This window comes from Centroberyx affinis, unplaced genomic scaffold (genome assembly GCF_046629955.1).
Source record: "Centroberyx affinis isolate AG114_WGS23_722 - 3 ecotype Tasmania unplaced genomic scaffold, CSIRO-AGI_Caff_v1 ptg003429l_1, whole genome shotgun sequence".
NCBI lineage: Eukaryota > Metazoa > Chordata > Actinopteri > Beryciformes > Berycidae > Centroberyx > Centroberyx affinis.
The window spans coordinates 72,702-144,719 of NW_027281402.1; the positions used below are offsets into that span (position 1 = coordinate 72,702).

The 72,018-nt window shown below is 39.0% G+C and overlaps 3 protein-coding genes across 5 annotated transcripts; 1 reads left to right on the forward strand and 2 right to left on the reverse strand.

The window, feature by feature from the left end:
• The first annotated feature begins 12,945 nt into the window (after positions 1-12,945).
• Positions 12,946-21,009, forward strand: f3a (coagulation factor IIIa). Its single transcript, XM_071539306.1, has 6 exons — positions 12,946-13,162; positions 13,902-14,013; positions 14,811-15,004; positions 15,701-15,882; positions 17,611-17,779; positions 20,018-21,009. Exons 1-6 carry the CDS (start codon positions 13,087-13,089, stop codon positions 20,161-20,163), a joined length of 879 nt encoding a protein of 292 aa, XP_071395407.1. The 5' UTR covers positions 12,946-13,086; the 3' UTR covers positions 20,164-21,009.
• acp5b (acid phosphatase 5b, tartrate resistant) lies at positions 20,503-32,066 on the reverse strand. Its single transcript, XM_071539305.1, has 6 exons — positions 31,649-32,066; positions 30,826-31,016; positions 28,908-29,035; positions 27,730-27,921; positions 24,726-24,873; positions 20,503-22,742 (listed from the first exon to the last, which is right to left on the reverse strand). The coding sequence occupies exons 1-6, from the start codon at positions 31,722-31,724 to the stop codon at positions 22,503-22,505; spliced, it is 975 nt and encodes a 324-aa protein (XP_071395406.1). The 5' UTR covers positions 31,725-32,066; the 3' UTR covers positions 20,503-22,502.
• A 2,194-nt stretch (positions 32,067-34,260) lies between these two features.
• On the reverse strand, positions 34,261-57,994 carry abcd3a (ATP-binding cassette, sub-family D (ALD), member 3a). Of its 3 annotated transcripts, none has more exons than XM_071539308.1 (23): positions 57,867-57,994; positions 56,869-56,905; positions 56,616-56,711; positions 54,439-54,527; positions 50,197-50,266; positions 49,507-49,604; positions 48,805-48,928; positions 46,561-46,617; positions 46,239-46,381; positions 46,062-46,131; positions 45,904-45,973; positions 45,666-45,763; positions 44,798-44,889; positions 43,685-43,776; positions 43,500-43,572; positions 43,341-43,404; positions 42,557-42,634; positions 42,368-42,433; positions 41,312-41,401; positions 41,058-41,177; positions 39,874-39,978; positions 37,794-37,850; positions 34,261-36,371 (listed from the first exon to the last, which is right to left on the reverse strand). In XM_071539308.1, the coding sequence occupies exons 1-23, from the start codon at positions 57,974-57,976 to the stop codon at positions 36,294-36,296; spliced, it is 1,977 nt and encodes a 658-aa protein (XP_071395409.1). In that variant the 5' UTR covers positions 57,977-57,994; the 3' UTR covers positions 34,261-36,293. The 3 variants fall into 3 exon arrangements, with proteins under 3 accessions (XP_071395409.1, XP_071395411.1, XP_071395408.1); XM_071539310.1 differs by having other exon boundaries at positions 43,500-43,566; positions 56,616-56,714; XM_071539307.1 differs by having other exon boundaries at positions 56,616-56,714.
• Positions 57,995-72,018: the final 14,024 nt, after the last annotated feature.

Here is a 72,018-nt window from a genome sequence, read left to right on the forward strand (position 1 = left end):
TGCCTTTAATCCACCGCTGACTGAGAGAGAGGGGCTGAACTGGCCAGTGAGGGGAATTCCTGCTTCAAAATTGGGCAAATTCATCTCATCGTGGGAAAATGTCTGACTGTACATGTGGCCTCCCGCACAATTCACCTCTCTGGTGAACTCTTCGCTGCTTAACTACTGCCAGTGGCTGCTCTTCATTCAGCTATTATCTCTCCATAGGGCTGGTACAGAGAATCGAATACCTCAGCAATTCTGGCTTCACTGGAACAAGGCTGGACTTTGTTTGCCGTGGCTGTTGGTGGCCAATCCCTGTGGGTTTTAAGCTCTAGTGTCCCGCTCACCACCGCACCATAAGGCCTCCCCTTCCTCTGTGGAAATGGACTAAGCATGCAATCACACCTACAGTTGGTTTTCTTTGGTCCAAAGCATAGTTGAAAGGTTGGCTTTGTTGCATTTTTTGTATTTGGTTTGTTAAGGTTCATTGCCCAATCACAAGCCAACCAGGGCTTGTAAGCAAAAGTCACATGGACTCACAGGTAGCTTGTTTATTGGAGTTTTTCTAACCTGTCAAAACAATTGAATTCCAGTCCCTGTAACTTCAGCTACGCATGATGCACTTGTCTGTGCTCTTTGCTGTAATTTGCCTTCTCTGGTGTTCATACCAGTTAAGAACACATGAAGAAGCAGCTGAATATAAGCATCAGTCCAGACTACGCTTTGCCCTCGCTTCATTTTGTGATGCTTTCCAAGAATGAGGAACTGCTCATTATCAGATGCCAACATCAGTCTCTTTATACGCATGAACCCTTGTTTTTCATTTCCTGTTGGTTTTGCTTACATTCTCACTCCTAACAAGCCGCACTGCAGTTTGCTTGGCAGACTGAGACTTGCATGTTCAGGCGTCATGGAAGGTGCAGGTATTGGGTGCCACCAAGTCCAATGGCATTGTCCTCACCTGGACAAATGGACCAAACTAAAGGAATAAACTACTCAGAACTGATGGTAAAGTGCCCTATGACTATGACTTGTGATCACATGGAAACTTAATTTAACCACTCACTGACTTGGAAGTCACATGCATAGAATTACAGTGAGCATCCAACCAAACCTGAAACCAACTATGCACCCTCTTCCCCATGTATGAACTTAGTGTCCATATGTGAAATCAGCTATTGAGGTGCTCTCTCCTCTACAATTCAATAAAAAAAATCCAAGCACATATTAAACATATAGTGGATTTCTTTCCATCCAAATGAATCAAGGTGACAGAATGTGTTCAAACTTGATACTGTTGCTTTAACTCAAGAACACAATGTTAACTCTGCAACATTCATGATTATGGGACCTCTACAACAATGAAAAGTGGTGTTTCTCAAAGGAATTATGAATAATTTAACAATACTCCACATTGACACTAGTTCATTTTAATGACACACATCTAAACCTTCAAGGCTTGTTTAGGGTATCGGTGAAATGGGCATAAAATTCAATAAAAAAAATGGCAGAAGATAGACAGCTAAAGTTTTTGCTCTGTTGATTCGTAATGGACACTAATGCTGAAGACTGATATTTTGTTTTCATAAGTTTTGAATCTACACACCATAGAATAAAAACCAATACCAATTTTGGATTACTAAAAGTTATCTTCATGCTTTGGATAATCTCCAATGCTAAGCTTCCAGGGAGTTGTGGTCAGGGTGCTGAGTGCTTCATATCAGCAAAACATGAAATCAGGACACATAGCCCATATACCAGAAAAACCCCAAAAACCCCACATTTCCCAAGTGCACTCTTAAACCCAAAGATATGTTAGCTATGACTACTAGAGGTGACAGGTGGCAGGTTTGCCTGTGCTGTACGTGTGACTGCTCTATCATGTACTCGACATCTCCCTTCATAGGAATGTAAACCCAGTGTTCGGCCCTTATCAGTCATCTGAGTTTTGTGATAAGCTGGCTTGCTGTAGAAATCCTTTGTGGCCACTGGTTAACTCCCTGCAGGGCCTCAGCCTTAGACCGACTGGTTGTAGCTCTGCCAAACTCTGTCTGCCTTCATTTCAGAGTAAAAAAAAACTGATCACAGCGCCAATTCTGATAATGAGGAACTAGAATGTATGCGTGCGCGTGTGTATGCTGTAATCATGAAAGTTCTCAATGCGACTTCCACGTTTTTAATAAGATATTTGCCAAGAGAAAAGAGATTTACGTTGTAGTCCGACAAAAGCTATGAATAAAATTCTAAAAGATCCACCATATTAAAGTTGCAGGTTGGAGAAGGGTTGAGCACACTAGAAATTCCCCAGAAAGTGCCACTCAGCATCACACTTCCCCTTTTTTTAGGTTTCCTGTTCTACATTGTATAACTAGTGAGGTTGATGTGTCTACCTTTTTTTTTTTTTACCTTTTTTTCCATGCAATTTCCCACTTCCTATATGTGATATTCATAGTATATGGATCAGGCACTTCCGGGTTTTGACCGCTAACTTGAAACTGACATAAGTTTTCTCTGGAACCTCGTAAGATTGCTTTAGGGGCTGATTCACGTTGGAATTGTGAAAGACTGGCCATCATCATTGTGTCTGTAAAAGTCACAAGAGTAGATACCATATGTTTCTAACAGGTTGTAGTTACACTGCGCTATGTCCACTTTAAAGTGGACATAGATAACTTTTCAACTTTCCCCCCGTTGTCCCCCCCTAGCGCACATAGTTAGATGTTTGTTTCTTTTGTTCCAGAAACAAACACAGATGTTTGTTTCTGACTGGTCCTGCCTTCCTTGTAGCTCCTGGTTCGTTTTCTGGCTGTTAGCGGTAGCGTTAGCAACATGGCTACCGATAGCTACTGGGAAAACCTATCCTATTCCTCTTTTGGTTGCGCAATGGATGATGCACTTCCTTTGTGCCATAAATCGAGCCTTCATTCTCCCGGGAGATCGTACCCGGTGGCAGACAGAATTGCATAGTGAAAGCGAGGCTTATAGGGAACCAATCTAAATGCAGATGGTGTCATTATTCTATAGACATTACACTGTGCAATCAACATTTACTTCATAATGATAAGGTAAAGCAAAAAAGTTGTCAATAGGTTCTTTAACCTAAACTCGCGTTGCAGAACAGTTCAGAAAAAGGTGAAGACGTTGTGGGCTGTCGTCATGCTTCAAAGTTGCAATAGGGCGGAGCATGGCGCTGGTGCTCACCTGGGTATTGCTAGAGTAATGGTATCCGATGAGCAACGACAACAGAACATTCCGCACTGTTATTTTTGCATTTTCCTCTCAACTTCAACTAGCATGTGCAGTGTCAATTCCTTTGGCCTTTAGAATGGCTACCTGTTCCACTATTATTGACCTGAGAGGACAGACTACTAAAACTATAGATTTCTCTCTCCCATGTAATGCATTCTGTCTACCAGGTTTGATAAATCCAACTTTACCGGATCCTGTTGGTAAACACACCATTACGTCTTGGAGCAGAGTCTTCAAGCTAATAAGCCGTAAAGGCTGCATCAACACAAGTCTTAAGTATTACGCAATTTCAATCAGGACTACCTAAATCATTCATTCATTCATGCTTTCTCTTTACCCAATCAGAGTTGGCAAACACTCTCCCCCTTTTTTCCAGAGAACCAATCAGAGTTAGCCATCACTTTTCCTCTCTTTTTCAGAGTCGATCGTCTAAGTGACGGGAGTGTAAACATGTCCCCTTCAATGCTATTGTGCTACTCACAGATCTATGCTGTATGCTGCTGTCATTCCAGTTGCTGTGCTTACCTTCGTCCCTCCACCACCCCATCACCACCAATGTCCAGGCTCCAGAGGAACTCCCCAGGGGGACGTCCTAATTCCTTCGTCCATCCTGGATGTACTCCTAACTTCACGAATGGAGCCTACGCCAAAGTTTCCATCATGTTTCATGTCATAAATAAAGTTATTCATTCAAGTTATTCAACACATTTTTACTGTCTTGTGTCCCTTTCAAGAGTCAAACTGCTGCAGCAAAAGCCGTACTCCAATACGGTGTCAGAGGCTCTGACCGAACTGTCGGAGCAACAATGTCAGAGGAAGCACGGATTGGTGGATTGCTATCATTATTACAATCATTATTTCACAGCAGCAATTTATTGTTTATTCTTTTTTGTTTTCACCCAGTCCTCAGTCCCCAATTTTTGTTTTTTTTGGCCTGCTCCAACTTTCCTGATGGAAACCAAAAGAATCCCAATCCATTTCCCCTCAAAAACCTCTGTTTGCGTCCCCAAACACAGCATTTTAGTCGTCTTGCTCCCGAATAGACTTATGTGTGTTTCAAGTTAGTGGTCAAAAAGAACCTGGAAGTGCCTAACGAAGAGAATCACTTTACAAAGTAGCCTTGAAGTCGCATTGATAACGCTGGATCTCTGATTTTACTCTTACAGGTCTTACAGACTCTTACAGGTCTTACAGGAGGCCAGGCAGCTGTGTATCCAACTCAATCAACTTGTTGCATAACTCCGAAACGGGATATCATTGACCTGACAAAAAGATTCAGCTGCAAAATCATCACAGTGCTCTCGGTAAACATGCCATGACCAGCATGCTTGCAAAACAGGATGTGTGTCTGTTCACACCCAAGCGAGTCCTTTGTCTTAAAAACATTCTCCTCCAAGAAAAAAGGAGGATATTTATAGGATTTCCCTGGACCTCTAAAGAAACATGAAAAGTGAGGGTGAGGATTCATCACCAAACAAAGCCAAAAAGGTTATTTCTGGAGTGTTACTTTGCCAATGAAATGGACAGAGAAATTAGTGACTCCACCTTGCAGCGTTTCCTGCTGGGGCATGAAATTCTGTCTTGATCTCATTTATGGTGCACAGATGGTGAACAGTAACAAGGTAGCAGACAACACAACCTAGCTTGTCAAATCATATCAGGTTTATTTATAAATCCTTTTATCACAAGCATGTGAGATAGTCTGCTACGGACTTTCCCAGATAGACAATGAGCCAGAATGTTGCTTAACAATTAGCAAATGAGAATGGGGAATCTCCCCTCTTTAGTACAAGAACCTGGTAATCCTCACGTTCATCGTTTCTTTGATTTAGTGTCCATCTTTGGTGCTAAGCGTTCATTGCTGTGGTGTTTTGACCTCCACCAACAGAGTTGGACAAGAGTTATGTTTTTGCCCCTTTCTGTCTGTTTGTCTTGTTTGATTGATTGTTAGCAGGATATCACAAAAAGTTATCAAAGGATTTGCACAAAACGTACAAACGGATTCACATAACACCATCAAACTTTGTGGTCTATCAGCAGACATAAGAAGCAGCAAACCCTCCATTACTGACCCAGTCAAACACCATGGGGGCACTGGAGAGCTCATTTACGGTTTAGACATAATCAACCTGCCAATCTTTCCAAATCTTAGTCCAGTGGTAGAAGGGCAGCACTAATGGCCTATATGGCATATATTGACATAGTGTTCTACTGAGTGCCATCTAGTTGACCTATGTGACATTAAAGAATGCGAAACAAGCGGAGCATCCTTGTGACTCAGTGGTTCAAGGCGTGTACCATGTAAACATGACATCCTGGGTTTGAGTCCTGCCCCTCTCTTTCTACTTCAAACTGTAGAATAAACGCAAAAAAGCCCCACAAAAATAGACAAAATAAGTTTGCTTGCTTTTACATCCTTTTCCAATTATGTCATATGTCAAAGCCAGAAGAGTACATTGCATATTTTGCTTATATCTTGAAATACTGTACTTGATAGGCTTATATACAACATGATTTTGATTTCCTTCATGGTATGCTGGCGACTAGAAATGTCTGATCGAAGGTGACTCCAGGTTCCATTATTCTACCTTAGTTCTCCACTATAAAAGCAGAAGATCCATAAACGGTAGCTGATGGAGAACACACACAAAGACCCCACAAATAAACGATTCCATATCCCATCTACAGACATAGCCCTACTCCCACGAGATCCAATAAACTCTCACTGGAATGATTGGCATTTGTTAAATGTTGCCAGAAACCTAACTTTTATATCCCTTGGCGATTATCAGTGTGTACTAAATATTGTTTTTGACAATATAATTCAGGGAAATTCACTGGAAGTACTAACCTTGACTAAGAGTTAGCATGGGTCAAAGTACTGTAGGAAGAATGAACATTTCCGGAAAAGTCTGGGACCTCTGCTTTCCTTTCACTGAAAAATACAACATGCCTTTTGATATTTTTTTAATTTATCACCACCTCTTATCACTTGCTATTCTTGCAGCAAGATTGCTGCTGAATGGAACCCCTGCCACCATGTCTTCCTTTCAAGTGGTTTGTCAAATGTCAAATTGCCATGTTCCACTACTCTTAATGATGAAAAAAAAACCTCCCATGGGCGGCTTTCATAACCCCTAAAGAGTGATGTAGTGATAAATCAAAAGGAGGGTAAACTATGACGTCCAGTTGGTGATCATCATAAAGCAAACAACCACCAATATAAGCAGAAATCAATTATATAATCAGAAAGGCTTTTTTTATTTATGCCTTTCCCCTCTTAAAAGACCCTATCCTCGTGTAACTTGAATCAGTTTGATACTACATACAATAGATTTCACTTCATAAATATTTATACAAAAAAGTGTGAAATGTGAAATTTCCTGTTTCACATGTGAAAACCAGCATGTGTCCAAAAAGCATGTGCCTTAAATTCACGTGTATTTCACATGTGGGTTTTTTGCATCTGATGTCACATCTGATGTCATATCCCAAAGCTTCCACATAACCACCACATAACCACCGTGACGACATAATGTGGGGAATTATGTCATCATGGTGGTGTCTATCTGCCTACGGAAGATGATTAAGGCCACATGTGAAAAATGTATTTGAATTCTGAAGAATAAAGTCAGAATTTTGAGAATATCTCAAACTCAAAATAAATTGAATACATTTTTCACGTGGCGCTAATCCTCTTCCGTAGTCAGTGTGTAGACACATTCTTGTGAATACAGTAACTCAAGAACACTCAAGATGACACATGATAGAAACTACATACTTACGCCACAGGCTCTCCCTTTAGAGTTGATGATCTTATTACATTTTGAAGCACCGTGTTGCAGAAATTAGTATATTGAGGAAAAACATATTTTTTTAAAATTACAATAAGTGTATGTTGACATAGAAATGTTTGCTAATTAATGCATTCATTATCTTAATTAATGACATCATTAGCATAACAATTATGTTTAAAATACCTTAGGAAAAATCCCATGTGAAAATATGCATGTGAATTCAAGGCATGTGCTAGGGAAATGGGAATTTCACTAGTGGGGTCAGACTAATAATCTATTCAGCAAATCACTACGAAACCAAACCCCTTAATTTTATCCCTGAAATGTCCTTAATATCTCATTACATAAACATGAATTATCCGTTAAAAATAACATAGCTTTAAAAAAGTATTTTTTATGCCTTTTGTACATGGTTTACAGATTATTAATGAGTTATTAATGGAAATTTCCTGTCTCCCTGAATTTTACATTAAAGTAGAACGTAAGCAGTCAAACATTAAGGGGATGTTTAAGGTGGTTTTGATTGGGTCTCCTCTATTAATAACTCCCTTCACTGATTTTAAAGGGATTTTGCATGAATTAAGGGGTGAATTAATGTGAATGTAAGAGTATTTTAAGGGACTACCGGAGTTTACTACATCCCTGCCCATGTGGTCGACCACAGTTTGTGACTCGTTTCCATTCTGTCATAGGGTTTCCAAGAAATAAGGAGGAGAAATAAAGTAAAGTTCAATGAATTTGGGATCTAAGCATGCCTAATGTCATTGTCCAGTGGTGCCTTGAGTAATACAGTGTACGCTACAGTGTTTAGACCCCAGCTCTCAGACTTTCAGTTGTGTTTCTCCTCTCCTTCCTGTTGGGAATGGGCCTGGGAAAGTGATCAAGGCTGAAATCCAGCAGGCAGAGTCTAATCAGCATGACTGTATTCTGTTGTTAGACAATAGAGAGAGAGACCCCAGTGATCTCATGCTATTCCGTATTCCTACAAAAGGCCATGGACCACTAAGCCTGGAGAATGCTGCATATGTTGGCTATAGCGCCTGAAGTATGTGAGGAGTTGTGCAGTACTAAGTCATAAAGCTCTACAAACCAGTAATCCCTTAAAATAACCTTACATTTACATTAATTCACCCATTAATTCATGTAAAATCCCCTTAAAATTAATTAAGGGAGTTATTCATGGAGGAGGCCCAATCAAAACCTCTTTAAAACACCCCTTAATGTTTGTCTCCTTACTTTCTAATTTAATGTAAAATTCAGGGAGACAGGAACTTTCCATTAATAACTCATTATGTAATAACCTGTAAACCTGCAGACCTGCACAAAAGGCATGAAAAATCCCTTATAAACCCATCATACTTTTAATGGATAATTAATGTTTATGTAATGGAGAAATTAAGGACATTTCGGGGATAAAATGAGGGGGTTTGGTTTGGTAGTGCAGTGAACGTTAGTAGTGGTAGTCAGTTGGAACATTTGGAATTATTAGTGCCTGTCATTCCCAGGAATCTGCAGGGCTTGCTCCAGATATAAAGTGTTTAGGAATGTTTTTTCAAAATGTAAATAAAACCTCCGCCGAGTCACCAGAGCCCTGAGAACATGGGGCTTGTTTTTTCCAGCAGTGTGGTTTAATGCCATCATCCGTCAGCAGATATCATAAAGAGACCACTGCGCTCAGACTGGTGGCTGTGTTATCCTGTCAATAGAATTTAGTAGGGGGGAAAATGGGGTTTGCGCTCACTAAAAATAGCCTACAATAAAGGATCGCTTTATTCCCATTGCTTTCATCCATCAAGAGATTTCTGCATATAAAAATTCATACCTTCCCCAAGATTTTTGTTAGTCAGTATTTACAAGTATTTCCTATCTAAATTCTGGACTGTCCTCTATTGAGCTGTGTATGTCTGGCTGTAGTGGGGCTCTTGCTGTGGCTTTACTTCAGTGGAAAGTATTGCTGCATTCAAGTCCTTCCCGTCAGTGGGTTCCTTGTTATTCAAAGCCACAGTGGAGTAGCGCTACTGTCTGGCCCCCTCATTACCATATGTTTTAGGGGAGGATAAGGGAGGAGAGGGGATGGGGGGGGTGGGGGGGGGCTCTTTGGAACAAGGTCTGGGTGGCTTCCCAGCCGGCCCGAGACGCATTCATAACCCCTGACAGCTCAATACTAGGAAAAACAGAGCAAAATAAAAGTCTGGAGTACAGGTGTCGACATCCATACAAACATGTTGGCGCTTCATATAAACTCATAATGCATGTCATATGCTTGGGGTTAATACACTTATAAAAACACTTAATTTCTGTGGGTGTTGGTATTCAGCATGCCTCGAAAGAGCTGAACCTATAAATAGAGCACTATAGTTAACCGATTCAAGATGCACGGTGAGTCTGAGCGTCCTGACTCATGCCCAGAGCTTCAGTGTCTCTCCGTTTCCTAATGAAGTTAGCAGAGTATTAGTCAGGCCCCACCAGGCTTCGGAGGCAGAAATTATTTCGATCCAGTATTACATCATGCAGTTGTAAATGCGGTTCTCTGGTCAGCATGCCACTCGAAACCAGTCATCCATTCTTTCTGCTATGACTGTAGTGTGACTGAAATAATTCTGTGGAGAATGAGAAAATGTATCAAAAGACTGGCAGCACTTTACATTACGGTACACAAATTACAGGGTAACAACTGTGTAATTACATAGAAATGATCAGAAAATAATAACAATACTATATTAATGTAGTAATTTGTGGAATCATACTGAACAAATGGAACTTCCATATTCTAGTTCAGAGGACGGATGATATTGCTAAAGTCTTGTTACCCAATACCTATTATGAAAGTAACACCATGGGAAATGTACTGCCAAGTAAAGTCAGGCTTGATACCTCAATATTACACTTATTTTACTAATATTGTAGGGCAATATTGCTAATCATACAGAGCCGGTGTACTTATTGGCATTTAACTGTGAAATTACACATTATAATTACAAATAATTACTTGTTATTACCAGAAATTACTAATTACTTTCTGATAATTTCTATGTAATTACATAGTTATTACTGTGTAATTTGTGTACTGTAATGCAGTGGTTCTTAACGTGGGGTCCGGGGACCACAAGAGGTCCTTGAGGGGGTTCCAGGGGGTCCCCAGAAAAATTATGAATTTTTAAACTTCAGCACTATTTAATTTACATGAAGTTAACACAGTTAGAGAATGTAGAAGAATGACTATTTTGGTCATAGTTTCTCTGTTATCTCTCTACCTACAATACAGATAGTCATGGAATTCTCATATCTAACAAGAAAAATATTCTCAGATTTGGGTCCGAAAGACAAAATCTCATCAAATGGGGGTCCGTGGCCCTAATGTGGACTAAATTAGCGGTCCTTGATATGAAAAAGGTTGAGAATCACTGCTGTAATGTAAAGTGTTACCAAAAGAATTATGTGCAGTGTTATTTTTCCTTGAATGTGTTACACTTGGTGCTGTCAGAAGTTTTCTTTATCTGTAATTTTTCTTTTGTAGGGTTCATGAAGTCGAAAATTCATCATTTCTATGCTTTCAAACGTTATTTATCTTTATCTTTATCTTAGGCTTCCTAATGAACCTCAAGAACTCCTTAAATCTTTAGTGTAACATCGTGTAATTCATTTACTGGATAAACACAATTGCCCACACTCTGTGCATGGGAGTCAATTAATTTCTCAGTAAGTGGGGCAGGTCTTGCATGTAGAGCCATGTGTTCATATAAACTTAAGAAGGCCTACAGGGAGAAAACAAACGGGCCAAGGATTTGAAGTGAGGCAATACTGGGTGAAGCACTCAAGCTGAACTGAGCTGTTGTTACACTGGCTCACTTTCCACCTGTTTCACCTTGACAGCATTCTCACATGCCTATTGTGTGGGAAAAAATACTTTTCTTTGTAGTGTGCATTATAATATGAGTAATGAACTCAGTGTTGCAAAAAAAACTCTTCAGATAGGGCGTCAGCTGGGTAGGGCAAGGTGTGTCCTACAAACTCAAGTCAAGTCAAGTCCATCTTTATTATCCCCAGGAGTGAAAGCAGTTATAAAAAAACAAAAAGGTTTTTCTATCTACAAAGATAGAAAAACAAAATAAAACACCAAAAATCCTAAAGATAATGAACTAAAGAGAACGCCCCTCATACTCAATTTACAGTTAAAGTCCTATAGGGGGCTCTAAGGTGATGTAACACCCCCTCTGGCAGCCATATTGGAGGTCCACAGCTCTTGGCAACAGTGTCTGAGAACAGATGACTGTGCTTCTAAACGTATGACAGAATTGACCAGACGGTTTATTTCTGTTCTGTTTTTGAGTGGGAAATGATGATTTCATCACTGAAACACGCAATTTGCACATTAGCTAACATATCTAGAAGCTAATATTAATCAGGAAAGTTTGCTTGCTTTGCTAAATGTCCCTGCTGGCTAGTTAGCTAGCTAACAGTTTGTTCAGGTTAACTGAGCTGACTCTTCTCAAGCTACAACTCAGAGTGTTTTGGAGTACAGACTAGGGCTAAAGACAAGACAGTTTACTGTGTCACAGTACATGTTGGAATGAACATGACTCATTGGAAACAAGTCTACCTTATCAGACTATTCACTTTTACATAGCCTAGAACATTAGTGAATAGCCTCACCACAACAAGCTTTTCAGCTAGCTCTCTGTTTCTAGCCTGGTTAGACTTCGACAGTATTTGCACAAAATCACTTGTCCAGTGGACCTGGAGCCACACCTGGTTGATAGCAGATTTGTATTGTATACAGGCTTGCAAATGATTTTCGATTAACACCAAGTATCTTGCTAGCATATATAACTTGCCCTTTTTCATTTGTGTTGTCTGACTAGGCTATGAACAGATCTAAAAATATAAAATAGACCTAGATAGACCTACAAGGCAGAAGGTGAGAACACTTTGTCAACAGTCTGGTAGGACAATGACAGTATAAAGTGTGAAACATAAAGACATTATCAAATCAAATCAAATGATGGTTGATTGATGACCAAAAATTGCCAGAAATGTATTTGGAAGCAATAAAATAAAACAAAATCACGTCACATCACATGGGACCAGTGTTCCCTCTACCTGTGTCTAATAATTTATTACATTACTCTAATAATAATATCAATCATTCATACGTCTAATAATTTATTACATTGACCAATAGGCTATCTTGTATGCCTAATAATTCATCACACTGACCAAACAATAATATCTTGTCAGTCATCTCTACGAACCAGTAATCCCTTAAAATAACCTCACATTTACATTAATTCACCCCTTAATTCATGCAAAATCCCCTTAAAATGAGTTAAGGGAGTTATTAATGGAGGAGACCCCATCAAAACCACCTTAAACATCCCTTAATGTTTGACTCCTTACTTTCTAATTTAATGTAAAATTCAGGGAGACAGGAGCTTTCCATTAATACCTCATTAATAACCTGTAAACCATGCACAAAAGGCATGAAAAATCCCTTAATTACTGGTGTCTCCATGAATAAATCCCTTAAAAACTCCATGATACTAACCTTACCTTACTTTAAACCTATGTTATTTTTAATGGATAATTAATGTTAATCTAATGAGAAATTAAGGACATTTCAGGGATAAAATTAAGGGATTTGGTTTATAGACTTAGTGGATATCAGCAGGTTTGGTAATTTTGGTGGTACATCATACTTTTTTCTTTTTTTTTTTAACTGTCTATGAGGTGCAAAATTGAATAAGAATGGAAAATTGAAAAAAGCCCACTGTTGTCTACTGCATGACCTCAGCAGGACGAACACGTACTATAGAGTTGCATGTATGCTGGCCCCGCCCACTCCGATGACGCACGAGCCGGACGCTCCTTACTTGGTCAACCTTCGCGCCGTTAAATCGCTGTCCGACCGTATGAAGCGCAGACATATCAGGCTGAACCCAGACCGGGAAAGGTTCAGTCAGACGAACTGCTAGCATTACTTCTAGCTAGGACTCAGTGGAGAATACACACTCAACAGCGCTATTTGGACTTTATTATTTGACAGGAATTGGAATACAGCATGCCGACAAGTGGAGTACCAGCAGCCATTCTGGCTCTTAGTATCAATATCTGTTTCTTTACAGTCTCAGCCTCAGGTGAGTTCCATCAGCTCGGTTTAACGGCCCAATGAATACAAGTTAATTATTATTTTTTCGGAATGTCATGTGCAATGCATACAGTTGTATTGGTCTACACGAGGCTACCTGGGAGTGTAAAATCATTTTGAAGATATTTTTATATTGATTTTTATGGCGTATAGACCAAGTTATATCAGCATTTGACCTCCAACGGCTGATATTCGAGTTTAAATAGAGTAAAATAAGATGAAAGTTTATCGAATTGTGGCCGCGGCAAATTAAATAGACACAGCAAAGAAAAATAAAATGGAATATCAAGAAGAATATAAGAAATGGGGATTATATAAACATATGCAGCAGACAATTTCAACAGTTGAACTTGTCAAGTAGCTAGAATGTATTAATAAAAGGTATGGGGGTGGGGTTACAGCGTTATGGTATGGTAGATAACTGTAACAATATAGGACAACGAAAGAATTAATGCATGTAAAGTATCAAAATAAACCAAAAACATGAAATACATGTAGTATGAATTAAGTGGGAACATTATAAAAAACAGTAATATATGCAGTAGGCTATATAACAATGAGAATATTAAGAAAATAAAGGTGAATTTACAGCACGTGTGTAAAATGTGCCTCATATTCACATTCACTTCATAGCCATAGGCACTACTTTGTTCTGCCGCTCTTACTGCCACATTTCCATGAGCTGACGTCAGAGTTTGCAGGCATTTTTACATCGTTTCATTTTGCAGGTTCGTTTCCCAGAGCGCGAAACGTCACTTGGAAATCCACCAATTTTAAAACGCTGCTGACCTGGGAACCCAAACCGTCCGCTGACTACTCCTACACGGTCGAGTTCTCTGTGTAAGTACCTGGACCCTAGATTGAATCACGTTCCCTCATAGGCTTAGGCGGCCAGTGATCTTGGGAGAAAGGTTACTGGCAGCGGCGGTGTGATAAGACTCCATTATTGATCCACTAACAGCTTTTTACTGGAATGTTTAATGTAGGCCATAGATCTTCAAACACTAAGAGCTGTCACTGTCCTTTGCATTGACCTGCCCGACTAAATAAAATAAAATGTCAATAGATAAGTGCATTGTGAAGCATTGCCCGCAGTTTGTAACCCCATTAGAAGCATACATAAACGTTTCTTACAATTTCTGAGCAAATGTATTATGTCATTAGCTATACAGTTGATTCATAAAGTAGTCAACCCCCTAAACGTTTTCCACATTGTGTTCATGCTTTGATTATAATAATTCTCATGCACTCGCAATGTGCTTATAATGTCTTATAATGGCTTATCATGCTCTTATGATGCCTTATTATGCCTTTTGATTCCTTATAATGCCTTATGATGCACTGATAATGCTCTTCTAATTCCTTATGATTCACTTGTAATGCTTTTATGATGCCTTAATGCACTTCTAATTCTTATAATGTACTTATAATGCTCTTATGATGCCTTAAAACGCACTTCTAATTCCTTATGTTGCTCTTGTAATGCCATATGTTGCTCTTATAATGCTTTTATGATGACTTATAATGCCTTATTTATGGTTTTTTTTTTCATTTTCATAAACCGATCGGGATTCTATGTAAATATGTGTAAGGAGTAAGTGTTTGTAATGAACCTCTTGACTTGCCTGTTGTTGCAGAGTTGGTCAGGACAGAGAGAAGAACCCGCACTGCATCCGGACCGCGGAGACGCTGTGTGATCTGTCCAGCTCTCTGACCGACCTGAAGGCCACCTACTCGGCGGACGTCCTGTCCGAACCCCCCCGCGGGGCGCCCTCCGACCTCACCGAGTTCCCCCACACCAGCGCGCCGCGATTCTGCCCTTACAAAGACAGTAGGTCCCCCCCCCCCCCCCCCCTCCCTCTACTACACACATGCAGGGACACAAAATGCGAACACACAACAGCTATCAAACCTTTGCTGCGTGTCATCCCCCTTTTTATCAGTCTCTCTAAAGCAAAAACACCATAAAATACCCTTAAAAATATGCCACACATGCATATTCACTGATAACAAGAGCGCAAAAAAGAAAACACATTCAGACAAAGAGGCAAAAGTAGGGATGGGACGATATATCAAAATTCAATATATGTGACAGTATGTATCGTGGGGCAGAAAAATGAATGGTGATATCAGCTCCATGTTATTCTGCTGTAGTAATCACAAATGAGACGCTTGACCATCACAGTTTCACAAGCTCTCCATCCAAATGATCTTATTGTCAGTTTGTAATGACATTTTTAAATTGTTCGTCCATTCTTCTTACATTCTAGCAAGCCAGTGGCATCGCTGGAAAGATTTGTGTCAGACATAAACATAATTCTGCACAGTCAGACTTTGTTGTCGCTGAACTTTTATTTATTACATCGTATAGTGGTTGTATCAAACCCCATATCGCATATCATCCCATCCCTAATCATAAGACTTGTCTTTTCCAAAGTGCTTCCAAAGTACATGCACAAACAAACCGAGCGAGCTCTCTGCCTGCCAGCGCAACAGATCTGACCTCCCTCCCTCCCTCCCCCCCCAGCTGACATAGGCAGACCGGACTTCAAGATGGAGGTGAGCAAAGACAAAAGGATGATCACCCTGTACGTGGCCGACCCGCTCACCGCCGTGTTTGAAGGAAGCCGCCAGCTGAGCATCCGGGACATTTTCGCTGATGAACTGCAGTATAAGGTCTTCTACAGGAGAGCCAAGAGCAGCGGCAAGGTGAGTGACACAAACTGCTAGAACAGCAGCCTCAACCAGTTATGTGATAAGGTTAATAAGAAGGACAATAAACTACGGGGTCCACCGATATGGGTTTTTGAAGGCAGATGCTATCATTTGGAGACTGTAGCTGATATTTTGTGCCGATATTCAACATTCATCGAGGGCTTGGAGCCAAAGGGGCGTAAGTGAGTTATAGTAGATTTTACAGGAGAGCCAAAACAAATTTTGATCAAACTTGGATCAGCTGCCGTTACCACATACTAAGCACAATATTTTAACTTTTTGTGTTGTCAGATTGAGCATTACTATAAAAACAATACTGCTACAGTTTAAGTTGAATTATATTTGTTAACTTTTTTAAAAATGGCAAAAGAGTGAAATACGCCTTTTTGGCACAAACATTGTCCCAATACAGCCATGCAGAATATGGGCGTATGTACAATAAGCAAACAATTGTAAAACACATTCATTTTAATACAAATCTAGCAATTACAATTCAATCAACACTGAAAGATAAAACAAGATCAGAATGAATATCTTTATCTTGAAGTAATGCTCAGCAACTTTCACCAAGGCCTTTAAAAAAAAAAATGTTTGATACATTTTTTCTGTTAAAAACCTTTAATAAACCTTCTTAATAAACCTCTATAGACATAAGAAACTACTTTTGATTCTAAACTACTACTTTTTTTTTCTTTTGCTAGTATAATACATTTTTGTATGTGTCCCAGGACACATCACTTATTGATGTGTCCTGGGACACATTCAAAGACCTGTAAAACTCCTCATAACACTGAGGGAGAACTTCAGCTACCAGCAGTCTGACTATCAGAGCTTATCTTGACCAGTTCACACTCCTAACATTATAAAATAACATTTTGAATCTATAGGTCTAAGTATTTCATGGGAATATTAAAAAAATTACACTCATCTAATATTGACCTAGAATATTAATTCTACAGGATATTAAAAATGATGTGATCATGCTGCCATGCTAGTATTACTTACATCAGCATGCATTTTGAGCTGAACTAAGTGCTGTTAGAATCCTCTACCCACAATGCTTGTTCAGTGTCAAAAGTGGGGTTTTGCTTGGTGTCAAAAGGGCGAAAGTGCAGTTACGCCCTTTTGACAGCAAACAAAACCCTACTTTTACTGTTACAGCTTTCAGTTTTTGTTTAATTAAAACTTATGGGTCATGATTTCAGTTGTGTCCTTTTGGCACTGAAAAGATCTCACTGAGACCTTTCAATTGATATATAATACTCATATTTGCCCAAAATCGCACTTACACCCCTTTAGCTCCAAGCCCTCGATATATACTAATATATAGTAATTAGTAGTAGTAGTAGTAGTAAAAGTAGTAGCAGTCGCATCAGTAGTAGCAATAGTAGCAGTGGTAGTATTATCCTGGGTTTCAGTGGAGAGTTTCAGTGTTACATGATGGTCTAAATGTTGTTTTTAGAGACTTTTCCACTCTGACATGAACAGTCAAATTTAAAGTTATTCAATATTGGCACAATATTGGTATCGGCCTACACAAACCCATATCAGTCGAGGGCATACACTATGAAACTGTAGAAGTTGTCAATACATCTCTGCACCAGTGTCCCCAAGCAAAAGTCCTATGTATTATTACTATATTCTGATACACTGACCTGTAGCCAGATAATAAAACAACAAATAGAACATGAAATGAATGTTTTCCCACTGTGTTGTCCTTAGAAAATGTACAACTCTAAGAGCAGTGAGATAGAGCTGAAAGGTCTGGACCGAGGGGAGAGTTACTGCATCAGCCTCCAGGCCTACATCCCCAGCCGCAGCAACGACAAGCAACTGGGAGAGATCAGCCACACCCAGTGCACCCATGATGACGACCAGTCCATCTTTGAAAGTAAGGAGGACATTACGTATCACACCATCAAGTCAAATCAAGCCACATTTTATTTCTGTAGCACATTTCATACAACAGTGTAACCCAAAGTGCTTTTACAAACATTAAAATCGCATCGTGTCGTATCTATAATAGTTAACATAGATGACATAGTATTCTTACTTTTACAACACTGACCTTTCAGTGACATTGCTCGAAAGTGAAGCTTCAGCTGCAGTGGCTGTTGAAAGTCAGGCAAACAGCAAGTGTTGATGTCGTGCGTTCAAAGAGGGGAAGTAGACCTTCCACAGAAACATCCGCCAGCTGCTTACGTATGGGAACGCTGGCAGAGGAGGAAGGAAGGCAGGAGGGGAGGCAGGAGGGATTCCCCGTTTGTTAGACGTCTCTGTCCGGATCTGATCTGATCTGAGGCATCTGATTTTGTTTTGCTGTGCACAGATCAACTTTGCTCGAGTCCCAAGTCAGGCTCAAGGCTTGAGGCACAAGTCTCAAGTCAAGTTTCAAGTCTAAATGTAGAACACGTCAGAACAAATCAAGAGTCCAGTATCAATTTAATATCTTAAAGAAAACGAAATATCTAGGACTTTTCAATGCAATATCGTTTTAATATCAGAAACACTTGGTAAGAGTATCATGAGTTCTATAATCAGTTTCAACTTAAATAAATTCTATCATTCCATACAAATTCAGAAAACAGAATTTAAATTCAGTCGTCTGCTGGAATACATCGAAGTCATTTACAGAGACACAAGATCTTTTGTCAAGACTTTAGAAACCTTTTCAAGTCATCAAAGTACAAGTCAAAGTCAAGTCCAAAATCACCAGAACCCAAGTCAAGTCTCAAGCAATTCAAATTGCGACTCGAGTCTGACTCAAGTCCAAGTCATGTGACTCAAGTCCACACCTGAAGCCTAGGATTGAGTTGATGTGTTATAATGTGACGTCCCCTTGGTATCACAAAGGTTTTCCAGGTTTGATCCAGACAGAGATGTCTAATGAGTAATCCCTCCTTCCTCTCCTCCAAAGCCAGCTTTCCGATACAGGTAGATCTGTATCTGTAGCACTGTATGTTCTTTAGCACTAAATGTTCCGGATTCATGAATCACCCAGACTCTTTTCAGAAGGTTTACATGTGCGGTGAGGCAAAGTTGGAGCTGTGTGGATCCACAGTGTATGGGGGACAATCACAGTGCGGTAGTGAGCAAAGGGAAGTTACCAATGATTGTGTTGGTCAGAAGAGGAACGCTGCATGGGCTTCAAACGTGATCACTGGAGCAGGAAAAAAAGAAGGAAAAATCCAAGGCACTCTCCTCTGTATGAAGTTAAATGGCCTTTATTAACCTTTATTAACCCTGGCTATTTCATGTTAAAATATAAGAAAATGCACTTTCTTTCATGCGTTTTCTGTATTTTCACATGAAATAGCCTAGGTTAATAAAGGCTTTTCAACTTCGTACGGAGGAGAGTGCCTTGGATTTTTTCTTCTCTTTTTTTCCTTTACCAATGATTGTGTTGGACGGAAGAGAGGACAGTGTGGCACTTTCACGGATACATGCCGGATGCACACACATTATGTGAGCCAAAATCAAACACACAATTACCTCAACCTCTCCAAAACACACACACACACACACACACCCACCCACACACGCACAAACAGGGATTAGGTTTAGGTCAACACATGGCTGATGGGAAGTTGAGAGGGTGAGGAGGCGCTGATGAATGACTCATGTCTCTTTGTTTGGACTAAATGAGAAATGCAACTCAGCAACACTCCCTCTGATGGGGATGACTGGACATTTGTGTTTACATGTGACAAAAACACTCTTAAATGCATTGAAGTGCTTACAGAAGCGGCTTCTCCATGTTATATATGTTAATATATGTATATTTTATGTGCATATTTCAAATTTAGAAATTGCTATTAAAGTAAGCAATCATGGCTGTTAGTGACATCTGTAACTTAATCCATACGTGTTAGTAATCCATACACTTTCCCCATATTTCCCCACCCATGCAGTCTACTTAATATGTGTTTAAATTGTCACCAGCACGTATATATGTTTTATTGCTTATTTCCTATTTTATTTGCGTGCTTATTTTCTATTTCCATGATGAATCCTATTACTTTAGCTGACCCAATTTCCCTACAAGGATCAATACATTTTCAACTAACCCAATCTAATCTAATCTAATTTAATGCGATCTAATCTAATCTTTAATCTTGTTGCTCCACAGTGTATTCGGTCGGTGTGATCGCCGGCGCCATCTTCCTCATCCTGCTGATCGTCGCCGTCATCATCGCCGTGACAGTAGTCTGCTGCAAGCGCAGGAGGAAAGCTCGGAAAAGCGAAAAAGAGGGAGTGCCACTACGAGATGTGTGAAGAGTGTGTGTTCGGCAACGCGCGCGCACACACACGCGCAAGTACACACTCGCTCGCTCGTGGGAAAACAAGGTACAGCTGGACTGGACTGAAGCCTATAAGGGGGGATAGGAGGGCAGACCCAGTTCAACATTCCACTGTCAAACACTGGAATTGAATCCTCCTTTTAGTTTCTGTGAAACTGCCAATATACTGGACATATTTCTATCTGACCTGTTTAATGCTGCAGATAAAGAGAGCTGAGGAAGATACTGTTTGAACAGGATGGAAATCAAACACTCCAAGTATCCGTCAGAGGTATTTTAAATGCTACTACTTTTCAAGCCTGGAAATACTGTATTCTTTATTATTTTTTCTTTTTGGTGAATGGTACTTCTGCTGATTTTGACTTTTGATAAACACTACCAACTGCTTTTATTTATTTATTTTGTGTTATACTTTCTAACTTGAAATAATTGTTGGGAAAATAGGATATGATTTTGGGAGACTGGTAAATACTACTACACTATATGGGCAATCAAGACTAGTATATTTTATTTTTGTATTCAGATGGTTAATTTATTGTGTTTAACTGCAATTAATGTGTTATTTGTATATGATGCAATTTTTAGATGTTTTATGCTTCAGAGTTTTGTTTTATGGTGAAATGTTGAAAAGTATATACTGTACATAAATTTATAAAACAAACCCAATTTGTACATTTCCACAGATTTGAACAAAAAAAAATCTGTTGCATTTCTCTATGTGAATACTGTCAAACAATCATGTGATTGTTTAATAGTTGTCAGATTGGATGTTAACAGATCATACTAATGCAATAATAAATTTCACCCTTACGTTGAAAAAGCTGGCATTTGTCATTTTGTTGGTCATTAAGAAATACAACATGTACACAGACCAGTTGTTTTTATTCATTTGTGGCAACATGTTCGACTTGGAAGAGATGTTACTGAAGACTAGAAAGGTTTCTTTCCTTCCTCCAAATCAAATGACATCAGCAGAAAGGCCGGGGTCAAGAGAAGGCCAACAAGCTGTCAGCTGAATGGGGTAAATATCATTATAACCACTATTTAGAAAATCTAACAACACTGGTTTGTACAGAAAGTTGGTGTAGTTAAAGTCATGGAGGGACATTTTGAAAGTGGAGGTTCTAAAATTCAAAAAGCCATCAACTGACTGTGGCTTGGTCTTTCTACTGTTTCTACTGTTAACATACTTAACCTATAACCAGAATATATAAACCATTTTCCCATCTTAAGCCTCAAAAACCAAAGCGCTGATTTTATTGATGAAGAAAAGTTTTTCTTCCTTTCAAATGAATTTGTGCATTTTTTTTTGTTTTTGGGAGGATTTTATGAAGTCATTGCAAAAGTGCAACAGGTCTTCATGGTTACAGTTTTACCACTGTGACTGTTACAAAGTTCACAGATAATTACACATTAACAATTCAATAACATAGAAATATATTTCAAAAAATTATTTATTTTATATTGACATGAAATTGCCTCTGATACAGCACAATAAAAAGTACACATATTTGACTAGTTAAAATGGTAATTGTTGCCCTCTGTAGGTCATAAGCAGACTCCAAATGGGTGCAACTGTCTAGCCAAACAATGTAGACTCTTCACATTTACTTATGTTTTTTGATCATATTTACCCTTTAACACTGATTTACAAAAGTGGCTGGTAAAAGTGCATGTGGCTGGTAGAATTTAAGAACACCAGTGGATCAAAAATGAAATTTTGGGTTGCAGTGGAGAGGTTTAGTGTGCCATGACTGGCACAAGATATTGTTTATCAGCGACAACATATCAGTCTTCAAAAACTTGTCAAACTTATTATTATAAGTGAAAGTATGAAAAATAAGGATAACAACATTAAGAGAATGTGCAACTAGAAATAACCGCCTCGCGGTTGTATGCCTCCGCCAATAAACTTTGTTTTATCATCGCAAGGACAGTCTTTATTTATTGAACATATATAATTAATGTGATTATTAGGTCAACTTAGAGGATTTTGGTGTCTGCAAAAGTAAGTGACAGCACTTCCACCGTTTTTGTAGACTGACCCAAGATTGTTTTCTCATACTACAGCATATAAAAGCAAAAACAATTATAAAATATCAATATGTAGATACAAATGGTAGGAATACTTATGTGTATACATATATAAAAAACATCTACAGAAGGCCACACACTGGATGGATATGTGCATTATGAGCTGTTCACATTATCAAAACCCAGATTGAGGAACCACATGTACAGTACAGAAATGTGCATTGATGCCTGTTCGTATCACTATAACAACAGAACATGTTCGCAGATAGAAGAAATGCCTCAGACTTTGCGTCTTGGCAGTTCTGCTCGGTAAACACACTTCCCGTCCGTCTGCATGAACTCGACGCTCATCTGCCGCTCGGTGATCTGGAAGTAAGCCACGCCTCCAGATGTGTGATTGACGGGGCTGGAGTAGAGTTGCCAGGACGACGGAACGCTCTGCCTGTGTGTGGTGGAGGGGTCGCTGACAACCCCACTCCCGCTGACCACAAAGGAGCTCCCATCATCCTCTCTGATAAACTGTTGGCGTTGTAGAGATGGAGAGACAGGATCAAAAGCATTTGTCAGGATATGAATAGCCGACTTAAAGGAATTTAAATGTAGTTTTTGATCTCTCAGTTCTCCAATGGATTCCAATTCTGCAAATCCTTTATAGGCCCTCTTGTGCCCTCAATGGCATATTTGACATAATATCAAACAGCTGAAGAAGCCTACAATTACAAATCAAAAGAACACAGAGAACAGATAAAGACCCTGGAAGTTTACTTGCCAACCGAGGACACATCGGATGGTGACTTGGCCAGCAGGAATTAATGGAAAGCCCTAATAGTGTTTATCAAATCCAAGAATTCCCAGTGGATACTTATGTACCTTGTGGAGAATGTTCTTCCCAAGTTGTCTCAGAGAGAACGAAATTCTCAAGAACCTGAGAACAGAGAACATCTTTACGGTTTGAGATGGACTGAAGAACTGAGAACATCTTTACAGTTTGAGGTTTAGAACTGAGAACATCTTTATAGTTTGAGATGGACTGAAGAACTGAGAACATCTTTATAGTTTGAGATGGACTGAAGAACTGAGGACATCTTTACAGTATGAGATGAAGAACTGAGGACATCTTTACAGAACTGAGGACATCTTTACAGTATGAGATGAAGAACTGAGGACATCTTTACAGTATGAGATGAAGAACTGAGGACATCTTTACAGAACTGAGGACATCTTTACAGTATGAGATGGACTGAAGAACTGAGGACATCTTTACAGTATGAGATGAAGAACTGAGGACATCTTTACAGAACTGAGGACATCTTTACAGTATGAGATGAAGAACTGAGGACATCTTTACAGAACTGAGGATATCTTTACAGTATGAGATGAAGAACTGAGGACATCTTTACAGAACTGAGGATATCTTTACAGTATGAGATGAAGAACTGAGGACATCTTTACAGAACTGAGGACATCTTTACAGTATGAGATGAAGAACTGAGGACATCTTTACAGAACTGAGGACATCTTTACAGTTTGAGATGAAGAGCAGAGAACATTTTTATAGTTTGAGATGAAGAGCAGAGAATATCTGTTCTCACAACTTTGAGAAGCTTGTTCTTTCCAAAAAAAAAAAAAAACTTCGGAAGAACGCTCTCCACAAGAACACAAATATCCCACTTGGCATTCTTGGATTTGATACTCACCTCTAGATTGAAGAGAAACTATGGATCAGTCTCCAAGACATGTAATATCTCAGACACCACAGATCCAATTGGGGGAATGATGCACCTCACCACTGTGGTCCAGCATTCTCAAAATGTCATTGATTGGCCCAAGAGGGGGCGCTACAATTACAGGTCAGAACAAGGTGACATACTTGTGACTGATTAACCCAGAAGGGCACTGCATCATCGGCGGAGGACATGTTTACTGTTTTCAGGGAATTTGTTTAAATGTTAAACAGAACACCAGATGAAAGTATTTTTTATGTAAACATGAAGAGAACCTTGGTCCTCTTGTTCTTTTCATGTACAGGTTGTGCATAAGAACTTTTTTTCAAGCTTTTTTACTTGTGTTTTAGAGCAAAATAGGGTAAAATTATAATGCTTTTGTTATATCACATTTTCAGTGGTGGTTACAACCTATTCTGTAATAAGCATTAACTAACCCTTAACTTAGTGAACCTTATTGTAAAGTGTTACCACCTATTTTTCCCAAAGTGGCCCACCCCTGGTAAAAGAATTAACATTATATGGGAAATATTGAGAAATTAAGGCTTTGAATTAACAACATAATACACGATACAATACACACCTACTGTAAACAACATTTTACACATACGCAAAACACTTGACAATGTTGAAGAAATGTTAGAGGAAGGTTTTAAGATGCATATATTTAATGTGTTTTCATTATTTAATCACATTTCATGATTTCATCACAGATTAAAGTAAACTAAATGAAAGCACTACTACACACGGTCTCCTTTAAATGACTCAGCGTACATACCTGTAGATCATGATCATGGCCACACAGGTACGCAGTGACCCTGTATTTCTTCAGCAGCGGCCTCAGTTTGTTCACCAGACATGATGTCGGCCCATGATGGCCGATTGACCAGACAGGATAGTGACCAGCCACCATGACATAGTCTGACCTGGGACAATTTACATGACATTTTACATTTAAGGCATTTAGAAGACCAGGGGCCGGATTCACCAATGTGTTCTTAAGATAGATCTTAAGAAATGACATAAGAGGAAAATTTAGGAAGTTCTTAAGAAAGCTCTTAAGTGCAATTCCTCAATATTTCTTAGTAACAGTCTCATTTCTTAGGAATACCTTTAATTTTCCTACTTAAGAACTTCTCAAAATAGGGCCTGAATTAATTATGGTTAATACACATTAGGCTTACTGCCATTGATGCTAGGAGATGAGGCTAGGAGGCAACCCAAAGTGCTTCCATCTGCAAAACAATTGGGTAAAAACGTATTTAGGGTAACTACAACTGATGAAGTATATAAAAAGATTTAAATATTGGTTGCTGTTGGTAACTGTAAAATTTGCAGCTTATTTTCAACAGACATGAGACAGAGGCCTACCTGGCCCTACACCAAATAAAGCTTTACAGTAAATGTTCATCTTAATGTTAGGTGTAGGGGAACCTATGAAGACTTTGAACTATAACCTACTTGTCTAAAATGTGTTTAAATATATGATATTAGAGGCTTACCTTTTCACTATAGGAATTTTAAGAAAGTTAAGAAAAAAATCAAGAACAAATTTGAGAACTTTCATTTCAAGAATACCATTTATTCCTAAGTTTTTTCTCTGGAAGAAACATAAGAAGAAAGTTAAGAAAATATATAAGAACTGTTTTTGAGAATAGCATTTTTTCCTTTTTTTTCTTTTCTTAAGACTAAAGTTAAGAAAAATGGTGCTTGAGAAGATTTTTTTTCTTAAGAGGGTTTTGTGAATCCGACCCCAGAGTGACTTGCAATATGTCCAAAAGTAGAACAAGTATAAAGTGGTAATCCGCAAGTTCCTGTTTGTTTTATTTTGTCTCCATCTTTGTTGCTCAGCACTCATTGCTGTGGTGTTTCTGCATTGCACTTCCCAGAGATCACCTCTCAATCAAACAGTGCGGGCAGGACTGTGACGTCTTTTCGTTTTTCCATTCATTGCTATAATCTTTTGAGAATGGAATGTCACTTTTTTTTTTATAATCTCATTTTGGTGCAAAATTCTTTTATTATTACACAAATACTCAATTCTGATTGGCCAATGAAGGCATTTAAGGTCTGTTATTTCTGAATATTTAAACATAGTGTGACTCATCATATCAATCCACAGTCCAAGAAATCCATTCCATTTTGTTGATTTCTAATCAAATTGACTGGCGACACCTTGTGGCAAAAATACGTTACTGCAGGCAATCCTGCTGGAAGCTGCTACATTACCTTAGCTTGTAAAGAAATCATTTAAAATGATTTTGGCCTTATTTTGTGATTCTTTACATATGATTCAGTGAATTTCTAGGCGTTGCTGTAATTTGCACCTGCACGTACATATATGTAAATGATATTCATGCACCATGGGACAAACACTTGTGAGCCACTCCTGCCTCACTCCTTGTGAGGCAGGAGCCAATCCAGACTGATGGCGTGAGTTGAGGAATGTGCCAGTGTTTGTACAGCAGCATGGAGGCTGTTTCATTAAGATGGAGTGTAAGCAGTGCGTGGCTAGTTGGTTACTGAATAAGCTCTGGAGTCATCACATTCTTATCCGCAGACATTAACAACAACCTTTCACAATCTTTGACTTCTCTTTTCCATTTAAGCATGAAGGAATTTATCCGGTAGTCAGGATTTATTTACTCAACAATTATCCTTTGTTTGTGGTTTCATCACACTATGCTCGCACAAAGACGCAGTGTACTGGTCACACGGTGCTCTGCTGCGGTGTGAAAAAGGCACAGACCGAAACTAAATTGTGGATGTGAAGATGAAAGCCAGCAACAACACAATCTATAAAGGAGATGACGTTCTATGAAGTTCTCAGACCAAAAAAGCAAATGACAAAGCAGTATTATTATTCCAGTATTTAGCATAGTGATATATTACCTCTTCACTAGACGCTTCTGTTGGATCTCTGCTTAATTAGATAGCTTACTTACTTGAAAATGTGACTTTATTATTTGTGTCAATTACAGGCCACCGTAAGCTGTGCCAGAGACCTGTCCATGCTGCAATTCCTACTGCCAATAGAGGTCGATAAGTCATAGATTACTTAATGCTTCTTTTTCAGTGAAATGAAAGCTGCTGTAGACTTTGGTCGGAATGAAAACCTGAAACTCTTGGGTCAGGATGGCACATGATTGAAGGGCACTGAGCTTGGGACCGCTATCTAAAGGACATTTTTACACCCACTAAGATGCCATGGCAGCCTAGTGGTAAGAGCTGATATTGAAAATCTTGCGATCAGTTCTTTAATGGTTCAAATTCCTGGACCTGCTGAGAAAATCTGGTTAGGGGAAGTGAACAAGGCAGCAGTAACTTGTAAAAGAGCTCCACCTAGTGGAGGCATGACTGACAACTTCATTCAGTTGCAAGTAGCCTCCTAGTTTCCAACTGTTTTGGTCCTTGCTGCAAAACTTCTCACCTCAGCGACTTGACTTTACAGAAGCTAGTCTAACGGTTCACATAAAAATGGCCTCCGCTCCGACCATCCAGGAACGTTGATTTGAATGGGAATGACTGTTCTATCCATTCAAGTTCTAGGCTTTCTAATATTAGCTACCGCCTCTCTTACCTCTTGCCTTTTTTAACTGGACATAGCAAGGAAAATGGTGGTTCTTTGGCTCCGCCCACTGAGGTTTAACTCAACCAATGAGACTCCAGAGCAGCTCTGCCTCCAAGAAATGTTTATCTAAAACTACAATCTGCCATAAATCTATTCACGTATTTAGAAAACTGTTTTGGACCGCTAAAGTGAAATAAGATCACAGGCTCACCTGCTGCTTGCCAGTGTGGAACTGATCCATTTCCACTGTTGGTCTGCTGCTCTGGGATGCTCAGGTCCTTTAGGCTGGATTTGGTCGTAGGTGTTTCCACACAACACCACTGTGTCAATCATTAGGATGGTCACTGACACGTTTGTGTGTGGAACAGTGAATGAGAGGTTGTAGTAGAGATCTGGGTAATTCCTAGAAAGACAAAACAGAAACGGGAGGGATGAAAGGAGAATACTAGTGAACTTCAGTTTTCAGACGTTTTTCCCATTACCAAGGACTTTGCCTCACTGATCATTTGGTTCTGCCCAGAAAGGAGAGTGTATCATGATAAGATGCTTTTTCTGGAGGTATGAGGATACAGAACTTTTAACACTAGTGTCTAACTTGGATGTAAAACCTCAAACAAACATTCTGTGAGTCCACAAGTGAAGTTCCAAGCTGTACATCTTTAGTTTCTGGTTTCGACAGAGAGTTGCCAAAGTCCACATGAATAATATATGTGAAATCTTAAATATATAAATATAGTGGGATTGCCCCGTCTTCTACTGAGTTCAGAAGAGGTTCATTCACAAAGAGGTTCAGAGACATTCAGTCAAATTTATATATAATAAGAAAATAGTCATTCAGAGAAGAAACAAACATTCACCATGTCCTATAATATAATTATCCTATAAGGGGAAATATTGATGAGGTGGTGGCATGGAATTAGTGATGTAGTGGTAAATCAAAAGGAGGGTAAACTATGACCTCCAGTCATCATAGTGCCAAAAGTCAGTCATATTTTGATAAAAGCTTACTATAATAATAATAACTTTATTTGCATAGCACCTTTTAACAAGACCGTTTACAAAGTGCTTCACAGAATAAAAAGGCATAACAACTAAGAAATAAAAGGAGTAAAACAATAAAAACAAAAGTAAAAAGGACAACAAAGGATACAATTTAAATACACAGAAGTAAAAGAAAAAAAAAAACACTAAATACATGTAAACCAATTTACCACCACCTAATTAAAAGCAATGGTAAAAAGATGTGTTTTAAGATGCTTCTTGAAAGTGCTGAGTGTATCAGTGACTCTTAATTTATCTGGGATGTATACTATGAATTTATGCCATTAAGATGTATGTCCTCCACTACTGGATTCTACTGAAAACAGGTCTATCTTGTTTGATATTTACCATCGGCGGGATCTGTTAGAGTAAGCGATCTGAGCAGAGATGTTCCTCCTGTGGTCGTGGTTTCCGCCAACCAGGTACCATGGGATGTCCAGCAGCGAGGGTTGGGAGAAGACATTCTCAAATGTATGCTGTTGACAGGAACCCCTTTTTATTAGTCATTATGGCTAGTGATGAAAAGATGCAAGAAACATATTCTATTGTTTTTGCTCGCCGTTTTTTTTATAGCTGCAGTGTATGAAAACCATGTCACTGATTTGACTGCTGAGGCCTAATCAAGAATGTAAGAATTATGCTGCATTCTTGTCCCATGGGAATAACTGCTGGATTGATGTGATGGTTAAAAGCAATGGAACTTGGAAGTGTTCAAATTGGTTTGAAGCCTCAAGACACCAGGACTGAAGATTTCTGATGTTCCTGATGAGCCTTTTCAACGTAGGAGGGGACGTTCTGGGGACCTTGCGTTCCCTAAAAGTTCTCTAAAGGTGACGAATGTCCCAAACCTTTACAGAACTTTCCAGAACGTTCCTAAAACGTTCCCTTTTGGTTATGAAAGTGCTGCAGTTCGAAGTTCCCTATATGAATTTAGGAGGACGTTCCATTTTGGTTATTTTATGGTCACATTGCAACATTACAAAGAGGACATTTGGGACGTTGAGAGAAGGATCCCATATGGTTCCCTGTTAGTCACATGGGGACGTTTTGTTGAGGACTTTATCAGAACGTTCGCATATGGGTCTAAGTTGGTCATAGAATAACGTTCCCTATATGACTTTAGGGGGACGTTCCATTTTGGTTATATTATGGTCACATAATAACAAAGAGGACATTTGGGACATTAAGAGAACGTTCCCATATGGTTCCCTGTTAGTCACATGGGGACGTTTCATTCGGGACTGCATCTAAGTTGGTATACAGTATGTTCCCTACATGACTGTAGACGTACGTTTGTACAATTTCTAGCTGGGAACACACATGAACTTAGTGACGATACATCTGAGTTCATGTTTTACAGCAAACACCGTAATGGCAACCACAAGCCAAAACTCCAGCCAGTGTTGTCCTGCCATGGCATTTTAAGAGTTGGTTGTGGTCACAAAGCGACTTATGTGATGAAAATCATTCTTTCACATTTTGTTGGTTTTATTTTAAATTAATGTATCACTTCCTACACTTGACTACAGCTATTTCCTCGCTAGTGATGTCAGAATTCATTCAAGTTGGAGAAATTAGAGTTCATCACCAAACCCCGAGTTCCCAAGTAGAATTTACCATCTGAAAGCTGAGTGAACAGTATTTTCTAGTAGTATCTACCATCTGAAAGTTGAGTGAACAGTATTTTCTAGTAGTATTTACCATCTGGAAGCTGAGGTGAACAGTATTTTCTAGTAGGAAGCTGGTATTTACCATCTGGAAGCTGAGGTGAACAGTATTTTCTAGTAGGAAGCTGGTATTTCCCATCTTTCTCATGGGATGTAAATGCAGCATTGGGGCTCATTGACAGCTTTCTAACACAAGGGGGCATATGCTGCACTGCTGGCGAGTGCAGAGAAATGGCCCATGGGGTTATAATAGTTTGTTGTTCGACTCTACCCTCCCTCCTATCCCAGCCTGTCTGACTGACTGACAGCATTACATGGCTGCTACTGATCAGACCACATTTTCTGATCCACCTTATGAAGCCTCTGCTTCAGCCTTGCACTGACAGCATTGCAAGCACACAAGGAAATGACACTTTGTTGCAAAGTCTGCAAAGACAACTCCTATTGCCCAACAGTTGGCAACATTAGTAGTCACACCACACGTGATGTGAGTCCTACAAGTGTGACTGACCCTGCACAGCCCCAGGTGTAATCTGATAAGAACTTCATAAATCACAGATATGTCCCAACTTCCCGGTGTGTTTGCGGTGTGCACTAACCTTGAAGCGGGGGTCGTCCACGTCCTGGACGCCGCTTAAATAGAAGTGGTCCCCCAGGCTGAGGACAAAGTCTAATCCCACAGTCTGGGCCAGCCTGTCAGTCTCCGCGGCGACGGCCTGCTCATGGGAAGTGTAGTAGGGAGGTAGAGGAACGCCGCCCCAGTCGGCCAGAACGGCGAACCGCAGCGCTGCTGTAGAGATCGAAAATCACCACAGCGCTCCCCTTTCAGTTCCCCTCTCTCTCATACTTTTTATTTTTCTATTACTGATTTCAGTGCAATCAATCAGGTTCCAACAGAGAAACATGTGCACGCTGTACACAAAAGATACCCATACTTTTAATTTGTTTACTACTTTTCATCATTTTTGTAGGTTGAATGTAGGACAAATTGAAAATTGGCTCCAAATCAACAGCTTGAAGGTGCATGAGAGTTACCCTGCCTATTGTAAACAACAATAACACAGTGGTTTTCAACCATGTGCCATCATGACAGAAGAGTCTGCAGGTCTTCATTCCAACCATTCAAACCTGTTAAAAAAACGTTGGCCTTTTGGCTCAACTTGCCCCAGCGCTAGTGGTGCATTTTACTACCATTTGGACAAAACTGACTCACACAGCAACTCACAGTTGTGCTAATAGATACTTTACTATGATGAACTCAAAACATTGCGAAAATCCCGTCTTTTGACCGGGCACACTTACTTTCTGTGATCACATGATTCATTTTGTGTTTGGTTGTTTAGATACAAGGGGTGGCTCATCTCACCCAGAGGCTCATCTTACCCCTTCCTCCCCTATCATGTGCAGACTGCTGTACGGTACCTTGTTCCAGTGGTCGACAGAGATGCCATGAGGTCTGCAGGCAGCACACCAGCAGCACCGAATTCAACCTGCCCATGACTCTTCGACCTGCGAAAACACCAGGCTGGCTGCCAAAGACAGCGAGCTGCAGTCTTACTTTCTTTTTACTGTTTTTCAAAAAGAAGGAAGCTGCCGTGTGGTTGTGCTACAACTTCCTGCAACGGGCCACGCAAGACAAACAGCTCATCAGCTGATCGGCAGGCCAAGGTGCATTACTTGTTATTGAACAGAGCTCGTCTCTACCAGTCAGACATGTCTGGTCTGACAAGTCGCTACAATGGCAGCTTGGAAGCTGTAAAGGCCTTGGTCTGTTCAGTAAAAAAGGAGTGCCTTATTGACTACATACTGTAGGTCTTCATACAGAAAGAAAAATTTTCTGTCTTGGTCCAATTTGTACTTTTAGTACAAGAGTTTTTTTTTTAAACAGTCTATTGTGTTTCCATATGCACTCATTTTCATATTATTTTCATAAAATAGTGATATTTGCATTGCATTGACATTTATTCAGTCTGATATATTGGTTCGTTTAGGTATGACAGGAGAATCAACATTCACACCCTCAAAGTATTTCTAAATCTCAAAGGTCAGATGTGGTATCGCCCTTGTTAGGAGGTAAAAGGTTAACAAGTGGGAGATTATTTAAGAAAGCTGAAAATACATACAAATACATACTCTATATACAGTATGCACACTTACACACAAAATATACATAAATATATATATTTCAGCAAAGGTTTCTTGTCCAATTTTATTATAGAAGTCAGTGGGTGAAATGGCCAGGACAAAGTCCACTGAAAGTGCCTTATATGTATTTTCACATACTGAACAATAGTAGGAGGGCAATACTTGATTTTTTCTATTGATTGTAATGCCGTCCCTTAGTGAACCACACATTCCACAGTATTTTTAGAGTCCATCTTTGACATTGGGACACTGGGACCTAATATCAGCTTTACTGGCAATAACTAAAATCCAAAAGTGTGAGTAACGTATGATGCAGTGAAATCAACTCGCCTAAAATGAACAAAGGGTGTAGTATCTTGTTTTTTGCACATTCCATTTTTCTTCTAGCTTTGAAGGAACAGAGCACCATCCACCATCCATATGAAAATAATTATTTTTGCATTACAACAAAATGTGCAAGATCTCAAGGGGTTCTTGATTGTATTTATGTTACGAACAACAAAGTCAAAAGTAAAATCACGTTAGAGTACAAGGTCTTGCTCAACAATTATTTACACTATAAACTATAAAACAAGGTAAAAACTATGAAAGCCCATTCCCGCCACTCAATAAAATAAAAAAACGACTCAATTCTGAACTTGACTTTATATCTCACAATTCTGTCTTTTTTACTCAATTCTGTCTTTTTATACTCAGAATTCTGTCTTTTTTACTCAGAATTCTGTCTTTTTATACTCACAATTCTGACTTTATTTCTTACAATTCTGACTTTATATCTTGGAATTCTGACTTTTTGGGCATGAGAAAAAACAAGTCAGAATTGCGAGATATAAACTCATCAGAATGATGAAAAAAAAAGTCAGAATTCTGATATATAAAGTCAGAATTCTGAGAAATAAAGTCAGAATTGAGTTGTTTTTTTATTTTATTGAGTGGCGGGAACGGGCTTCCATAAAAAAACAAATCAAGATGATGAACTGTAACTGTATTGGGGAACAGAAACTTGACTGAGCTCAGCTGCTAATACTCAAAAAACCTACTGAACAGTGGACATCTACCCACTGTAGCTGTGAGTTGTATCTGGAGGGGCAAAGTTCAAAGGTCTCTGTTCATCTGATTAGAAGGCTTTCGAGGTATGATGAAGAGGCTGTGCACTCAAAGCATTCACAAATTCACCATGGGAGAATTCACCATAGCAGAATTCACCATGGGAGAATTCACCATAGCAGAATTCACCATGGGAGAATTCCAGTGTGCAGACTTTGCTTTTTGTGTACTTTTTGTCCAGTACCTGTGACTGAGGATCAGGATGTGCAGGTTTCCTGTGTTTGTCCCACAGAACTTGAATGGACAGAACGGTCCTTCCACTGTTTGCCATGGTAATTTGCCAAGTACAGCATAAAATGGCAATTATGGATTTTTAAGGGTTAGTTACCCAGCGGTAAACATAAAAATGGCTGCTGTTCTGATCATCCTGGAATGTTGATTTGAATGGGAAGTTCAAGTTCTGTGGTACGTCCCCATGGCCTGTTTGTGGTCAATAAAAACCAGCGTCTTAGAATGGATAGGGTTTTAGTAAACTTCCATAACTTTCGATAAATAAGTTCTTCCATAACCAGATGTTCCCTGACTTAATAACTGATCAAATTCCCTGGCTTTCCCTGTCTGGAATACACCTCTCTAAATGTCATGATGATATTCCAGGAATTTCAGGAGCAAGTGTGAGAAACGTATTCTGACTTTATGAGCCGTCATCACAGCATCATGTCTTGATGAGAGTAACCCTTAACCCCCGATTCCCAAGTGAAACCTCATCTAGATTAGTTTACAGCATTTGAGTTGATCATTTACTCACTCCATTAACACACTAGAGAAAGAAAAATGTTCTATTTTTAATGAAAATGCATTATTCTTACAGTTTATTGCAGGTCCATGCGCTTTTTGACTTCAGAGCCACATCATAATACCATTATCATCCATATAAAACCATAAGTTCTACAGAGGCTGATTCTTTACATTTCCAGAAAGGACTTAGAATAGTGTTATATTACAGTGACAAAGACAGAACAAGAGGCAACTGTTGAGTAATGGCAGAGGGGCTGAGGAAAGGCTTTTGCCACTGTCCGCATATTCATGTGCCAGTGTGAGCAAACGGAGAACAGCCGTCAATGCACTTTTCAGCAAGTGCCCTGTTTCATATTAGCTCTCCTAAACCCTAGTCAAATCTTTTTCAGCTTATTTATCCCACATTCTGATTCCGTCACTCATGAAACATATTAGAATTTTCGCATCATTAGACAACAGAATTTAATAAAAGGCTAAAGTTAATGCTCCACCTTGCTGTTTGATGAGCATGGATCCTTCCCGTGCGTTCACACTGCGAACAATAAGATTCCCTATAGCAGTGGTTCTCAACCTTTTTCATATCAAGGACCCCTAGTTTAGTCCACATTAGGGCCATGGACCCCGATTTGATGAGATTTTGTCTCTCGGACCCAAATCTGAGAATATTTGTATTGTTAGATATGATTTTGTCCAGAACTCAATGACTATCTGTATTGTAGTTAGAGAGATAACAGAGAAACTATGATCAAAACAGTCATTCTCCTACATTATTTAATTGTGTTAACTTCTTGTAAATGAAATAATGATGAAGTTTAACAATTCATCGATTTACTGGGGACCCCCTGGAACCCTCTAAAGGACCCCTGGTGGTCCCCGGACCCCACGTTAAGAACCACTGCCCTATAGAGCTGAGCGACCGGGTGAAACTCCTCCTGTCTGTCATCACGGTTGTGGTCGTGGCTGAACTCTTCATGGCCATCGGCTGTCAACAGGCAGATTTTCGCATTTCAGTGTGTTTTAATTTCATGAATAGTTCCACAAGGCAAGTGTAAAAAGGCGAAGTTGATTACAGCTATTCAAAACTTCTCAGTTCTCTACAACTTATACTTAAAAGACAACAGAAAGAAACGCTTGGAGAACCCTTGCATTCATTGTTGGGATTGATGGTAAGCTCTGACGTCATTTTACTGAGGTTTTTGTTTATGCTACCTAATTAACTAGCTAGCTATATTATCGTTAAAAATGGTGTAGTGTTATGAAAGGCGAGACATGATTCGCCTGTAGCTGCAGACCGCTACATGGATGTAACCGGAGCCTCTGGCCCCGAAAAGAGCGACCCATCAACCAAGTTGTTCACAGTGTGATCACACGGTCACCGACCATGTTATTCTTCAAAACCTTCATATCAAAGAGCTTAATCTTGGGGTTGACCAAGGCCATTCAACTCCAGTGAGTACTGCTGTCCTGTGGCTCACTAGTATTATTTCCTCTCATGCTCTTACTTGGAGAGTTTTACTTCTACGATACCCTACAGGGTACTTCAGTATTTAACCCCCATAGAGACAGCCAGCAGCATCACTTGTGCAAGTGCGCGTATATAGCTATATATATGCTTGCATATACCTCAGTATTGTTCTCTGAAGGAAACAAACCTTACTATGGGACCTGCTGTGTTGAAGACCACTAGGGCTTTTAGCTTGGCAAGAGTTCACTCAAAATATCTCTACAAGCTAATCTGTCTTTTACCATTACAAGATATGATTTACTTTTCAGGCATCATGATGCAAACATTATACTAGATTTGCCCCTTCTCTCCAATCTCTAAAAGTTTGGCCCAGTGCAATGCGGCCCAGAAGTGGGCAACATAAATTACAAGTTATTTACAATCACCTTCAACAAATAAATCATTAATCAGGACTAAAGTGATTTTTTTTTTTTAAATAATAGGCTGGAAAACAAAGAGTTACAATTGATTAAAAACAGCATTGTCTAGGTTTCAGTTACAACTTCTGTTTTGAGTGCAGAGAATTAGTGGGCTGGTTTTCTCAGAGCCGGCGTGAATGTGGCTACCGGTCGATTAGGAGCCAAACTCCACCGTTTCCTCTGTGATGGGCTTGAACTCGTAGTTCCCTCTTCCATCCATGTGGAGGTAGTACTTAATGACAGACAGAGAAACAATGACAGTCAGTAACTGTGGAAAACCACTTCTTTAACTGTCAACTGAAAAGTCTAAAGGCAGTGGTATACTAATAAGAAAGTAGAATTTGCCCAAAATAGAAACGCAGCCGAATGTTGTTGCTACAGACAAATTTGTGTATACTTGCTGCGGCTTTGTAATGTTCATTCATTTACACACATGTATCTACATTTACTTCATGTCAGTGGGGGCGCTTGAAGGTTAAAGGAATAGTTCACCCAGAAATGAAAATTCTGTCATCATCTACTCACCCTCATGCCAAATGAAACACAGGTGAAATTTGTTAGTCCATATAACACACAGGGAGGTTGCCAGCACAACTTGGTAGCAGCCTTCTCCAAAACAACTGAAGTCAATGGGGACCTGTTCTTTAGAGTTCCAAAACAAAAACAGCCAAACAATCCCACTGTGAATAGAAAGACCTATACACCATTATTTGTTGGTCCCCACTGACTTCAGTTGTTTTGGAGAAGGCTGCTATGGAGTTGTGCTGGCAACCTCCCTGTGTGTTATATGGACAGATGATGACAGAATTTTCATTTTTGGGTGAACTATTCCTTTAAAGAGGTAACTGTAATGTCGGGAAAGAGGAAAAAAGCAGTGACAAAAACTCCTGCAACAACAACCGTGGTGAAAGACAAAGGCCTGAGGGAAATCAGAAGAGGTTAGCCGCGTTGCAGAGAGGGGGGGGGGACGAAGAGGGGGAGAGATGAGTCGCGCCACAAAAGTAGGAGGTATGCGGCTTTGGTTGCTGGGCGACTAGAATAAAACAACCACTCCTCCTTCCTCCTTCCTTGTCATTCATTGGTCGCCTGTTGCGGTTTGGCAGGTCATCCACACTGTGGTGCCGAGTTGAGCTTTTCTTTTTCCACCCACAGAAAAACGTTCAAAGCGTTTCTCCCTAGTGGCTTCTCTGTGTGAACGGCCCCATTTGATCGGACACAAAAGGTGCAGATATCCTAATTCATTCTGAAGAGCTGACCACCGGATGCGCAAAAAAGCAAATAGAGACACTTTTCCACAAGTGAATACAAACCAATCGTACTATTTTAGACCAGCGGCAGCCACTCACACAGTTCGGGCTGGTCCGTGAAGAATTCAACTACTGCCAGTCAGTCTGTTCAAACGCTATGGAGACTGAAGCCGATGTGGGGCTTTATTTTGTGTGAAGCAACCTGCTGAAATTTGGGACCGCAGCAAGTGTACGGTGGCCTTGAGTGATATGCAGATTTGCTGTGGCAAACTCATGTGAAAACGGAACACTGTGGTGAGGGAAAATGTTATATCCACCACACAAAAACTGGGCAAAAACTCAAAGCCCAGCTCCGGCTCAGTTAGTAAATACAGCATCGTGGAACGTGGACGGCACTTTGACCTTACCTCGTGGTGTTTCCACAGCGACTTTCTGTGGGACACCGTGAACAAGCTGATGCCAACCTGTGAACCAAAGAATATACATATTAGCTTCAGATGTTTTTCCCATTAAATAAGGTGGATACTGCATAAATCAGTAACATTAATTTTGAGACGTGAGTATAATTACCGTCAACAAATCAGACTATCTCTAAGTAGAATGGCAGCTTCTACACTGCATTTTACATTGTGTACATCCAAGCTGGATTGGGCGCCAAATCTGCGCGTTGTGCAGAGGCTCAGCAGAGATCGCTATTATTTTGAAACATCTAAAAAAACTCACAGCAATTTCACACATAGTTCAGTTCTTAAGGAGAGTGATAACCACATTCTATAACCAAACTCACTACCTGAAAAATTCAGGTAGTGAGGAGTCACTCCACCACTGCTGAAAAATTCAGGTAGTGATACCTGAAAAATTCAGGTAGTGATACTGAAATTGAGAGCGGATTCGGTTAGTCCGAGTAGTGTGAACAAGAACGGGACTGGACAGCTGGTTGTTGCGTGACGTTAAGGCTCAACACTCGTTACATTATGGAACATTATCATCCTTAATTTGAAAGAGACGGAGGTACGTGTTGTGAGACATTCTCAATTTTTCTATCCAGTCTGTTTCCTCAACACTGCGGCCTTCGGCCCAAATGTTGCAGTTAAAAGTATTAAGTTCCTGCGATTGGAAAAAGAGAACATGACGCTGCTGTCAGTGGCGGTTTGTTAAGATCTGATGGATAAACTGACGCCTCTGGTTACTGGTGTCAAACTGAAAATACAGGCGATGGTAGCCGCCATATTGGTCTGAAGTAAACGTTACCATGGTTACAGATAGGGCTGGGCGATATGGACCAAAAATCATATCTCGGTATTTTTAGGCTGAATGGCGATACTTGATATATATCTCAGTATTTTCTACAAAGTGGGCTAAATGTTCAGTTGTAAGTAGGGCTGGGCGATATGGACAAAATCAAATATCACAATATTTTTGACCAAATACCTCGATATTGATATTGCGACAATATTGTAGGGATGACTATTGGTGCTTTCACAAAATATTTACACAATGAGATTTTTGATAAATAATCATCAGTAATGTGTATATAATGACTAAGTGGGTAAAGGCAAACAATAGAACAGCTAGAACAGTCTGGTAAGTTCAGAAAATGACATCACTTTACTGTAATGCAGCCTTTAAAACCAGGAAAAGACACTTATGCCATATCACCATATTACAATATCCAAAATCTAAGACGATATCTAGTCTCATATCACGATATCGAAATAATATCGATATATTGCCCAGCACTAGTTACAGACATGATTTCCAGCCATCGTGAGATCGGAGGAGTGGTGGAGTGACTCCTGATACCCGTACAGACACAGTCTGAGTCTAGTCATTTTACTTCAGTCTGCTCCAGTGTGTACCAGACATGCGCAGTCACTCAATTCTGTTGTCACTAACAAATTCTGGTAGAGTGAACATTTAGTGACATTCAGTTATAAAAGCAGCCGGCCAGACAGAGGTGAGTAGACGGCTAAATAGCCGGCAGCCGGCGCTTGGGGAACCCCCTGAGGCTACAGCTACAAATTGTCTCCAGCATGGTCTCATTTGTTTACAGTAATTATACCAGGGTATCACAATTAATTTGACAATGATATATTGATGGCTAAAAATGATACACATAGCACCTTCAACCAAACAGGCAACATGAACATCATATGCAGCAAATCCAAAAATATATACTTTACTGTTTTATTTCTGTTGTAGACACATGATTTTTACCACCAATTAGACTAATGAACATACTAATATATGCTCACACATAAGTTTGGGACTGGTAATCTGATGCATTTCAAAAACGCTTACATTTTGATTAAAAAAGCGTTTACTGTTCAGCTCAAGGCTTATTGCTCACTGACTAAGATGGTGTGTTTGATAAACTAAGGTTCTGAGTGAAATTCAGACCTCGCAAAGGTGTTTTCCATCTGGGACTAGATTAAGCCGTGTTTATAAATGATGTCACTGTATGTGTCATGTGGGGTTTGGTCCTACCGTCCGGCAGTGGCTGTAGATGTAGTCCTCCACATCCACACTCACTGCACTAGTGCACTCATCCAGGATGGCAAACTGGGGCTTGTGGTAGAACAGCCTGGCCATCTACACACACACACACACACACACACACACACACACACACACACACACATACACACACACACACACACACACACACATTCATAAGATCAAATACTGTGACCAGAATCATTACCAAATAGAAAATGGGAAAATGCTAGAAGGTACAGTATCTCCATGTGCTGCTGCATCGAAGAGCATGTAGTATTTTTATTAGGTCCTTGCAGTAGTATTTTCATTAGGTCCTTGTTGTAGTATTTTCATTAGGTCCTTGCTGAACTGCCATGTCTGAAATGCCTGTGGTACTAACCTTTATAGGCCAGCTGTTAGCCCTTAAGTTACTGTTTCCACTGATGCTAGTTTACATTGCTGTTGCATTGGACAAATTTTTCCATTCCACATTTCTCTACAATTCAAATTGCTTGTGTTTGGCTAGCAAGTAGAAGATTCATTTATAATTCCCTGGTTTTACCCTAAGGTAAATTGTGTCATTTTACAACATTAGATTGTTTGATTTAGGATTTGTATGATGATTATTGGACTTCTTCATTGTAAGTGAGCCTAATCCTTTGCTGGGGATGTAATGTTAGCATATAGTAGTCCTTGCTAACTGTATGTTAGCAGTAATGTTAGTTGTTAAGTTGTAGCAGGGAGCTATAGAACATTTGCAGTTGTGTCACAAATCTCCTAGTAATGGTAACTCCTTTGAAAAAGACTGAACATTGCTGAATCTACAGCCACACCAAGGTAAAAGTGAATAGCCTGATAAGGTGGATTTGTGTCCAAATGTAGGTTACTGTGACACAGTAAACCGTCTTGTCTTATCTCTAGTCTCTGAGCTGAAGCTTGACTAGAGTCCACTCAGTTAACCTGAACAAACTGTTGGCTTTTGATTTTGTTAGCTAGCTAGCTAACTAGCTAGTGGGCTAATTTAGCAAAGCAACATATGTTAATGTTAAAGGACAAATCCAGCATGATTGGAGTTTTTTGACCATTTTTTACCAAGCTGCGTGAAAGGCTTCATATAAAGATTATTGACCAAGAGTGTGCTCCAAAAATAAGACAAAAGGTAAAAACTAAGAAGAGGGACGCTGAGTCCTTACAGCCATCCTCTGCTTCTCCCCTCCACTGAGGACATCCATCCAGTCCTGGACAGAGTCCCAGCTGCCCTCCCTGTCCAGGATATGGCCCAGCTGGACGTTGTCCAGGTACTCCTTCAACACCTGGACACACACAGACACCCCCCAAACCAACCACACAAGATTACATTAGACACTTAAGCAGAAACACCAAGCGAAAGGGTAATTTTGTGTGTGTGTGTGTGTGTGTGTGTGTGTGTGTGTGTGTTGTGTCCCACCTGATCAGAAATGCCCTTCCTCCTCTGTTCTTCGAAGGTGTCAGGGTAGATGACCTGGTCCCTCAGAGAACCCAGGGTCATGTAGGGTCTCTGGACAAACACAATACAAGTCAAATCGCAAGACGAACTCCCATAATATGCATTCTTGCAGTGATTCCTAGAGTTTTCAGTACAAACATGGGAGATGGGAGATTAGTCTCATATTTGGACATGGACAATGCTAACATAGTAATTCTATAAAGTTGTTTGATATGGCCAAACAAAAGTACAAATGATACATTTTCACTGTCATTTTTATGCTTGGCAAAAGTGCTAGCTATGTCAGGTCTGTGGATGTAGGATTAGGATTTAAGTCATTGTTGAACTGCGCATGAAAAACAGGGACATTGATCCACACAGGATTGAAATCACTGATTCAGTCCAGTAAAAACTGCATTAGACCAGACCTCCTCTAGTAATATTAATTGTCAGTTATTTTCTCTGGCTACTCAGTAAAAAGTCCGTCTTAAATGACCTACCTACTGTATTGTATGAGTGAACTCTGACGTCCTGGGGTCATTTTATCCTGTCTGGATTTGGATCTGGATCCCCCAAAAATGGGAACAGTGCTCCAAAAAAATCTGGTCACCTCATGCTATATGCATTTATTTGCATGATTTCATGATGAAAATAAATTGGAGGTATCTTGATAGAATCATGGGTGCCAAGGAATCAAGGAGAGAATATGTAAAGAAACTCCTTGGGATTGGCTACTTGTGTTCCCCTTCCCAGCAGTAGTATTTGTTGATAGTTTGAATTAGGATTTTGTATATTTTGTGGATTGCAAGCACATTAGCACTATATGATAAGCTAAAGATTTGAATATGGTGGCCATGTTGTCTTTGTTTTCTGTTTCTTCAATATGCGTATAGTCACTGGTCAAAAATAGCTTTGTCTGGTTATATTTGCAAACTAAAGCTAGTTTTCACTTGTTGCATTAGAGGTGGAGTAGAAAACACTGAGTCATGATTTACTAAAGGACACAGAAGAAGTCAACAAAGAGAGAACGTCTTTTACCTGTGGAACATAGAAGAGCTTCCCTCTCTCAGGTTTGGTCAGCTGCCCTCCGAACAAAGGCCAAAGCTTTAAAAAAACAAACAAAAAAAACACCATGTACATTACTTTATATACCTAACGCTACAATTGTGTTTTTCTCCAATTCAGTAGCAGTGATGAAAAGGTGTCAATGGCTGAAAAGTTCCTCACCTCTCCAAGGACTCTGAAGAGAGAGCTCTTTCCACAGCCATTTGGTCCACACACTAAAACGTTGGTGCCAGACTTCACCTTCACATTAAGAGAAAGAACTAAACAATTAGGGAGTTGGAACAAGCACTACCACTCAAAGGAATACAGTGAGTTTTTTAAGAGATGATCCCATTGTTCAACTTTTCAGATTTTCTCTTCAGGTAACGGAATCATCCATGTGTCCACAGAATAAAAACTACTAGCAACTTTCTATTACTAAAAGTCTTCTAAAAGTTTTCTTATTTTGGATAATGCTATTGACCAACTATCACTCAACATAGCGTATGCTTAAGTGTTAGCATGGAGCCTAGTATCACTCAACGTAGTGTATGCTAAAGTGTTAGCATGGAGCCTACTATCTCTCAACGTAGTGTATGCTAAAGTGTTGGCATGGAGCCCACTATCACTCAACGTAGTGTATGCTAAAGTGTTATCACGGAGCCCAGTATCACTCAACGTAGTGTATGCTAAAATGTTATCACGGATCCTACTATCTCTCAACGTAGTGAATGCTAAAGTGTTAGCACGGAGCCTAGTATCACTCAACGTAGTGTATGCTGAAGTGTTATCACGGAGCCTAGTATCACTCAACGTAGTGTATGCTAGAGTGTTAGCATGGAACACCGATTGCATTACTGGAGACACATGGATGATTTTGGTGTCTACAGAAACACGCCACAGTTTGAGAACTCATGACCCTGTTTTTTTGGTATGAACACAAAACAAAAAAGATGAAGGCTTTTACCTCAAATGTTAGGTCTCGGATTAAGACGTCTCCGTTGGGTGTTGCTAGCGGCGTGTGGTCAAACCTGCAAAATGGATATGTCGCTTTTAAGAGAGTTCATTAAAAGAAGAGGAAAAACATTGTGTTGATGTACGTACGAGTGGAGAATATGATACATACTTGATGATGTTGTCTGTGTTGACAATCTGGCCACTTCCAGGTATCAGAATGAGTTTCTCTGCAGCGTCTGATTCTAAAGAAAACCGAATCAACAAAATCCAATCAACCGCTGCACCACTCTAGTTAACAGAGATAAAAACGTTATCTATTTAACACATTTCCATGTATTTAGGAGTCATCCTTACCTCTCTCTTGCTGGGAGACCATGGTGCGTTCGTATTTACCGGAGTTGAGGTCCTTTAGGACTTTCATCAGTTCAGTGATACGAGCCGTGAATCTGGAGGCAGAGACATATAAATGGATTTGCTGAGGTCATATTGTATAAGTCAGAAGCATACTATAATTCATTGTGATAGATATTGTCTTCAAATTCTTTTTCTTTTAAGTTTTAGTGGAAAAGATCTTTATTCACTTCGCATTCATATGAAGAAGAGTGCTAAAACTAGGAGGAAACAAAATTCAAAAACTTAAAATAACACTAAAGGAATAAAAGATGTAAAGACAACAGTTTTGTTTTTTTTACAATTGGTTACAATCATTTCTCAGTACCGAGTTCACTTCTTCAAAACTCTTCATACAATTCTCTGCACCAACATGCAGCTTGGAACAACAGTTATTTTCATGCCCAAAACTACCAAAACACTGCATGCATGTCTCACAGTCTCACAGTCATGTCTCAAAAACACCAGCAATAGTGCTCTCCCAACAAGAACACTTTGTCAGTCATAACCCAATGACCTAAAAAACACTAACAGCAGGTAGCATGATGATGCACCATGTCATTAAGATTAAGATTGCACTTTATTGATATATGCTACAGGAAAGAGTCACAGAAATGCTGCAGTAAAGGCTTCAGGTGCTTTACTCTTGTCAGGGTTTTTTTTTAGCATACAGTAACTACAAAATACACAAAATATAAAGTAATAGAAACAGAAATTACCATTACTGTAATACAGTAAAATTTATGTAGTTTACAGTTGGATAGGTCTGGGTAGGTCTCCAACTGAGATGGGAATCAGCTGTCATTTACATAACTTCAATCAACAGTTGTTTGTCTCTATAATCATTATATCTACTTTTTTTAGGATTTTGAATATATTTTAGATATTTCAATATAGTGTTTGTGATTAAGCAAATCGCTGTACACTTGAATGTTGTATGCTTTGTTTTTGCTGTTCATTTTATCTGGGTTTTCCTTTTTTACTCTTTTGTAAAGCATTCTGTGACTGTATTTTCAAAAGTGCTGTGGAAATAAAAATTATTATTATTATTATTATTATTATTTTAATAATGCTCACCCTGAGAGGCGGGTCATCTCTCGGCCAGCCAGTACGATTCTGCCCAGGGCCTGGGACATCCTCAGCAGCATCCTTCCACTCTGGTAGTAGTCCTACAGGCCAAACAGGTCAGATCACACCAATGAATCCTAACAGCCTGTAGAACATCACATCTACACCACAGGTTCGGCCACATTCCCTCTATGACACACCGCTTTGGCACACTGCCTTGTTCCAGTATATTCCTGCTATATATGCTGTAATTCACACATCTGTTTTTCTTCATATGCTCATTTTTACCTGCTTATTAGATTAAGAGGGAGTTACTGTTTTGTAAGAATGCAAGGTAACGCTTTATTCTCTGGGTCCACAATTTCCTAATAATTTCCTAGAAAGGAACTGTTTCCTGGAAAGAACCATGAAATTATGTAGGAGTTACATAGAAATCGTAAGCAGTCTGGTGGAGTTGATAAGATACTGTACATTTCTAAAAGAGTTTCTCAGAAAGAACTGTAAAACTATAAACTATTTATTCGAAAAATAATAGGCAGAAGTCAGTTTGGTAACCCAAGTCATTATCCATATAATTATATAATATAGTTATTGGTTGAATTCCTTCCTCTAATTTCTATTTTTCTATATAATGACTACATAATTTCATGGTTCCGTCTTGGAAACTCCAGAAGAAATGACCAGGCACTTACCAACTACCACTGAACTCTTTCTCCATTTTCCCTATAATTAGCACATAATTTCAGGGTCCTTTCTCTCTAGCTCTTTCTCGGAAATTATTAGGAAGTTGCGGACCCGGAAAATAAAGCATTACCGAATACAAGAATGAAATGTCACCGTGTCATGCGTGTGTGTGCGTGTGTGTGTTTGCTCTGACCTCTAGCAGCTCAGAGTGTGTGCTGTGTAGATGTCGGGGGTGGGACTGGGTTAGGAAGGGCCGGCTGACAACCAGGTAGCCCACCACCGTGGCCAGGTCTGGAGGAGGAGGACGGCATGTCAGTGAAGAGAGAATGAACACACATAACAACAGCTAAACATGCTTGGTATGGCGAGCCAAAGCAAACAAATACGTGTGACGAATACTGTCAATCAGAGAGAGGAATACATCCACTTACACTTGGCGATTATGCTGTCCACAAAGCCCATGGAGAAGCGGAAGAAGATGAAATTATGCAAGTGGTCGACCTGTGAAGATAAAACGAAAACGTTCACATTTTGAAGTTGATAAAACACATGATAATGAGTTATTTAGGACTTCCAAAGTGTCACCAACCAGTTTCTTGAATGTGCTATGAATGGTCTGCTTTTCCCTCATGTTCCCATTGTAGAAGGCAATCTCCTCACTAAAGACACAAAGATAATATATCCACACAATGGAAGAAACGTATGAAAATGATGGTAACAATTCTAAAAGTACTGTATGTCAGGAGAGGCTGGCAGGGACGCCGACCTGTTGGTGATGAGGCGGGAGTTGACGTAGCGGTACTCTCCCTCATAGCGTTGCTCAGTGACCGTCATCTTCCCTATGGGCCTCCTCAGTCTGGTCAGGAACAGACCTGAGATCAGCAGGTAGGTCATCATACTGGCTGGGCCCTGGGGGGGGGGGGGGGGTGGACACAGTAATGTCACTTCAAGTTTATCACTGAGAATGTAAAATGTGTCTGTCCCATGGGAAAAACAATCGCTTGAAAGCAACAACTTGGAAGTGTTTGCCTGTTCAGCCTCACTGGAAGCTGTCAGTTTTCTGTAGGCTTTGGTTGTTTGCTGCTCACCTGGGCACCGATGGCACTTGTCAGCTTGAAGATGTACAGGCCGATGTCCAAGAGAGGCTGAAGAACAGAGAATACAGACAAATTTAGAAGTGTTCGAACAATATTCTTTTAAATTAGATTGTCTGAGGAATTATTAGGGGTGAAACAGTTCATCAGTAATTATTGCTTGTATTGGCAAGGGGAAAAATGCCATTACAAATCTAAATTCACTGTGTTGTCTGTTTGAAAAGAAGTTAATGGTCTCATTTTTGCAGTTTCACTTTTTAAAAGCAATTATAACATAACAATATTACACTTCAAATTTTGGAGGTGAGACATCAAGCTCAGTTTGAAAATACCATTTTGAACATTTGATTAAACTGCTCTGATAGCAAGTCTATGCCCGGACTTACACAGAGTCACAGTTTCATTTTAAAATGATGTTACAGAATTCAGGAGTAAAATTATCCCATTATATACATACAAATAGGGCTGAACGATTTTGAAAAAATATCTAATTGCGATTATTTTGACTGATATTGCAATTGCGATATGATTTGCGATATTAGAGGGAATGATCATTTTTACATCATTATTCTCATTTTCATTGAAAAACGTATTAAGATGATTATGGTGTGATTTTTGCAGGGATCTGTACCAAACAAAGATGTTTTCTTAAGTCTGTAGAATATGATGTGTAGGCCAGGACATCTCCAAGAGATCTTTTGACACAAGTAGCCATTAGCTTAAGTACTGAATTCATATGTATTGACAAGTATGACAGTATATTGAAATGGTCAATGCCGACTTCGCAACAATTTAGCTATAAAAAAAAATAATGGCACACAGCCAGCGAGTTTAGCTTTCTGTGTGTTAACTTTTCAAATAACAATTAAACTGAATATCATTTAGTCACTAGTGTATCCTGAACCAAGGGTGTCATACCAAATGGGTGAGTTTTTAACATATACGCAGGGTCCAAGTTTAACACCAGCAACTTTCTGACATTTTGAACATTTGAATGACTCGGTTAGATACAGTCTTTTGTCTTGGGCTTTTCTTAAACTTTGTCTCTGGTGACCACCGTACCCTGTCGCTGAACATCAGCCAATCACATCAAAGCTTCCCGTTACCCTACTCTACATAAGCATCTTAAACTTCCTGGATGTTAACTAACCTACTGGGAGACGAACAAACTTAACGTTATTCGCATGTGGTGACACGCAGCAGGTGCAGTCAAACGCATAAAAAGATCCACTGTATTGAGTGAGGAAGTTTTAAATGAAAACTCTCGACTCTGCTTGTCTCTTTAATGTTTCACACAATACCTGATTGTATACTCAAAATAGCATTGGAAACTTGCAGGGTGACAAATTTCTATGAAAATGTCTACTTTTTCAGCCGGTAAAGTTTTTTCTTGGCTAGTAAATTTTTTGGTTCACCAGCCCTAGGTGAGCCAAAAGTTAACTTTAGATACTGCATATAGCATTCATTGCCTAGGTATTAATAGATAAAATGTTATTTCTTTTGTTGTGAATTGTTGAAAACAATTGGGGTTTGTGCATTTTTAAATAACAAAAAAAAACTACAAATAACCGCCTCACGGTTGTATGCCTCCGCCAATAAACTTTGTTTTATCATTGCAAGGACAGTCTTTATTTATTGAACATATATAATTAATGTGATTATTAGGTCAACTTAAAGGATTTTGGTGTCTGCAAAAGTAAGTGACAGCACCGTTTTTGTAGAATGACCCAAGATCGTTTTCTCAGCTACAGTGGTAAGCAAAACATTATGATGTCACAGTGAAGTTGACCTTTGAACTTTTGGATATAAAATGTCATCACGTCATCATTTTATCCTGTTAGACATTTGTGTGAAATTTTGTCATAATTAGCGTATGAATTCTTGAGTTATGGCCAAAAACGTCTTTTGTGAGGTCACAGTGACCTTGACCTTTGACCTCTGACCACCAAATTCAGTTCATCCTTGAGTCCGAGTGGACGTTTGTGCCAAATTTGAAGAAATTCCCTCAAGGCGTTCCTGAGACATCGCGTTCACGAGAATGGGCCATACGGACGGACAACCCGAAAACATAATGCGCGGAGGCATAATAATAATAATCTGACCTCCAGGTCTCTTTTGACCATTTTGGGGTACACCAATTTAGGACAGACTTGCATTGCACTCCAATCCATTAATTCTAAATTGTGTGGGCTAGAAAGTAAAAGCATTACTCAGATGAGAGGCAACAGTGTGTGGTACCTTGCTGAGGTTGGAGTAGAGGTCCACCACGCTGTTGCAGAACCTCTCCACGTCCTGGGTCAGCAGCTGGTCTGCGTTGGCTATCCGGTTGTCCAGATTACCCATCTTGTAGTAGGTGTAACCTCTGAGGAATCACAGAAAGGAAATAAATCAAAACAGACTGACCACCCTTTTCTACTTGTAATTTGACAGAAAACAAAAAAGAGGGGACTGAGTATGGGGGTACAACTCAGGTGAGGTTGTACACAAGAAGATGATAGTCCTGCCTGCTCTTTCCCCGTTCATCCAATGAGGGCTTTCTCAGCGTGCACGGTGATTTGAAAAAGCAAAACTTTTCATCAGCCAGGAACTACTTTTCATTCACAAATAAAATGTGTAAATAAGTTTGGATTTGATAGTGGAAATGAGGCCAATCTGGAAAATGAAGCTAACTTTCACCAACACAAAATGTCATGGTAGGACACAACTGCTTGCTGGATGTTTGGTTTGTGGTTGACATTACAATGTTTGCTGTAAAACATGAAGTCAAATGTATAATCTCTAAATTCATGTGAATTAAGAGGAAAAGATTAGGTGCAACCAAAGCATAACAGGTGGGACGATATATCGAAACTCAATATATCGCGATACAAAATGTGATGATAGGTATCGTGGCCATCACAATTTCACAAACTGTAGGGTTTTGGGAGGTCGGGTACTTACTGGAGATACTGGTCATAGAGGCTCTTGGTGAGCCTCTCGCGGAACCTCAGCTTCAGCTCATTCAGGCCCAACTTCAGAAAGTTGTTCACCAAGGCTATCTGGAATGGGCCAGTCATACACACACACATAACATGTACATATCTCACCAATAGCTCTGCTTCAGCATGGCTATACCACTGTATATGTACTAAAGGGAGTATTCATGCCAATTGGTTAATGATTTTTTTCTAATTCTAAGAACAGGGATAGGAAATGCCCAGCATTTTAAAGAACCATGTAAAGCAGGATATTAATATGATTTTAATACTACAATGCATATTCACCAATTAACACTGAGGCACACAACAGTAAATTTGCTTGATACTGACATGCTGATCATGTTAGCATAGAATTATCATGCAAAAAGTAAGTTTTCTACTGAAAGCATGAAACTATTCAATTAAATGAATCCAAGATCACCAAGAAATTAGGAATTATATTGTGTAGAACAGAAATGTTAATGTTAATAAAAATCCTATTAAGGTTAGATTAATATCAGGTCTCCTCTGTAGATGTTCATAAAATGAAACTGAGGCTCTATCAACATTGGAGTACAGAACTCTTACAGAAATATCACTACAACAATTAAGTTCACACACTTGACTACAGAGTGTGACATCAATAAGAGTCGACAAAAAGAAACAAACTTACAAGTGGCATGAATTTGATAAAGCTGAACAAGTAGATCCTGAAATCTTTAGTTGAGCGACCGATAATTGCACTGCAAACCACAACATGCACAAGGATGAGCACACATTGTCAGAATGGGAAGTGGGACAAAATATTGTTGCAAGAGAAACTTGATCCACTTTTCCTGCAGAGCCAATACAGCATGGGTAAACAGCTATAACACAATAAAAACCTATCCTAGACATGGAAGTATGCATCCTCTTGGTAGCATAAAAGTAATGGTGACCAGTGGAGTCCTGACATGGCTGAATGTGAGAACGCCACTCAATTTATGCATTTATATGTTATTCTCAATTCTCAGAAATCTGTCTTCAACTCAATGATGAATCTGAGGTTGTTATACCCCCGCCCACCAAATGCAAGTTTTAAAATTATTGAAAATTTAAGTTGCCAGAAATTTTCAATTATGGCCTGAATTATGGGAATCATGTCTGAAGTCATTTCTGTGCCGTTCTGTCTTGAAGAAAGTTATTCCAGATGATTTCATCCTGTATCAATTAAACCGTGAACCGTTAAAAAAAAAAACAATTTTAGTAGCCGTACATTGGCTTCCAATGGATTTGAAAATCATGTTTATTCATTAATTTTTACCAAGCCTATATTACAGAACTTTTAACTATTTATGAACAGTAGGTCATTAAGGCTGGGTATTGGCAAGGACCTCACGATACGATACGTATCACGATACATGGGTCACGATACCATTGTATCATGATACATTGCGATACGATACATATTGCGATACATTGCAATACTCTACATAATTTAGAGCTGAAAATACAACTTGCTGTGTGCCACCTGGGTAGTCTAATAGGTACATCACATTATATTGATAACTCAGCGGACAAATTGAGTCAAAACTGTTTGATTCAAAGGGATTTGAGGGAAATTTAAGGACATTTTAAATCCGTTTAAAACATGAATAATTTGTTTTAATGTATCGATTCGAGGGGCTGGAAAATCGATACAGTATCATGGAAAAAAATATTGCAATACTCAGCTGTATCGATTTTTTTTGCACTGCCCTATAGGTCATACATAAAGTTCTTTTGACTGCTTCAAAAAACCAAGAGGACTGAGCATTTTCTGATCAGGATGTCTAATCTTTGGAACAACCTGCCTCAGGAGTGCCTGTGTCTTTTTAAGACACAACTGACTCATTTCTACTTGCATTTAACTCATAACTTGCTATTGCTGCCATTACGCTATAGCAGTACTGTTAATTTGTTTGTTGGGAGCCCAATATGGTTTCCATATACCAGTATGTTCAAGTAAATAATTTTGATTCAGAACTTAGGAAGGTCACCTGTGGGGTTCCGCAAGGCTCTGTGCTGGGTCCAAAGCTCTTTGTACTGTATATAAATGATATTTGTAAGGTGTCAAAATTGTTACATTTTGTTATATTTGCTGATGACACAAATTTATTTTGCTCAGGAAAAAACTTGAAGCAACTTCTGGATACAGTTGAAGGGGAACTGGATACCCTAAAGAAGTGGTTCGATACAAATAAATTGTCATTAAATCTAAGTAAAACAAAATTCATTGTGTTTGGAAATCGTAAAATCAATTCTGAAGCAACTCTTATGATTAATGATGTAGAAATTGAAAGAGTGTATGAAAACAAATTCTTGGGAGTGATAATAGACCATAAACTCTGTTGGAAATCTCACATAAATCATATCAAATCAAAATTGTCTAAATCCATTGCAATACTGCACAAAACTAAGGACATCTTGAATTATAACTCGCTATTTATTCTATACTGCTCACTCATAGTTCCATACATTACATACTGCGTGGAAGTATGGGGAAACACTTACAAAACTAGCACAAATTCCATCTTTATACTGCAAAAAAGAGCCATAAGAATTGTCAATAAGGCTGATTACAATTATCCAACCAACTCATTATTCATGAATTCATATGCCTTAAAGTTTATGGACCTAGTAGACCTTAAAACTCTACAAATAATGTTTAGAGCAAAAGACAGAACACTTCCTGACTGTATCCAAGGGTTGTTTGCAATGAGGGAGAGCAGGTACCCATTCAGGGGAAATTATATGTTTGAAAAAAAGAGGGTAAGGACAAATGTAAAAAATAGATGTGTGACAGTGAAAGGGGTCAAATTATGGAATAATTGTAATAATGAACTAAAAGAATGTAGTAATATATGTAAGTTTAAGAAGATGTTCAAAAACAGTACATTTGAAAGATACAAAAGCTGTGACCAACACTGAGAAATGAATGACAATTATGAATTGTCTTTGTTTTGTTTATCTGTTTCTGTATTATGATGTTGTGTTTTTTTAGTAAATTTACTTATCTATATATATATTTTTATAATTTCTTTTTTTGTTTGTTTTTGTTTCACAGCTATTTTGGGTAGAGGGTACGCGTACAGTTTTATGATGTTGTGTTTCTCTAGCAAATTTATATATTTATATATTTATTTTTATAATTTCTTTTTTTGTTTGTTTTGTTTCACAGCTATTTTGGGTAGAGCAAGGATAATGTTTTGTTAAGTATTATGGGTAGGCACAATAAGCTTAGGCTTCAGCCTATACCTTTTTTTTTTTTTTTTTTCCGGTCAGACAATATAATGTTAATATAATAATATAATGTTTATTTTGTTTTATTCTTGATGTAGTATTATTTAAATCACTTTCATAACTGTATTAGTTGATATTGTGTAAAATTGACCAGAAAAAAAAAAAAATAAAATAAAAAAAATAAAAATAAAAAAATAAAAAAATAAAAAAATAAAAAAAATAAATATGGTTTCTCCGTTTTTTTGAGTGGACGAATAGGATCAGTTGAAGTTTTTGGCATCAATTTCGATGGTGTACTTAGTAGACTGGACTGTTGGACACAAGAATAACATATCAAAGGATAAATTCAGTGGAATTCTCTGTTAAAATGTTTGCCCATCATCGTGTGCCATTATTATTTAATCTGTCACTTTATGAGGCTCATAGGTCAGTGTTATGGCTTGGAAAAATTTTTAGACCTAAGACAATGTTAAGGGTTGAGCAACACACCAAAACATTATTAAAAAGTAAGATGTTAAAAAACCACAATGTTAATGGTTTAACGGGTTGGTTTTCCACTTCTATGTTAACCATGTGAAGGCCAGTTACCCCGGGTATGACGGCAATGTAGGAATAAAAGTGCGTCTTGAATAGACTGATATCTCGGCTTATAATACCGCTGTGGAGAATCAAAACAAAGTCATCAGTATCCGCAAAGGCAATGAGAGCAGGATGCGTGACCACCCCACTCACGCTCAATAATACTTTACATCAAATAAATAAAAGGCCCAAAGAATACAGAACGTGGCTTTATGGGCCTAAACATTTGAAAAGTCTTGATGCTGTAACCCAGTTGACTCAGGGTGTCTTTCAGGTTTCAGAAACGTAAGACTTGAATTGAAGAAACAAAATAAAGAAACAAAGCTGCTAAAACCAGCCTATTTCTGATTGAACACAGTTAATTCAAGATGTGACACTATGAACGGGCAGAAAAAGAAAAAAAAGACAACAGGAAATCGTTAAAGGAATAGTTCACCGAAAAATGAAAATTCAGCCGTTATCTACTCAACAGCTAAATCAACAGCTAGAGTGGCGATTTCAGCTAAATAATAGTGTAAATGTCAGTTTTTTCAAGTCACTTTGGGATCTGTAGGCTTCAAGAGACTTGGAGTATGCTGTAAGAGCTGCATGGAGACATTTTATGGTTATTTTCTGTTATTTTTGTAAGTCGGAAGACAGGTGTCCAGCAACTTCAGTTGTTTTGGAGAAAGCTGAATTGTACTTCTTCTGGGGATCTCCGGGACCGTTGTATGGACTAAGAAACTTTACCCTATTTTCTACTGGCATGGGGGTGAGTAGATAATGACTGAAGTTTCATTTTTGGGTGAACTACTCCTTTAAGGGACAAGTCCAACTGATACAGTAGGATGCATATTGTACTACTAACCCTGTTCTGTATTAATCTAAGAGTGTATATGGAGCGCAAAATAAACCTGTCATTGCATTATTAAAAAAATATATATATCCTCCAGTAACTGATTTAAGACATTCTAATGCTTTTTCAGGCCTTAAATTTAGCTTATTTACTTTAAGACCTTTTTAAGGACTCGCAGATGCACTGTGACCTGGATGTGGCTTCGACATGAGAAGTGTGTGTGAAGTCAAAGGGTCTGACCTTTCAATCATGGTGCCGTTCTGGATCATCCATACGTCACAGTAGGTCCTGGCCACCAGCATGGTGGCAATGAACAAAAGGTAGCCTGTCTGTGGGGACGAAAGCAACCAGACCGAACAGTTAGCACGACCTGCAGAAGACACTGGAGATCATAAACTAGGGCTGGGCGATATGGTTGAAATCAATATCACGATAATCATAAGGATTTTTCTCGATATCAGTATATATCACGATATGGTTCCTGTATGCAAAATCACGTTAAATAATCAAATTAATGTTCATCTCATTGAATTGAATGGTGATGTTAGGTGTGATGTCAAACAAAACAGAAATATTCAAATAATATTCCTACCATACAAGTAAAATTTGCTTGTCATCATCAATGTAGGCAGCAGAAATGTGTGTCACGATATCAAAAGATCTTCATATCATCACGATATGATTCCACTGAAATACGATAAACGATAATATTGAATTATCGCCCAGCCCTATCATAAACCCACTTGCCTCAGCTGACATTAATCCCAAAAAGATCCAAGAAGTCATGTGGCTTTGACCTTGGCTTATGAAACAAACATATCTGGGTGAAAGGGATCTTCTTTCTTTACCGCTAAGATATTCAAGCTAATCATGATTACAAAAATGACACATGAGAATGGTTAAGTGTACTTAATATGTAATAAAGTAGGAGAAAAGGGCAGGGATTGTTATTTTCTTCTCTGTGGCCACAGCCTGAGAATAGTAGACACATTCAATGAGGCAATCAAACGGTATTTAAAACAAAACATTGCTCATATTGCACATAATTTATGTTTTGAGCCATGACGGTCTGGTTCTTGACCGGAAAGCTGAACAGTTGAACCAGTTCGTCTGGCACGGCTGGCAGGGAGGCTATCTGGATGGAATGAGTTACTAAGTAGAGGTGTGTAACAATTATGCAACGACACACATGCACACATGCAGCCACACACACACACACAGAACCTTCCACTACTCTTGAGATGTCTCCAGTCTGTGTGAATCACCCGCACTGTAGGGTTCAACAAGGGCATTTTCACCTTATATGAACTTCTATGTTGAAAAATCATACCATGGACTGTGCCATTGGCCAACACCCGCATCCACATGTGTAATAATGGTTCTATTGAATCAGAAGCCCATGTACTCTTACACTGTGAACTCTATACAGACATTCGTTCTGAATTATTATTTTTTCAACTTTCAAACCATGTTGCAAATTTTATCGAAAATCGCAATATGGCCTACTGCAATTTTCAAATCGCAGGAGGCACAATATTTGTTAAAGGCGAAATGTGTGTCAAAATACTGCAGAGATGTCCTGGCCTACACATCATATTCTACAGACTTAAGAAAACATCTTTGTTTGGTACAGATCCCCCGTGTCTCGTAACTCTTGATGAGTGGTCCTCAACTTTCTTTTTTTTGGGTTATTGTGTTTGTTGCTTGTTTGACTTGTTTGTTGAGGAGTGACACATTAATAAAATTCTATCTATCTATCTATCTGTTCACACCTGTCAAAATGATCTGAACTTAGCAAAAAGTTTGTAAAGTCCACACCGAACAATGCAGGTGTGAAAGTCACCTAAGATTAGGGCTGGGCGATATGGCTGAAATCATGATAATCATAGGGATTTTTCTCGATATCTATATATATCACGATATGGCTCACATATGCAAAATCACGTTAAATAATCAGTCAATCATCTAACCCTGAATGTTCATCTCATTGGTGTGGTGTCAAACAAAACTGAAATTTTCAAATAATATTCCTACCATACCTCATTTTATCAGAGTTTTTAAGTAAAATTTGCTTGTCATCATCAATTCAGACAGCTGAAATGTGTGTCACGATATGAAAATATCTTCATATCATCGCGATATGATTCCACTGAAAGACGATAAACGATAATATTGAATTATCGCCCAGCCCTACCTAAGATGTTGATTTGGACCAGCTGAAAAATTGTCATGGCTGAAGGCTGAATGGTAGCAATTAGTTAACCTTGGCAAGGAGTGCCTATCTCTGGAATATCTCAAGGTTACACTGCTTATCTAGTGGTGACCTCCTGTCTCGTTGCCGGCAAAATCTCCACATGTATGCGTGATGTGATGTAACAGCGGCAGCGGTGAAAAACTTGGACAGTTATATGGCTCACCTCCATGCAGAAAAATCGAGGCACCATGATCCGCAGAATGCGACAGATTCGGAGGAAGAAGACCTTGTCCACGGCTGCCCGGTCTTTTTTGCCATCCTTCTATATTTAAAAAAAAAAATGAACAAAGGCAGGCTAACGTTAAGGCCAGTCAAAACTAATAACTGGTCACAGTCAGTTGGCAAGTTCTGTGGAAACTTCATAAGCTTCTTTAATACTTCTTTAGCGTGACGGTTAAAACAAAACATCAACTTACATCATTGTTCGGCACTAGCTCTGAGCCTCCTTTTTTACTGGAACAAGAAAGAAACAGTTCATTCAGACTTTATATATATATATATATATATTGGTTAAAAGGTTTTAGGTAAGACGATTTGGAAATGCATAGTCCCAGTATCTTCTGTTCGCTCCAGTGTGAGTGAAAGTTACGTTACACCAAACTGCATTAAATATTCTGGTATTTTAATGTTGCCTTCATTACTGGCAAAAGTACATACATTGTAAAACATGACTGAAGACCTTTTCTGGTCCATTAGTAGCCACTCTTCCATTAGGCGTGCATATAATCCACCAAGAAGCACATATTTTAATAGAATATCAACTTTTATCATTGATTCACACTGCCATTCACGGTGTATTTTTAGTGCATGAAAATAGGGTGCATTCTCAATAACGTAATGCCGAATTTAAACGTGGCTCCTGACAACTCAGAGAGGTCTTGAGTGATATTTTATGAGGCATGTACTTTTGCCGATAACCAAGATCACATTAAGTTGCCAGTTTTTTTAATGGAGTTTGGCGTTAAGCTCTCGCCATACGAGAGAACGGCACGTATCGATATATGCTGGAGAAATTCAGTGACCTTTAAAGCCACAGCTACACTTGACGATTATATGAACATGCAATAACGCACTGCAACAAGTGCAACTGGGCAGCTTGCAGTTAGCTCCTCCTGCTATTCTCCGGGACCACAAAGACATCCATTGTCTGTCTGTGTGAGGAGATGTGAGCCGGCTAGTGAGCAATGTCGGTATAACGCGTGTGACATCCCGCCGCTTCTTCACAGAACCTGCCATCACCTCTGACTGGCTCGCTTTGCCGGGAGTGTTCCAGCAGGTCGCTGTCACCTGTCAGAGCGGAGGGCTAGCAGCGGCTAGTTAGCATCTGTCAAATGCGTCAGGACACCCACCTGAAACCCGCAACTTCTGCGTCTCGAACCACACTTCCAGACTTCACACTGCTCCGCCAACTTACCCGTTAAGCTTGGCCGTCCGCCTTCTTTGTTTCAGCAGGTACAAAACCAGCAGAACACCGCCGGCTATGGAGGAGTTTTTCGCTGTCAGGTATTTACTGACGGCCGCCATGTTTCCGACACAACGACCGGTTACTGGTCAACCAAGTGCATTCTGGGAGTGTTGCTGCCTTCAAGTGTGCCTCGTAAGATCCAACTTCCCGTATAGAAATGGAGTGTAACTTCAGTTGTAGTAAGCTCCCCCTAGAGTTAACAAATATCCAGTTTCTTCATGTCTGGAAATTAGTATTTAGGCATTTTATCCCCATACAAGTAGCCTCTCAAAACGAATAGCCAGAATGTGTTGTTCAGAAAAAAAAAAACATATGAAAGAACGTATGATAAGGCAAGGTAATTTTTAGAGTAGGGACCAAACCCACAAAAAATTTGAGATACCCCTACCCGGGGTAGAACAAAACATGACCTTGTTTTTTCATAACTTTGACATGTCCCCTTCATGAAATGGATGGTCATCATTTTTCTTTTTACTGCAAAAGTCATTAAATTCATCAATGAAGTGATTCACCACATAGGAAAAAAAAGTGCAAAAAAAAAAAACGCCTGCCCTGAAAGAGGGAGTACCAAGTTAATCCCATGTCATTTTCTACCTACTGGTTGTATTTACATAATATTTGCACTGATGGTCTACAGGTAGTGTCCCTACACTCCAAAGCAACCAGAATGTCAAAATATGGTTCTATTGTGAATCAGCAGCCTTTTATATAAGGCCTTATTATAGGCGGAAATATCAAACAGTTAATTTTTCTGAGAAATACTCACTTCTAATCCTAATCTAATAATACTGTAATCAGTACCCAATTATGCTAATAATTCATTTTGCGTAGTCACTGACATTGTCCGGTAATAGTTTGTCACTGAGCACTATTATTGTGACTATCCAGTGAGTATAACCCAAAAAAGTAAACAAAAATGCCTGCCTTGTAACAGGGAATACAAAGTTGATCCCATGTTTTTTATCCACTGGTTGTATTTACATACTTCATATTAGCACTGATGGTTCTCAGGTAGTATCTCTAGACCTCAAAGCAACCTTAAAGCAACCACAATGTCCAAATATGGTTTTATTGTGAATCAGCAACATAAAGTGCAGGTGGACACATTTCCAAAGAACAATTATTTTGCTTGCAAAACTATCAGTTATAAAGGGATGGGATTTTGAGTTTTGATATGATTTTGCCTTGTGTATTGGCTTTATTTATAAAAACTGTAAATGGAGTATATAATACTATATTTTGTTCTGTTCTTTATGTAACTTTATACGTTTTATTTATATATAAGCTTATATGACTATATCTGCATTTGTTTATATCAGTTAGACTTTCTCTACCTTTTTTCTTCATAACTGGGCTGTGATCTCCATTCTCTCTAGTTAATATACTTTGTTTTACATTTGTTATGTTTGCAGTGTTTTTCTTCTCTTTTCTGATGTCTCTACATGTTTGGTTTTTTTTCCTGTAATTTCTGTGTGTTTTTATGTTGTATTGTTATTTTTGTTAAGTAAATAAAAAAATATATATATATACATTTTGCTTGCATCAGTGAAATCATTCATTTATCACAAACCAGATTTTTTTTCCCTGAGTAATTGGTGAAATTTCCAACTCATATGCGAAGTCCGAATTTGTGTTGTTCAGAAAAGAAAGTTCTTGGTTGTTGTCTTTATTATTATCATTATTATTATTATTATTATTATTATTATTATTGTTAGCAAAACAACAATGTGCAACTTTAAATGTAAATGTGTTGTCACCATCTCAAGAAAAGGTAAACTAAGGGCATTAACTTCTCATATATATATATAACCAAAAAGCTGAGGGGAAAGATTGGATTCTTGTACAGAAACAAGTCCTGTTTTTCTACTATCAGTAGACAGACCATTGTGCAATCAACAATAATGTCTGTTCTTGACTATGGTGATGTCCTGTATATGCATGCCTCGCCTACTACCCTGAAGCCTCTTGATGCGGTATTTCATAGTGCTCTGCGTTTTATCACTGGTGATGGGTTTCTCACTCATCACTGTCTCTTATATGAAAAAGTGGGTTGGCCCTCCCTTACCATTCGAAAGAGAGCAACATTGTCTTTTGTTTGTTTACAAAGCTTTGTCTGGCGAGCTTCCACTGTATTTGTCTTCACTCTTGAGTTTCTAGTGCTACAGGGCATCATACTCGCTCACAGACACACATTAGATTAGACATAGATGGAATAGGCTGATAGATGGAATAGGCTGATAGATGGAATAGGCTGATAGATGGAATAGGCTGATAGATGGAACAGGCTGCAGGACTCTCTTAAACTGGACCGATTTGTCTCTATGGAAAAGTTCAGGGCGCTTTTAGAGGATGCATTATGTGGGGATTGCACGTGCTTCTCATAGTCTTGTTGTTATTTGAACCTGTGAATTTCATGTGATTTTTTTTGTACTGTAATGTTTGTAATGTGTTTTTTTTTTTTATCTTGTGCTGTAATCTGGGCGTTCTTGAAAAAGAGAGCTTGCTCTCAATGGCCCTCCCTGTATAAATAAAGGTTTACATACATACATACATACATACATACATACATACATACATACATACATACATATATATAAACTATGAAACAAAATCTGGGGAAATATCTCAGTTTATTTTTCATATTTTTTCATTGTTCTTCATGGGGTGAATCAATCACAGGCATTGGGACAGTACATGTAAATGCAGTGGGAGGCAGATGTGAGACAGGCATGTCTGCTGTTGATGCAAGAATGCAACGAAGCTCATCAAGACTGGTACAGAGCCGGTCTTTCCCCTTCTTTTTCAGGCCATATAGAGATGAAGAGCATATTGTCTTGCAACTGGCAAAGCCTCTGAAAGACAGTCAGACAAGCCAAAGTTTCTCAGACCCTGAAGCTCATTTATGTGCTTATGAGTTTGTTGAAGGCATTTATTTTTGCCTATTTTGAACAGGCTGCTTGTTGTATCACATCCGGTCAATGCGTGGCTTGCTGGAAGACTCTCACACACAGCTGTTCCCAATTTTTTTCAAAATCCTGGATACTGGGATAAACCGTTATTATGCAGCTGTGGTGAAGTGGGGGATAATTGGGGGTATCGACCTTACTGATAACATATTAAGAGGCTAGTTACATTAGAACAGAATCACCATTTTTACTAGACATAATTTAATTGTAGCCTTTATTATTAGAATTTTGACTAGTCAAAATTACATAATGTTGATTGGACTATGACTTTGTTTGCCGTACTAGATTTTACATTTTGACTATTCATAATTGTGGATATTTAGAGATCTATTAGTCATTCCTCCAGATTGGTGAATTCTAAGTCACTCTAAAATATTCCAATATGAATTCTGTAAACCAACTCTAGATTCAAAATGCTTGTTTTAAATTATTACATTTAATAAAGGACAATTTGTTACCTGAGAGTATATTTTTTATCAGACCTTTTTTTGTATGTTCATTCAACCTCTAATAGAGATAAAACTAATAAAATCTACATGTAATATACCACTTGAATAAATATTGTATTACCTTAGTTGTCTTCTTTCTGTCAAATTATTTATCATATGCATTTTGTGTCTCTAAATCTAGTGAAGTGACAATAGTGAAAACAATACTCTATTTTGTCTGTTTTTGAATCTTTTAAAATGTTTAATTGATGTAATGATCATAACATGTCAACCCTGTTACCCTGTATTTCAAAGGATATACAATACATTTTATAGGAACATGGTTGCCAGGTACAGTGACAGGATTGACATTTTTTTTTTAGAAAACAGTCTGTAAAGCTATTTACTGAGTAAAATGTGTGAATGAATATTGTAGATATAAGTCATATTTTTCTGATTTACCTGGTGGCCATATTTTTTTAAAATATTCTTTAATATTAATGTGATCTGTTTCTGACTCTGTTTCTATCTCTGTTTTTATTGTTTTATTGTCTTATTATTATTGTTGTATTATTTATTGCATTATTGTAGGTCTCAACTTTTTTTCTCATTTAAAAAAAGAATACTAATTCCATCAAATGCAAAAAGCAAATGGTGTTTTACTGTGGCAGAACACTATTTTAAAATAAGTTATCTCAACACAAAGACTTTGTTATTTACCATAATACTGCCCCCTGCCCACCCCAAAACACACACACAGCCATTTCCCTACATGAAATGCAGTCATATACATTTACGCATATACATGATATACATGGACCAATCTAAATCACCATACTTTAAAGCAATCTCTAAACTCTGGATGCTGCCATTCAGTAAGTTTTTCTCTAAAAAAAAAAAAAAAAGGTGTCCATCGATACAGAAGTGGAACAACCTGAAACTCAAAGAGGAGATCTGCATCATAACATCAATTCATCATTTTCATACATCTCCTTTAATAATTCAATGCTCAAACGTCCATATACTTTTAGCCATACTCAGCATATTTATTGTACACATAACCAGGTCCATCCAAACGATAGACACGCATGTCTATTAACATCCATCAATAATTCCTTTGCTAACGACAATTCGTACCACAAACAAAAGTTTGTGGTACACTATGCTACCGTCAAAAAACATGGGAATTACCACAGGTGAACATGACATGACATGACAAATATAGTAGCATATAGTAATAATAATAACACAACAAATAATAACACAATACAAAAATGGCTCCAATACTCAGGATTCTAACAGTAACTGACTTTAAACCCAGAATTCTGATTTTAAACTCAGAATTCTGTGGAAAAAATTGTATGAGTTCATTTTTGGGTGAACTATTCCTTTAATCTCAGAATTCTGACTTTATTCTCAGAATTCTGAGATTAATCTCAGAACTCAAATACATTTTTCCCATGTGGCCCTTATCCTCTTCCGCAATTGGACAGCACAGGTGAGAGAGAGACAAAAAAGGGGGAAGACACACGACAAAGGTCCCAGGCTGAATTTAAAACCAGGACATTGCAGTTCCATGGTACGCACATTAGACCACCAGGACGCCCCCGAGCCGTGAGTTTTGATGGAGCAAAATGACGCAAAACAAAGTGCTCAGGCTTGTACTGTTTTATTTTGAAGGTTGTGCCTGGAAGTCCTTGCTTGCAATTTCGTCTGCATTGGCAATGGTGTTGGATCCCAGAGAGAGTGCTGTTTGCAGCCAGACCCGTCTCATGTTACCAGGGTATGTCACTCCTGTCTCTCATCCATGTAAAGGGCAGCCTAAATACAGCAGGCCAAAATGTTGGAGGCCAGCAGACAGAGCAGAGTCCTGCTGCTAAACGACATGGAGAGACTGGAGAGGACTCTTTTCCGCCTGGAGCAAGGTAGGACTACACTGTTTAATTACAGCATAATAAGACTGCTGCACAGTCACCTACAGCACACTAACACTACCACATACACTAATATAGTCTGTTACATATTTAACTTTTAGCATTGTTCTTGTATGCACAGTTCTACACAGTCAAGATACAAAGAATCCATGCAAACATGGCATGAAGTAGTATACAATCAAGTACACAAAAAATAAAATACAAAATACATGTGATCTCTTAGGAATATGAAATTTAGCTAGGATGATAAGGTTAATTATAGAAAATATTGTAGTGAAGGAAACCGGACAAAGCATTATTAAACAAAAGAGAGAAATGGGATTTGGTCTCTTCGTCTTTCATGCACATCTGGGCTTTATTAACACCGATAATGTGGTGTTTTCTTGTATGGAGAAAATCTTACACCAAACCTCATTTATAAATCTGCTGTTTTAGTTATCGGCAAACATACACACATGGTACAACATGACTTAAGACCTTTTACAGGTAGTTTGGGTGTACTCTTCAATTCGGCATACATCCAATGCACCAATCAGCACTTATTTCAATAATAATTCTCTAAAAAGGTTCTATAACTGGTATAACTTGGTCTCAGTCTTCTTCCACCAAAATGCACTGTGGAGATTGGTAGGGAGTATGAACCAACACTGAGATTTTGTTTGCTATATTATCAGGTATGCACCTTTACAGATAACAAAGGCAACATTTAAATGCCAGATTTGTGAATGGAATTTTTTGCTTATGGGCTTTATTAGCAGGCTCAACAAGAGATTTGATCAGGCAATCGTTTTGCCTCCTACCAGCAGTAAGGACAGTGCGTCTTCATGATTTGGCTTGCATACACTCATACAAGAAGGCCAATTTTAGTTTATGCACATACTGTACCGTACATGCAATACATGTGTAAAGATTATGTAGTGGAATAATCGGGTGAATGGCTTACTGCTATTATTAGATGCCCATAAGGCCTGTGTCCATGTTCAAGTTCATTCGTTCAAGCTGAAGCAAATTTTAAGAGATTATATGAAACTCTACTATAATAACTAGCAGCAAATAGTAATAAGGAAAATGGGAACATAGCCAAATGAGAGGTAGGTCTATATAAACATAACCGACTGACAATTTCAGCACTAGATCATGTTATGTAGAAATTTATGAATGAAAGTGAAGATCAATGAATGTTAAATCCTCTTTAGCACTGGTTTACAGTAACCTACATTGATATAGGGATAGTAGAGGATAGTCAGTACATTCACACTGTGCACTGTGCTGTTCTTATTGATTTGATACTTAATTGTGATAAAAGCACTAATTCTGAACACAGGACTCACTGTTGTTATGTTCTGAGCAGTAATTGACCTAAATTATTGGATGTTTATTTATTTTAATGGTATAATGGGTATCATTCCCAAAAAACAAAAACTGTTATATAACGTTCATTGATCAATATTTTCTTTAAAACGAAATATGACATCTAATGTTACCATATTTAAAGTACCAGCAAGAGTGGTACATGGTGGACATCTCATTTAGGAGAGAAACTCTTCATTGAAAATATAAAGGATTTGTATATAAAAAAAAAAAAATGTAATATAAATAATATCAATACATTTAATCAATATTTATCTGTAAATAATATAAATAGAGATATAAATAAATATGTAGCTGTATATGTGATTGCAAAGAAATTCTGTTTATCATGGATTGTAGTGATGATAAATCCCACTGACTATAACCACAGATGTATGTATATGGTAATGACAGAAAAATGACTCACAGTGTATCCCACTCTCCTCCAGTAGTCATCATTACTCCTACTCTCCCCTCCCACCCCCAAAGGCTTTGAGCTGCAGTTCCGTCTCGGCCCCACCCTGCAGGGTAAACCGGTCAGGGTCTACACCAACTACCCTGCCGAGGGCCACAGGTTTGATCGGCTCAAGTTCCGCCCTCTGGACTGGGTCAACCTGACTGGCCGGGAAGATGACTGCGATAAGTACTGCAGACTGGACCTACTGGTGGCCGGGTCCTACCAGTACTATTTCAGCTGTGGGTAGGTAGCTTCAGAAGGTATCTCACCACATCTGTGTGTTCGTGTAACAACAAAGATTCACCAAGCAAATAGTAAACATGTTGTCCCCCACCAGTGATGTAGTTCCACCCTTGGGTCAGTCAGTGATTGCTGAGTGTACTTGAAATATGAGTGAAATAAGCATTTTAGGACTATGATAGGACAGATTGACCATATATTTCTGTTGCCTACTCTCAGAATTAGGCTTACAAGTTATATCTTGAAATGTAGTAACTGTAATTGTCCTGTTTTTACTCAATACAGCACAAAATATAAGAACTACAATACGCAATAAATACAATCCGTACATTACACAATGTACACTACAATACAATTTATAATACAATATACATTATAACATACAACACCAGGAGCGTGAGTGTTATGAATAATATAAATGCTAAATGATAAGTGATATATGGTATGATATATGGTATTGCACAGTAGGTAAGTGGTAATATGATGTAAGTAGTCAGCACTGAGGCACAGTGGTAGTGCAGTGATGAGTGCAATAACAGTACAACAGTCCAACAACTGTACAATAACTACAGTGTCTTGTGGTTAGAGGTTTGCCCAAAAATTCTCCATTGACTCTCACTTCAACACATCAACCCAGTCTGATGTCTCCAAGTGTGTAGCGTGTGTAGACTATTATGTTACCTATGATAACTTTAACTGTATTGCTTTATCACTGAGTCCCCATTCATTGATCCCCCACATTGTATGATAACCTTAACTGTATGACCTGCTTTACCACTGAGTCCCCATTCATTGTCAATGCCGCCCCCCTAGCGGCACAAAGTCAACATTACAGTGTGACTAACAAACTAACGAATGAACTAACGGACGGAGACCGATCCATAGTCCCCCCTTTGGTGGGGGACAACAAGGTACTAGGGAATGTTCCATGGTGATCTTGATCCATGGTGACTCGATAGCGTCACTCAGTTTTTGCACATTTTCATGCAGTGAACATCCTGTTCGAGGGTCAACAAGTGATTGCAATTTGACTGCGTTTACCTCAAAACCTGTATGGGTTACTTTCCAATTTAATAATGAGCTGCTGTGTTAAGCACTGAGCATTGGTAACTAAGTATTAGGCAAGTCTTTGCATTGCACTCATGTTCACCTGAGGCTTGGCGTTTTGGACAGGGAGTAATTAGTAGATCAGTCAGGCGATGCAGGTAATGTCATTCGCCTGTACTGTATATTTTTGACCCTCTCAAACACACATGCATTGTCGCTATAGGGACAAAAGCCTTTATTCCCGTGTTGGCTAATTTACCTCAGGTAAACGACAAAGGACGCAAAACCATGTCTTGCTCTTCTCTCGCTCTATGTCTTCATTGCACAGCAGGAAAGAGGGGAAGGGCTACGTACCAAGCTGATGGTCTACTGGTCTGTGCATCCTGAAATGACAGTTGCTTTACTGTCAGGTAAAACCTATGTATGGGAGACACTGGTATACTGTGGTGCTCAAATGATGCTCCATTGGTACTAAGGGGTCTAATGTGAGCCAAGAAAACATTCCCCATACCGTTACACCACCACCAGCCTTTACTGATGACACCAGGCTGGATGGACCCATGGATTCATGTTGGTAACCTGCCACCAGTATGTCACAACAGAAACCATGATTTGTTGGACCAGGAAATGTTTTTTTCACTCTTCCGTCATCCAGTTTTGGTGATCATGTGATCACTACAGCTTCATCTTCTTGTTGTTAGCTGACAGGAGCGGAAGCCGGCATGGTCTTCTTCTGCAGTAGACCATCCATTTCAAGGTTGGACCAGCTGTAGTTCTGAGATGCCATTGAGCACACCATGGGCGTACTGAGATGTTATTGAATATTAGTTTGAACCAGTCTTGCCATTCTCCTCTGACCTCTAACCTCTTTCATCCATGATGCATTTTGGCTGAATGGATGTTCATTCTCAGTAAACTCATTGTAGTGACATTGTAGTGCTAAGATCCCAGGAGGCACCAGCGCTCAGTAATTGAAACTCTCCACCTGAGCTAAAACGGCCCTGCTGCTTCATGAGTTAAATCAGATCTTCAAGAGGCAGGTCAGATAAAACAGTGCATATTCAAATTTCATGGTCACATGAGGCTGATGGACTAGGAAGTTGGATTTCCACCATAATTCTAGAGAACCAGAATCTGCAATCTCTTCCTAGAGCGTCTGCATAACACTTGTCAAACATTCATGCATTTACGTGTTAGAGGACATCACCATTTTGATAGTGGCAGTATTCAGTAACATGTAAAGACATGAACATGTACATACTAAATGTTGTTGCATAGGTGTAGCGCAGGCATCATTTAGGCTTGTTCCATCATCTACGCAAGCAATGCATCCAACAATGCAAAGGGCCAATGCAAGGTATTTTTCACATTCTTGCATAGCAAAATGTGCAGTCCAGATTTTTTAACACAAGGCTACTGCATATTGCAATGTAATGTACTGAGGTGCTGAATTCAGATACTGCTAAATGAACAACTACAAATGAAGAAGTAGTTGTTTCCAGTGTAAGTCTATGTAACTTCTTGGTGTAATCTTAGAGGTTTGGTGAGATTTTATGGTCTAATCCTAGCTAGGTGATGAATGTATTGCTTCTCTAGGATATTGTCAATCATGCAATCAATGCTGATTGCAAAGTGTCTGCTAGTGACTATCAGCTACAGATACATGCATGCATGTGTATCCATGCGGACATGTGTACCCATATTGGTATGTATCCATTGTTAGCATTGTCTTTTGTTTGTGACAGGGATGAGGAGAAGGTGGGCAGCGGTTACATCGTAGTGGATCCGGTGCTGAGGGTGGGAGTCGACAACCACGTTCTCCCACTGGACTGCATCACCATCCAGACCTACCTGGCCAAGTGCCTCGGCCCCCTGGACGAATGGCCCGACAGGCTCAGGGTCGCCAAGGAGACCGGTGAGGGGGGCAGCATGGGAAGTAGATGAGTGAATGAATCGAAGGTTTGACGTTGATCACCTATCCGCTCTTCATGAGAACAGTGTGTCACAGCATTTCCACATCTCAGATAATTTTGCTCCCGAAGCTTACAGAATATTGGTCATGTTTTTTCTCTGTTGACCTGTTGAATGAATGCTCCATGATCCATCAATAGAGGATGTATATCTAGGCTTCTCAGGATCACCATTTTTCAAACCAATTCTGATTAGTTACACTGGTTGTCATAGAACGATCGCAAATCATTTGCAAAAGCAATGAATCCTTAACTACAGTGTGAGTATCTTGTCTGCACAGTTACAGTAAGCAGTTATACCTTAACAGTTATACTGAACATTCACATTCTCATGTAGATTCAAACACAATGCTCTGTAATCAGGAGTCTCTAGAAGTCCGTAAATAGTCTTAAATGCCTTAAATTGAATTACTGTAAATAAAAGTTCTTAAATATTGTTAGAGTCTTTAAATCTTAAATACAGTTTGAGTTCTTAAAAAAACATTTCTAATGCCCTACATTTCTTAAAAATGTCTTAAACTTTACTTGTGAAAACCTGCAGATATCATGGTAAGCCTCTCTTGTCTTTCTAGGCTACAACATGATCCACTTCACCCCGCTGCAGAAGCTTGGCTCGTCTGGCTCCTGCTACGCCCTGGCCGACCAGCTGGAGCTGAACCCTGATTTCTCCCCCGAAGGGAAGCACTGTACCTGGATGGACATTGGTAATCTGGTGGAGAAGCTAAGGAAAGACTGGAACATGGTCTGCATCACCGATGTGGTCTACAACCACACAGGTAACTACAGAGATTGTGGTGTTTCCCATTTACAGAGACTTTATTGTAGCAGGCCACTTCCAAATCAGACAGGCTCAACATGAGTAGATAAACTAAACTACTACAGATTAAAAAGTGTTGATTGCATTGCATGAGCATTCTGACCTGCTGTGCTACCTATAGACCGCTAGGAAATACTGGATTGGTTTGACCAGGCTAGTGTTAAACCTGCAATAAGCAATATCAGATCTTATAACCAATCCTGACACCAATGTGTGCTATGCAGAGATTTCATTGAGACATAATGATCAATATCCACAACACGGGCCAGGTGTGTTGCTGTTTTCACCTCTTTTCTAAAGCTTGTTGTCAAATTCCACGCCAGAACAAAGCTCCTCCCGGTCCATTCAGTAGCTTTTCATTTTTTGGCTGGACCACAACAGTGCTGTGGTGTTGTGGTGGTAATAAACCCCCACTGCTGGCCTTTCCACCAGGCAGCTGTGGCTGTTGCATCACCGTCTCAGTTTCCCCTTTTAGCCTCTATTCACGTTGAAGGTCGCATCTAAGACAGCTAATGGTAACAGGGAGTACTTTGTCATGTCATCACAGCCACGCCATCAGCAGAAAGCCCTTCCCTCTCAGATCTTCACCTTCACTCCACTACAAGCAGCTAAAGGCCATCCAAAGTCTGCAACTAAATTTGGCCGGTGGATTCACAGTTTCACAAGCCAATTTCTGATCTCAGCAGCTAAATTAGGTTTTTACGATAGAACAGACTGGTCGAATACAGGTTGGCTGTCTGTCAAAGTGGCTCATAGATGAATTTGCAGATGAATCAGGCATCAGGCATTAATTCTCTAGAACATTCTGGGAGAGGGACCCTGTGGTCATAGAAAGCCTTTGAAAAGTCATGGAATGACTATGAAATAAGATAATTGCATGATTGGAAATTTGTTTTTAGCCATTTTGAATGGGCTTTGTCTTCTTCGATCAATGAAAAATTTGATTTGTTGCATCAAATGAATCAAAATGTGTTTGATGCCAAATGTTATGCTTAGCCAATCCCCTCTGTGGAGCTTCCTTAATGTGATGTATTTTCTATTGAAACAGGATGTTGGGGCGGGACATAATGTGGAGAGGGAGCATTCAAAAGTTTAAACCAATGGGATATCAGAGACAGTTTTATTTGATTGTTCAAAAATCTGTGATGGTTCTATTGGTTGGAATTTTTCATGTATGCCTCCTGGTACACAATTAAGTCACCGCTGCCACTACAACGATTTTCTGTTTTCAGGAAGTTAAAATAATGAGATTTTGATATAAAAATACAATAAAATAATTTTTGTCTTTTTATTTGGCAGAAATTGTGAAATAGGTGTATGTTATGATACAGTGAGCTATCATTTCAGTGTGACTTTAAAGCTGCACTATCACATTTTTGCACAGTGGCAGTCCAAAATGGCGGTGAGAGGTAACACTATGAATTTTGAGGACTTAATTTCCTAGAAATCCTGTAAGGTGAGGTCACTCAGCTAGGTCAGTGGTTTTCAACATCAGGGGTCCTTTAAGGAGTTCCACGGTGTCCTGACCAAATTGATGAATTTTTAAACTTCACCATTATTTAATTTACAAGAAGTTAACACAATTAGAGAATGTAGAAGAATGACTATTTTGATCATAGTTTCTCTGTTATCTCTCTGCCTACAATACAGAATCATGGAATTCTGGACAAAATTATATCTGACAATACAAATATTCTCAGATTTGGGTCCAAGAGAGAAAAACTCTCAAATAGGGGTGCGTGGCCCTAATGTGAGCTAAATTAGGGTCCCTCATATGAAAAAGGTTGAGAATCACTGCGCTAGATGAATCTTCTTCTTAGTGTCTAGTGCTCTCGATAGCTACAGATGTGCAGCTGCTCTTTCAGCACTAGGTGCATGCTAACCTGCTAATTTAACCTGTTATTTCTGGCCTACTCAGTGGATGAATTTGTCATTTACCTTTGAAAGCATCGTCACTTGCACTTCACTCTTGAGTCGCATCAATTCTGGAAGTGGTTTTCCTCCAAAATTCAAATATAGTAACAGTTTTGGCAAGAATTAATGGACAATGAATGATCGTTAATTTTATAGTTTCTATTTCCATATTAATTAATTGAATTAGAAATAAATTGAGCAAGACTATGCTATCCATCATCATATTGTTGTTCATTTTGACTGCTGCTTATCATGTATGAGCTGGACTCTGTTTGTCCCATTGAAAGGCGGAAGGTACTGGGACACCTCCTGCCACTGGTTACCAGAAGGTCACACTGTCACACATTCCCCATGTGAAACCCTATCTCTGCACTGGAGCTTAGAGGAGATCCCTCTTCTGATCTATAAATGGATGGTGTGTGTGTGTGTGTGTGTGTGTGTGTGTGTGTGTGTGTGTGTGTGTCAGTGTGCCATTCACAAATTACTTCAGTCTTTCACAGATTTTCCAGCCACAGACAGGGAGCTGGAAATGCATACAAAAACTTTTAAAACGCCAAAACCAGCACACTGTATTCCTTTATTCCATTTTGTTCTTACCAAAGACTAGAAGAAACACTTTGTCAATTCCAAGGATTTAGATTAGAGTAGAGTAGAGTAGGTTAGATTACATTACATTACATTACATTACATTACATTACATTAGATTAAAGTAGATTGGATTAGATTACATTACATTACATTACATTATATTAGATTAGAGTAGATTAGAGTAGATTAGATTTGAGTATATTAGTTTTTATTAGATTTGATTAGATTAGAGTAGGTTGGAGTAGATTAGATTTGATTCGATTATATTAGAGCAGGTTAGGTTAGATTAGATTAGATTAGATTAGAATAGATTAGGTTGGATTAGACTGGATTAGATTAGATTAGATTAGAGTAGGTTGGAGTAGATTAGATTGGATTTGATTATATTAG

Excerpts from the sequence above, each read along its gene's own strand:
- f3a (XM_071539306.1), top strand. The coding sequence starts at position 13,087 with ATGCCGACAAGTGGAGTACCAGCAGCCATTCTGGCTCTTAGTATCAAT. Across the intron at positions 15,883-17,610 it reads GAGCCAAGAGCAGCGGCAAG|AAAATGTACAACTCTAAGAG; the intron begins GTGAGTGACACA and ends TGTTGTCCTTAG. Across the intron at positions 17,780-20,017 it reads CGACCAGTCCATCTTTGAAA|TGTATTCGGTCGGTGTGATC; the intron begins GTAAGGAGGACA and ends GTTGCTCCACAG.
- acp5b (XM_071539305.1), bottom strand. The coding sequence starts at position 31,724 with ATGGGCAGGTTGAATTCGGTGCTGCTGGTGTGCTGCCTGCAGACCTCA. Across the intron at positions 27,922-28,907 it reads TCTAACAGATCCCGCCGATG|GAATTACCCAGATCTCTACT; the intron begins GTAAATATCAAA and ends TTGTCTTTCTAG. Across the intron at positions 22,743-24,725 it reads GCCATGATCATGATCTACAG|TTTATCAGAGAGGATGATGG; the intron begins GTATGTACGCTG and ends CAACGCCAACAG.
- abcd3a (XM_071539307.1), bottom strand. The coding sequence starts at position 57,976 with ATGGCGGCCGTCAGTAAATACCTGACAGCGAAAAACTCCTCCATAGCC. Across the intron at positions 45,764-45,903 it reads GGACAGCATAATCGCCAAGT|ACCTGGCCACGGTGGTGGGC; the intron begins GTAAGTGGATGT and ends CTCCTCCTCCAG. Across the intron at positions 43,777-44,797 it reads GAGATGACCCGCCTCTCAGG|ATTCACGGCTCGTATCACTG; the intron begins GTGAGCATTATT and ends CTCTGCCTCCAG.